This window comes from Hypanus sabinus, unplaced genomic scaffold (assembly GCF_030144855.1).
Source record: "Hypanus sabinus isolate sHypSab1 unplaced genomic scaffold, sHypSab1.hap1 scaffold_758, whole genome shotgun sequence".
NCBI classification, from domain to species: domain Eukaryota; kingdom Metazoa; phylum Chordata; class Chondrichthyes; order Myliobatiformes; family Dasyatidae; genus Hypanus; species Hypanus sabinus.
The window spans coordinates 127,395-199,483 of record NW_026781609.1 but is presented as its reverse complement, the minus strand read 5'-3'; the positions used below and the strand labels follow the sequence as shown (position 1 = coordinate 199,483).

The 72,089-nt window shown below is 44.9% G+C and overlaps 1 protein-coding gene across 1 annotated transcript; it reads right to left on the bottom strand.

Annotated features, from left to right (window-relative positions):
- Positions 1–26,847: 26,847 nt before the first annotated feature.
- Positions 26,848–42,529, bottom strand: LOC132390077 (zinc finger protein 229-like). Its single transcript, XM_059962672.1, has 3 exons — positions 41,109–42,529; positions 39,798–39,948; positions 26,848–28,734 (listed from the first exon to the last, which is right to left on the bottom strand). Exon 3 carries the CDS (start codon positions 28,410–28,412, stop codon positions 26,940–26,942), a length of 1,473 nt encoding a protein of 490 aa, XP_059818655.1. The 5' UTR covers positions 28,413–28,734; positions 39,798–39,948; positions 41,109–42,529; the 3' UTR covers positions 26,848–26,939.
- Between the last annotated feature and the right edge of the window lie 29,560 nt (positions 42,530–72,089).

The window sequence follows — 72,089 nt, the reverse complement described above, 5'->3', positions numbered from 1 at the left end:
CAAAGTAACTGTTGAATCAAAGGCCATGTACAGGAATGTGTTACGTTCTACGTTAAGGGATTCAGCAACATCATGAGCTTAGTTGCGCAGAGAACCGAACTCGCAGTGTGCATACCGAACAAATATGAGAAGGTTGAACAAGGAATGGGAAGGGCCTTTGGCTGTGGTGAAAATGCCATTCAAGGAGCGAGGGAGATTATAGCAGCAGGCAGTTCATGTCAAAAAAAAAATAATCCCACAAACCTGACTGTCCGGATTAGCCCATTGTCTCTGCTTCCTTCTGCCCGGCTGGAATCGTGCCCGGACCCCCTCGACTTTTTTGTAATCTCCCTTGGTTCAGTATCTTCCCATCTACATCCACGAAAGGTCATATAATCTCCATCGTTTCATCAACTGAAAATTTCTGACCCTGATCGCCACATTTTGCTCAGTTACCTATACATTTCTCTTCCCCATCAAGAACCCCTTCAATCACTCCGCTTCTTACCCACAGACCCAGCCAAGTAGCCTTCAACCACTCTTGGTTTAGAGTCACAGAGAACCTCAAAATACAATCGAACCCAAATCCAACAATTCCGCTGGCAGCTCGGCCCACTCTCGCACCACGCTCAGAGTGAAGAATTTACCCCTCAGGTTCCCCTTAAATGTCACACCTATCACCCTTAACATATGACAGCTAGTTCCAGTTTCACAAGCTTCAATGACATAATTTACATCAGTATTCTGTTTCCTTTGTTTACAGTGGAAGCACGTTGTAATTGACAAGACACCTTTGACGGCTCAGACACTTCTGTTAGTTTTAATTAATACACACCTATGGTCGAAAATCTTTTGAGACCCTAGAACACAGAAGCCCAAGATTACTGCTGTGAGGGTTGACACACGGACAGCCGGGAATGTAGGGAGACTGATCAAGTATTGGTAAGTAGGATCCGTTTAATATGGCGACATGGATGGGACAGACTGTGGGCCGAAAGGTCTGTTCCTGTGCTTTACTTTTCTCTGTTCTATGTAGGAGCAGGAGAAATAGTCGATCCAACGTTTATTCTCAGAATATACTTTTCTGTCAGCGGTGATGAACGTAGACATGTTTTGAACCAGGACAACGTTTGGTTTGTCAGACAAGCAGAGAATCAGACAATCAAGCTGAGAATGGTTGCTGGTAATCGGCAGTGGGAGATAAGGTTACAGTGAGATGCGATGTGATTACAATTGGTGAAGAATCAGAGAGGAGTGGCCGATTTACTCTCGGCGGGACTGCTCAACTGATGGACAAAAGTCACACCGACAAGAGATAAGGTGGAGAGCTGGGTCTGATGGTATTTGAAACAATATCTCCACTACTGGAAGAATGCTTCTCATAATTTACAGCCACTACTACAATCACAGTTTCCATTGTTTGCAGTTACACAACTATTTCACTAAATTAATCACAATGTTGCACCGCGCGGAATGCACCTGTCTGACGTAAGGGTTTGCAAACCATTATTTTTAAGTCTGTCCCCCTGGAGTCACTAAATGGTATTAAAAACCGCGGGCATCTACCGCCTCAGCATTTCATTCCGTGAGATCGCCTGTAGCACCCGGCGACATATCACTGAAGAGAGAACATGTCTACAGTGTTGAATAGATACCTGAGTGTGGATAAAATATTGACCGTCGTCATTTCCGTCACGGGTGTTGTTGGTAAGTGACCAGAGCATTTCATGATTGGTATTTCTGTGTGTTAACCGGTGTGAAAACTCTGAAGATCATTTTGCCAGCTTCCAACTTGAGGATCATTACACAAGTATCGGTCAGTGATATCGATACTTCAGTTGAATATTCTGATTTTTCATTTGATTCATGGGTTTGAATCGAACGTTAATGGTATCTTGTCCACAGTGCTGGAGATAGGTAGCTGTCCGGGAATGTGTGACTGGGACAGTGAGGCAATGGGATGTTGACTGTTTCTGAGTTATTGATCAGAGTGAACACCTGCTCCTTTAGTGACACCTGGACATACTTGTACCAGTGCTGAACATAGGCAGCTCTCCGGGAAGGTCTGCCTGGGATGGGTTTTACATTGTGAACGTCGCTGTTTCTGAGTTATTGATCAGAGTGAACAGCTGCTCCTTTAGTGACACCTGGACAGACTTGTACCAGTGCTGAACATAGGCAGCTCTCCGGGAAGGTCTGCCTGGGATGGGTTTTACATTGTGAACGTCGCTGTTTCTGAGTTATTGATCAGAGTGAACAGCTGCTCCTTTAGTGACACCTGGACAGACTTGTACCAGTGCTGAACATAGACAGCTCTCTGGGAAGGTCTGCCAGGGATGGGTTTTACATTGTGAACGTCGCTGTTTCTGACTTATTCAACAAAGTGAACATCTGCTCCTTTAGTGACACCTGGACAGACTTGTACCAGTGCTGAACATAGGCAGCTCTCCGGGAAGGTCTGCCTGGGATGGGTTTTACATTGTGAACGTCGCTGTTTCTGAGTTATTGATCAGAGTGAACACGTGGTACTTTAACAACAACATGACCTGAGCTTTCCCGGATCTGGGGACAAGCAGTTCCGGAAAATGAGTTTGCGAGGGGACTAACTTGACATTGTTCAGATTTGTCCCGGATCTGTGGACAGACAGCTCTCCGGGAAAGTGTGGTGCGCGGGGTATGAATGATATATTGATCTGAGTTGCAGTGCTGGAGACAAGCAGGTCTCCGGAAAAGCGAGACTGACAGGGTATTAATGGGAGTTTGTACAGGTCTGTAACAGCGCTGGGAACAAGCAGGTCTCCGGGAAAGTGTGGCGCGCAGGGTATGAATGATATATTGATCTGAGTTGCAGTACTGGAGACAGGCAGGTCTCCGGAAAAGTGAGACTGACAGGGTATTAATGGGAGTCTATCCAGGTTTGTACCAGTGCTGGAGACAGGCAGGTCTCCGGAAAAGTGAGACTGACAGGGTATTAATGGGAGTCTATCCAGGTTTGTACCAGCGCTGGGAACAAGCAGGTCTCCGGAAAAGTGAGACTGACCGGGTATTAATGGGAGTTTGTCCAGGTTTGTACCAGTGCTAGAGACAGGCAGGTCTCCGGAAATGTGAGACTGATTGGGTATTAATGGGAGTTTGTCCAGGTTTGTACCAGCGCTGGGAACAAGCAGGTCTCCGGGAAAGTGAGACTGACAAGGTATTAATGGGAGTTTGTCCAGGTTTGTACCAGCGCTGGGAACAAGCAGGTCTGCGGGAAAGTGAGACTGACAAGGTATTAATGGGAGTTTGTCCAGGTTTGTACCAGCGCTGGGAACAAGCAGGTCTGCGGGAAAGTGAGACTGACAAGGTATTAATGGGAGTTTGTCCAGGTTTGTACCAGCGCTGGGAACAAGCAGGTCTGCGGGAAAGTGAGACTGACAGGGTATTAATTGGAGTTTGTCCAGGTCTGTACAAGCGCTGGGAACAAGCAGGTCTGCGGGAAAGTGAGACTGACAGGGTATTAATGGGAGTTTGTCCATGTTTGTACCAGCGCTGGGAACAAGCAGGTCTCCGGAAAAGTGAGACTGACAAGGTATTAATGGGAGTTTGTCCAGTTTTGTACCAGCGCTGGGAACAAGCAGGTCTCCGGGAAAGTGAGACTGACAGGGTATTAATGGGAGTTTGTCCAGGTTTGTACCAGCGCTGGGAACAAGCAGGTCTCCGGGAAAGTGAGGCTGACAGGGTATTAATGGGAGTTTGTCCAGGTTTGTACCAACGCTGGGAACAAGCAGGTCTCCGGGAAAGTGTGATGAGCACTTCCTCACGGGACCTTGTCCAGATCTTTACCAGTTACCTGGGGGGCAGCCGTCCGGGACTGTAATACTGGCAGACGTTTAACAGTACAGGGACAGACAGCCCTCCGGAAAAGTAAGAGCGGCAGGTTTTTAATGGAACGTTTTCCAGAGTTGTACAAACGGGGACAGGCAGCACTCCGCGGGAGTAAGACTCGCAGTGTTTAATGGGAACTTGACCAGAGATTGTCCGGTGCTGGGAACAGTCATCTCTCCGGGAAAATGACGCTGGCGAGGCTTTAATGAGACCTTCTGCTAACCTGCCCCAGTGCGTGGGACAGGCAACTCTGAGTGGAAGTAGGACTGGCAGAGTTTTAATGAGACCTGTTGCAGACTTGTCCCATTGATGGGGTCAGGCGGTTCACCGGGGAAATGAGATTGCCAGGGTTTTTAATGGGACCTTGTCCGAACTTGCCCAGCTATGGAGACAGGATCTTTGCTGGAACGTGTGACTGGGATGATTTTAATGGGACCTTGTCCCTTGCTGTACCAATGTCGGGGACGGGCAGCTTTATGAGCAATTGCGTCAGGGTATATTTTAGTAAGTTCACTGTTTCTGAGTTATTAAACAAAGTGAACACGTGCTCCTGTGTTTCACGTTTGACTTTCGAGTTTGCCAACGTCAGATTCCTCGGCTTGTTGGTCAGTAATTGAGCTGGATCACTGGAACCCGTGTCCATGGATCTGCTGACGTGTGTTATCCAGTTGAGCTACGCTGCAGGATTAATCCATTAGGCGAGCCACCGGGCTTCTGGTTAATAAGTTGACCCTTGCTTTGCTTCTGAGTCCTGTCGTAAATTGGAGCACCGTTTAGTCCTGACAGAGGCTCTCGGCCCGAAATGTTGTGGGTGTAACTTTCCTTATATGACGCCAGAGCTGCTGATTTTCTCTTGTATTTTCCGTGCGTTGCGTCCCCCTGGATCCCTTCTCAGCCCCAACAGATGCGGATTTTCCAGAGGCCTGATCAGACACGGTTAAATCAGTGAAACCGGCCCCATCAGCGACTGGAATCGGGATCAGCACGGACCGTTCGTCATGCAGATCGTTTTTATCGCCCACGCTTCCCCACAAATCGTTCTAACACCGCTCTGAAGGAGGCCGGTCAAAGACAGTGTGACCCGTGTCTGATGTTCAATTAGCAGCCGTAACCGACTCTCGCACTCTTCATCACGTGGTAATTGCCGCAGAATGTGTTCAGTAATGCCCAGTGTTTGTTCTCATCTTTACTTCTTTCTCTGCAGTAAATTTAGTGGCGATTGTGATCCTGTCCCGGGGGAAGTGCGGCCTCTCTACCTGCACCTCCCGCCGTGGCCATGGCAGCGGCGGATCTACTGAACGTTGTCATCGAGGTAATTTTGTTTCGAATCAAAAATTATTACTTCCCGCGGTGTTTTCTGGACATTACTCCTGTGTGCAGGGTTATGAAGGTACTGAGGTTCACAGCCACATACTGTTCTGTCTGGTTCACCGTCGCTTTCACTGTTGATCGCTTTGTAGCGATTTGCTGCCAGAATCTGAAAACAAAATACTGCACCGGGAAAACTGCGGCTGTGGTTCTAACAACAACTTCCGTACTGTGCTGTCTGAAAAACATTACCCGCTATTTCTTATGGGAACCTAGCGAGATAATCGACAATGTACCGTGGTTCTGTATAATCATGGACTATATTTCCATTGACCCCTGGTGGAGAGCAAATGGTTGGCTCGATACGGTTTTAACTCCGTTCATCCCTTTCGCTGTGATTCTGCTGCTCAACGCTCTGACAGTCAGGCACATTTTAGCGGCCAATCGAGTCCGGAAGGGGCTGAGGGGTCAGAGCAACCAGGAGAATCGTAGTGACCCGGAGATGGAGAGCCGGAGGAGGTCTGTGGTTTTACTCTTCACCCTCTCCGGCAGCTTCATCCTCCTGTGGATGACGAACGTTGTAAATTTCATGTATTACGAGATCAAAGGGTTAGGATTCCATTTCAATGATTCTGAATGGATCTTCCACCACGTCGGAGCCTTGCTGAAGAATTTCAGCTGCTGCACGAACACATTTATTTACGCGGTGACTCAGTCGAAATTCAGGGAGCAGATGATCAGCGCGGTGAAATATCCAGTCACCTCGGTGCTTCACTTCATTAATAAAGCCAAATCCTGAGCGCAACCCAGATTTACCGCCTGCTCACAGGTGTTTATCCCGGGCGCATCGTCCATCGATCGGCAGCACCGGGACAGTATGAACAGCGGGGAGACATGAACGCGGTTGCAAGGGAAGACGTGGAATTGTGACTGAATGATGTGTCGAAACGAGAGTGGGGTACGTGTGGGGATGGTGAGATAGAGAGAACGAGATAGATATTGTGTGTGTGAGTGTGTGTGCGTGTGAGAGAGGGAGGGAGGGAGGGAGAGAGAGAGAGAGAGAGAGAGAGAGAGAGAGAGAGAGAGAGAGAGAGAGAGAGAGAAGTTTAGGGCTTCTGTTATAGGGAGAGGTAGGCAAGGATGGCTCTTTATTTCTTGGAACTTAAGAGAGTGGGAGGTAAACGAATGGAAACGATTAAAACTACCATAGGTTCAGGTAGTCTGGAATGTGACAGCTCAATTTCACGCTGACTACTGGAGTCCAGCTCCACTGGAGTGACACATCCTGTTTCTAACTTCTACCCACAATCATTGTGCTGCTGGAGGTAAGGGAGGTTTTTTTTTGTAGTTTTACCCACTACACTGTGCGACTGCAGTGGCGGGTGGCCCGTCCGGGAGCAGTGCACATTTGCTGTGATTTCGTAGGATTTTGTGATTAAAACGTGATCGTATCGTTTTATGTGCTTAATAAAATATGCAGACCTTTACTGCACTTATGAAGAAATCAAAAACAATCCCCTTACAGTCTCGGCATTATGTCAGGCACGACCTCTTGCTGCGAACACATCATCTTAAAGACAATGTTTGTGAACTATGAACCATTTGTGCCACCTTTAACGTCAGCCTACAATTGCACTGTGACAGTGGGGTCTGTGGTGGAGTAATGCGGAAACAGTATTGGGATCATTGCACAGTCACTGTCCAGTCACCTTTTGTTTCCAGTCCTCCGGTCCCGGCAGCAAAACTCCTGTCTCATTTCTGTGCCTTTCCAGACTAATCACATCCTCCCTGAGGCGGGCGACCGGATAAGCACACAACACTCCAGCTGTGGTCTCAGCAACATCGAACTGTACATCAGGGGACAGGGGAACAGGCCCTTCTGCTCAGTGCGTTGTTGTAAACGACTTGATCTATAATGCATGCCTAACTGAACCAATCCCCTCTGCCTAAACCATGTCCACACCCTCCATTCTCCACACATTCATGGTGGCTTCTATTTCATCTGGCTCCACCAATACCCCTGGCATTCACGCTGGACACACACCACTATGCGTATGAAAGAAAATCTTGCAATACACATCTCCGTTAATTATTCTGAATCAGATTCAATATTGGTGTCTTATATAACTTGATTCTTACTGTTGCTCTGTACGGCAAATTGAAAACATTAGACGAAATTAAACAATACATGAATGGTGGTAAAATGACAAATGAGGTAGTATATCCCTGAACAAGTTCAAAATAACATCACAATATTTGTACTCTGCCCTTTGATTTACGAAGGCCAATGTCCCAAGTGCTTTCCTTATCTCCATGCCTACGAACCTATCTAGGCATTATGGAACTGTATTCTCACATCCCTCCGCTCTCCCGCACACCTCATTTCCCCACCATTCACTGTGTGAGTCTTCGCCTGGCTGGTCCTCCCACAAGGGAAAACCTGACACGTGTCAGATATACTCCTCCTAAAGAGATATACCTTTGGATACTGTTGGGGGAGATGTCTCATCAGGGGAAGGCGGCAGCAGCTGAATTCATTGCACCATGGGTGGCTCTGCGGCATAGGAGGGAAGCAAAAGGAGTGGGAGAGCTATAGTGATAGGGGATTCAATTGTAAAGGGAATAGATAGGCGTTTCTGCGGCCGCAAAGAGACTCCAGGGTGATATGTTTCCTCCCTGGTGCAAGGGTTAAGGATGTCTCTGAATGGCTGCAGGACATTCTGGAATGAGAGGGTGAATAGCCAGTGGTTGTGGTGCACATAGGTACCAGCGATATAGTTAAAAAAATAAACGGGATGAAGTCCTACAAGGTGAATTTAGGAAGTTAGCCGATAAACTAAAAAGTAGGACCACAAAGGTAGTAATCTCTGGATTACTACCACTGTCACGTGCTAGTCAGAGTAGAAATAGGAGGATATTTCAGATGAATACGTGGCTTGAAAAATGGTGCAAGGGGGAGGGATTCAAATTTCTGGGTCATTGGAACCAGTTCTGAGGGAGGTGGGACCGGTATAAATAGGACGGTCCACACATGGGGTGGACTGGAATCCATGTCCTAGGGGAAGCGTTTGCTACTGCTTTTCCGGAGGATTTAAACTAATGTGGCAAGTGGGATGGGAATAAGTGCAGAGAGACAGAGGGGTGTAAAATGAGGGTAGAAGCAAAAAGTAGTAAGGTGAAAAGTAAAAGTGGCAGGCAGGCAAATCCAGGGCAAAAAGCAAAAAGAGCCACTTTTCAACATAATTGTATAAGGTCTAAGAGTGTTGTAAAAACAAGCCTGAAGGCTTTGTGTATCAATGCGAGGAGCGTTCGTAACAAGGTGGATGAATTGAATGTGCAGATATTTATTAATGAATATGATATAGTTGGGATCACAGAGACATGGCTCCAGGGTGACCAAGGATGGGAGCTCAACATCCAGGGATATTCAATATTCAGGAGTGAAAGACGGGAAAGAAAAGGAGGTGGGGTAGCATTGCTGGTTAGAGAGGAGATTAACGCAGTAGAAAGGAAGGGCAATAGCCTGGAGGATGTGGAATCGACATGGGTAGAACTGCATAACATTAAGGGGCAGTAAACGCTGCTGGGAATTGTGAACAGGCCACCTAACACGCGTAGTGAGGTTGGGAATGGCATTAAACAGGAAATTAGAAATGCGTGCAAAAAAGGAACAGCAGTGAAAATGGGTGACCTCAATCTACATATAGACTAGGTGAACCAAATTGGTAATAGACAATAGACTAGGTCCAGGAGTGGGTCATTCGGCCCTTCTAGCCAGCTCCACCATACACTGTGATCATGGCTGATCATACACAATCAGTACCCCGTTCCTGCCCTCTCCCCATATCCCTTGACCCCACTATCTATAAGAGCTCTATCTAACTCTCTCTTGAATGCATCCAGAGACTTGGCCTCCACTGCCTTCTGGGGCAGAGCATTCCACATATCCACCACTCCGCGTGAAAAATGTTTCCGTATCTCTGTTCAAAATGGCCTACCCCCTTTTCTTAAACTGTAGCCTGCAGTTCTGGACTCACCCATCAGCTGGAACATGCTTCCTGCCTCCAGCGTGATCAATCCCTTAATAATCTTATATGTTTCAATCAGGTCCCCTCTCTAAATTCCAGTGTACACAAGCCCAGTCGCTCCAATCTTTCAACATATGACAGTCCCGCCATTCCGGGAATTAACCTTGTGAACCTACGCCGCACTCCCTCAATAGCAAGAATGTCCTTCTTCAAATTTGGAGACCAAAACTGCACATAGTACTCCAGGTGGGGTCTCACCAGGGCCCTATACAGCTGCAGAAGGACCTCTTTACTCCTATACTCAATGCCTCTTGTTATAAAGGCCAGCATGTCAATAGCTTACTTCACTGCCTGCTGTACCTGCATGCTTGCTTTCATTAACTGATGTACAAGAACACCTAGATCTCGTTGTACTTCCCCTTTTCCTGACTTGACTCCATTTAGATAGTAATCTTCCTTTCTGTTCTTGCCACCAAAGTGGATAATCTCACATTTATCCACATTAAACTGCATCTGCCATACATTTGCACACTCACCCAACCTGTCCAAGTCACCCTGCATTCTCATAACATCTACCTGACATTTCACACTGTCACCCAGCTTTGTGTCATCAGCAAATTTGCAAATTTACTTTTAATCCCTTCATCTAAATCATTAATATATGTTGCAAACAGCTGCGGTCCCAGCACCGAACCTTGCGGTACCCCACTGGTCACAGCCTGCCATTCCGAAAGGGACCCGTTAATCGCAACTCTTTGTTTCCTGTCAGCCAGCCAATTTTCAATTCATGTCAGTACTCTGCTCCCAATACCATGTGCCCGATTTTTGCCCACTAATCTCGTATGTGAGACTTCATCAAAAGCTTTCTGGAGGTCCATCTACACTATATCCACTGGCTCTCCCTTGTCCATTTTCATAGTTACATCCTCAAAAAACAGAAGATTAGTGCATGCTGACTCGGACTGATCCTTCTACTTCTATCCAAACCTGTCGTAATTACGTCTTTTATAATTGACTCCAGCATTTTCCCACCACTGACGTCAGGCTAACCGGTCTATAATTCCCTGTTTTCTCTCTCCCTCCTTTCCTGTAAAGTGGGACAACATTAGCCACCCTCCAGTCAGCAGGAACTGTTCCTGAATCTATAGAACATTGGAAAATGATTACCAATGCGTCCACGATTTCTCGAGCCACCTCTTTAAGTACCCTTGGATGCAGACCATCAGGTCCCGGGAACTTATCAGCCTTCAGACTCAACAGTCTATCCAATACCGTTTCTTGCCTAATATATATTTCATTCAGTTCATCCCTTACCCTAGTTCCTTTGGCCACTATTACATCTGGGAGATTGTTTGTGTCTTCTCTAGTGAAGACAGATCAAAAGTACTTGTTCAACTCATCTGCCATTTCCTTGTTCCCCATCATAAATTCACCCGTTTCTGTCTTCAATGGCCCAATTTTGTTCTTAACTATTTTTTTTTGCTATTCACATACCAACATAAGCTTTTACTATCCTCCTTTATATTCTTAGCTAGTTTACCTTCGTACCTCATTTTTTCTTGGCGTATTGCCTTTTTTGTTATCTTCTGTTCTTTAAAAGCTTCCCAGTCCTCTGGTTTCCCGCTCTTCTTTGCTATGTTATACTTCTATTTTATTTTTATACTGCCCTTTACTTCCCTCGTCAGCCACTGCCCGTGACATGTCCTCTCCGCCCGCTCTCTCAGCGCCTGAGACAGAAGCCTACGGGCGAGAATACAACTGGAGATCAAGGGAGAATGGTGAATGTGAAATGTTTAACGGAAACATGAGGGGAAACTTCTTCACTCAGTGGGTCGACAGATTGTAGACAGTGCTGTCAACACAAATAGTAATTGAGATTCCAATGTCAACGTTTAAGAGATTATTGGGGAAGTACACGGATGAGTGGAATATGGATGGCCACGGTCCGGATGAGGTCGATGGCAGTAGGAAGTTTAAATAATTCCTTACTGACTGGACAGTCTGAAGACCCTGTTTCTGTGCAGTGGTTTCCTACACCTGTCAGACTGTATGTCTGGGTTAGAGCTTTAGTGTCTCATTAATCTAGAAAGTCGTTGATCCTGTTTTATCCCTCTGTCCTTGCACACACTGAAGCATGGAGACTGAGTTAATGGATGGTTACAGCATGAGAAGATGGAAGCTTTGGAAATTGTTCATTCTATATTCTCCAGTGCCCTGCGATGGTCTTGAAGGAAGAGAAGTGTGAGCCCGGGTATTTGCTTTGCCTTCGCTGCGTTTTTATTTTGTGTAGTTTTGTATGTTTCATTTATTAATGATTTCAGAAAGAGACACGTATTCCACACCGACCATGTGGATTCAGGGTTAAATGGATGGAAATATGAGCGTATCTACACCCGGTACGATAAAACCACGATTCATTGACGTTAAGATAATTTGGTGTGTACTTTAACTGGGGATTTGGAATTGGCATTTTGGAAAGCTTTTTCTTTTAATGAGCAGCAAAAGCTGTTGCTGAACACTTTGAAATGCTGGTTTTAAGTTGTAGGGCTCCATTGGAAAAGATGCTTTGAAGTCATTGTAGCATTTGCCCTGTAATATGTAAATGACAGGTCAATTCAGAAACGCGCTGGTGCAGTCAGTCGCTCAGCGATTTGCTGACGTCGTCAATCCTAATTCCATTAATTATCCAGGTGCCGCTGTGTGATCATATTAAATCGGTTATTTCCCTCAGCCTTATTTCTTGGAGCACTAGAACTGCAGACTCGCAATAGAGTTGTAAAGTGTACAGAAGTTTCGACTCTCCATGAGGAACACGGCTGCCCTTTGTCGTTCAGCCAGCATTCACTCTGTCTACAACATCATCTGCCTTCTGTCAGGAAACCAATTTTGAATCAACGCAACCAGATTTCCATCAATCCCATGCCTCCTGACTTTCTGAATGAGTCTACTATGGAGAACTGGTAAAATGCCTGACCAAGATTAATGCCGCCACATCGACTGTTCTGATTCTTCTGTTTGTTTTATGTTCACTTTTTCAAATAATTCAATCTGACTCATAAAGGACAACACGTTGTCTCTCCGTAGCCAGACTACGTCTCTCCAAATATTCATAAATTCCTTCTTTAATAATCCTCTCCAGTAGTTTACCTACTACTGATGTAAGTCTCCCTGGTCTATAATTCCAAACAACTATCCCTATTATCTTTCGTCAACAAATGAGTAACATTTTCCACCCTCCAATCATCTAGCTCTACTTCCGTCGCCAGTGAAGACACAAGTATCCCATCCAAAAGCTCAGCAATATCTGAGCTCGCCTTCCGAAATTACCTGGAGTATAGCCCTTCCGGTATCTGGGAATCATCTATTACCTTGACTATATCCTTTTCGGCAGTGGGATATCATCTATCATAATGTTTTCCAAGTTTCCAGCGCATCCTCTTTCTCAGCGTCGGCATATTCGAGCATATCTGCCTTTTGACGCTGTGTTCACATTGATCAATGTATTCAGTGAGGAGCTTTACCGCCTCCTTGAACTCCAGGCACTAGTTTTCCTCTTTTACCTCTGATCTGTCCACACTCTCCCCAGTCCCCTCCTGTTCTTCACAATGCATCTCGTCAAGGATTTCTCAAATCCCCCTATCACTCTTTTAAGTTTATTGTTAAATTCTTTCCTGTCTGCATTATGACTTGCTATAGCCTTACCTGATCCTTTCATCCTGTTCTGTAAGTATCATTCTTCCTTCCTCTTGACGTGTTGTTCCAACTTTCTTGTCTCTCAGGGTTACTTTACACTGTCATCCTTTCCCTGCGTCACTGAGACAAGCCTATACTGAACCCCGTGTAAGTGATCCCTAAACAATCCCCACATATCTGTTGCGCAATACGCCGAGTGCATCATTTCCCAATGTACCTTCCTAAGCTCCTGCCAGGCAGCACCATAAATCGCTGACCCCCAATTAAACACATTCAATACTCTCTGGTCCTATCCCTGGGTAAGGTAAAAAGGAGGGAAGTTCTGTCCTATCGTTCTGAAATGCTGTCCCACCGAGAGCTCTGTCACCTGACCCGTTTCCCTTTCTAATATTAGATCCAGTGCCGACTGTTCGCGTCCACCTGTCCTCATATAGTGACATGAATCTTTACTGCACACAACTGAGAAATTATGCCATACTTAAACCGATGTAACAATCACGCCAGCAACGTTGAGAGTTTGTATTGCTACCAACTGAACTGTATGAAGTGAGCAATCTTCCGCCAATTCTGCAATTTCCGGATGATCAGGCATATGATTGGTTGGATTTATGACATTTGTGCCAAACCTTTTCATTGTAAAACGGTTTTATAAGAAAACTCCGCTGAATTGTCATTAGACACGGGCGTTAGCTACACAGACGGCCATTTAATGTAAACACATACTTCATTCCATTCCTCAGCTCTTCTCTGAATTTCCTCTGTGTCAGTGTATAGATACAAGTGTTGGTGCACACGCTGAGAATTTGCAACATGAACCCAAATTGCTGTAGGATGTATACCGGGGAACTCAAATATCTATCCTCGTAAAAATAGTTCTGCTTTTGCCATTTCAGAGAATGGGCCACATAGGGCATCCACAATAATATGAAATTAGCTGATATATAAAACAACAAAATCATTGATTTTCTGCGTTTTTCCACCTCGGCATCTTTCTGATTGTCGCTGCTGTGCCGAAGCCTTCTGCGGACTCTATTTGCCACAACAATATGTCTTACGGTTAAGCCGTTAAACACAAGGATTAATCCAATGGGTAGCAATGGTGTTAAAACACTGAGCAGCAATTCGTATCCTTTCCACGCGGGTGAAGTAGCGTATTCATATGTGGTGGTGCACCGCCACGGCGTGTTGTCAATGATGACGTAAGGCTCAATGGCAAAGTATAACGGAACCCTTGTCCCGCAGCTCACTATAACCACAGCCACCATAACCACCGTTGCTGTCCTCTCGGTGCAGTATCGCTCCCGCAGCTTTCGGCAACATATTGCGATGAAGCGATCGAAGGTAAAACTGACCGTGAACCAGACAGAACAGTCCCTCGTTATAACCCGAAATACAAGTGTCAGAGCGCACACGGGAGAGATGAGCAGGAATCTGGAATAAATGTAGATATTGTTGGTCTGTTCCACTAAAGCAACAACGATAACCACTATCAGATCCGCTGTTGCCATTCCAACCAGGTAACGGTTGATGCATTTGGAGAGTCCGCATTTTCCCCGAGAAAGGATCACAATCGCCGCTAAGTTAACTGCAAGAAATTTGGAAACAAAATAGAAATATGGTCAGCTCCCTGAATGCCCCCATTCTATTGATGCTATGGAGGGTATGGTCTGTTTGGAAGTGGAAAGCGGGAATCCGGTGTGTGCGGTCTCGGTCGCTGCACTCCGGCTGGAGGACAATGATGGATGTGAGTGTCAGTAGATTGGCGACCTTCCCACAGCTTAGAGCGAGGCATCCGAGTTCCACGACTCACGGACCGGTGATCAGTCGATCGCTCCTGTAAACAACACCATTTCCATTATTAGAGGTGAAATAGCTGAAGAGATTTTTTGTAGCGGTCACAAAGTGGAGTCAAGGAGATATAAAACACAAGTTCTCATTTACTGACTTACAGTAGAAGAGACCTACGTGTCGTAAATAGACTGGACCGTCATTTAAATAAGCTGCCACGTTGTTATAAGGTCGAAGTGTCTGCACTGATAGAGACTCGGACCTAGAAAAGCAGAGAAACTCTAGCGAGGTGAAATTATGAAACATTGACAATATCAGTACCAACTTAATTGACAAAAGAAGAAAACACTGCGATCGAAATATGAAAAATGTAAATAAAACCATTAGATGCCTGAATCCTCCATTCCGGAAACACATTTCAGCTAGCGATAGCATCTGTGCTCAGCAACAATGCGGATACCGCAGCAGAGTAACGACGCCACCATACATAAAGTGAGCAGCTCCGGCATCTTACCGGGGACACCAACCGCTACAACTGCGGGATAGAAAATGGCCGCGATGTAGTAAATCGCCGCATATCCCATATTCCGTCAAATGCAGTGTTCAGTTGTACGGAGCGTTCCAGCTGCTCAGATGGACTGGTGATCGGTTTAGCAGACTTTTATTGAGGAGAGAGCAATTCCACTGAGGCAATTAGCGTGGCTATCACGTCAGGGACATTAGTGACAACCAACTACACAAGCACTTACGTTAAACTATTTTTATTCACTGCTCCCATACCCCCTGATTGACCCCTCAAGGGATATTGCAATCCATTTACATTAAAATAACACATGATGTGGATTTTGCATGTTATTTTCCATGATATCCGGCTTCAGCTCTTTAAGTAGCATAATTTTATATCATTGTTGCTTTCAAACAGCCATTCTTCTTGAAGTTAATTCATATTATAATATTTGATCGTACGCATTCGCTTCTGAAATTGTGGGAAGGTGCTGGTGTCTGAAATGAAGAGCACTTCTCTAACAACGGGGAATATTCATTCATCTTTCCGTTCGTTAAAACAAAATATGATGTGATTTTTTAATGTTATTTTCCATGATACATGGCTTCAGCTATTTAAATAGGATATGTTTTTCATATCTGGTAGCTTTCAAGGTAGGCATTCATCTTGAAGTCGATTTATTTTGTAACATTTGACGGGGCACATTCGCTTTTGAAATTGAGGGAAGGAGTTTGTTCTGGCGGGTGAAATGGAGAACACTTCTTTATTAAAGGTGACTATTCGTTCATTCTTTTGTTTCTTTCGACCCAGTCAGTCCGCGGGTTATAGTGATGGAAATCACAGTGACAGCTGGCATGTGTTACAATAAAATGCACTTCCCATATTCCTCCAACACTTTAAAAGATCCACAGCGATATTCCAGAGATCTGTGATCAAAAAGGGAGCGAGTCATCGGGAAATTAGCGAGGGCTGTGGACAGTTTGAAGTACAATGTTTTCCAGCGCGCACATGGGCCGTTTGGCAGGAGCCTGCCCTCTCTCAGTGAATGACCGGACCGTCCCACACCCGTGACGTGCGATGTAGTCTGTTTAAGTCTAAAGATATTCTCGAACCTGCCACAATATTACCACTATTTTTCCATCCATTCTGTCTTTGAACAAATGTAGCAAGTGAAATCTATGAACAATCTGCACGTTTCCAGACTGCGATATTATTTGCCATTACATAGAACATAGAATAGTACAGCACATCGCAGACCCTTCGGCCCACAATGTTGTGCCAACCCTCAAACCCCGCCTCCCATATAACCCCCCACCTTAAATACCTCCATATACCTGTCTAGTAATCTCTTAAACATCAGTAGTGTATCTGCCTCCACCACAGACTCAGGCAGAGCATTCCACGCACCAACGACTCTCTGAGCGAAAAACCATCCTCTAATATCCCCCTTGAACTCCCCCCCCCTTACCTTAAAGCCATGTCCCCTTGTACTGAGCAGTGGTGCCCTGGGGAAGAGGCGCTGGCCGTCCACTCTGTCTATTCCTCTTAATATCTTGTACACCTCTATTTTGTCTCCTCTCATCCTCCTTCTCTCCAAAGAGTAAAGAAGCTCCCTTAATTCTCTGATCATAATCCTTACTCTCTAAACCAGGCAGCATCCTGGTAAATCTCTGTACCCTTTCCAAAGCTTCCACACCCTTCCTATAGTGAGGCGACCAGAACTGGACACGGAACTCGAAGTGTGGCCGAACTGGAGTTTTATAGAGCTGCATCATTACCTCGCGACAGTTAAACTCTATTCCTCCACTTATGAAGGCTAACACCCCATAAGTATCATGTATTACCTGCATATCTCTATGCACTTTGGGCTTAAGCGCAATTGAAACATATTAAAAAAAAAGACTACATTGAAGTAAACTACGTTTTCCCTCATTGTCAGGCTGCAAAGATGGAATACATAGATGAGCTGGCCCGCAATATTAAAGACGATACCAAATTTTTCTTCAGGTACATATATTGTAAGAGAGAGGCTGAAGTGGATATCGGACCACTGAAAAATGTTGCTGGACAGCTAGTAATGGGGTGGGGGTGCAAGGTGATGGCAGATGAACTGAATAAGTCTTGTACGTCACTCTTATCTCTCGAAGACACTGGCAGGAATATGGAAGTCCCAGATGTCAGTGGTCAGAATGTGTAAAGTTACGTTACACGGGAGAAGGTTCTTTGGGAAACATAGATGGTCTGAAGGTAAATAGGACACCTGGACCAGATGGTGTACACCCCTGAGATCCGAAAGAGGTAGCTGAAGTGATGTGGAGGCATTAGCAACGATCTTTCGAGAATCGTTAAGGAAATAAAATCCAAAGATTTTTCCTTCACTGCTCCCCGTCTCCCAGTTTCACCCATCACCTACCACATCTTCCACACCTCCAACACCCACACTGCTTCCTCTGACGTCTCATCTTTTTTTGTTCCCAGTCTGATGAAGGGTCTGGGCCCGAAACGTCGACTGTTTGCTATTTCCCATATATGCTGCCTGGTCTCCTGGGTTCCTCCAGCATTTTGTGTATGTGTTACTTGGATTTCCAGAATCCACAGATTTTCTCCTGTTTTTGATAAAAGCAAAAGCGGGGTCACGTAATATAGCAAGAAAACAGTGGGAAGTGAGAGGATTGGAAATCTTTTACATACCCAACAGGAGACAACAACAAAAACACACACACACACACACACACACACACACACACACACACACACACACACACACACACACACACACACACACACACACACACACACACACACACACACACACACACACAGGAGAGACATGATGAAAAATTACGGTAATTGAGCCAATAATATCAGCTATCAAAAGTTGTTCAGATATATAAAGAGTAAAAGAGAGGGAAGAGTTGATATTGTACCACTGGCGTGTTAGTAATAGAACAAAGAAATCGCGGCTGAATGTAATAAGTATTTTGTGTCAATCTTCACTGTGTAAGACACTCGCAGTACAAGACTATCAGACGTAGGAGCAGAATTAGGCCAGTCAGACCCATTGAGTCTGCTCCACCGGTCTATCATGGCTGATCCCAGTTCTCACTCACCCCCATGCACCTGTCTCCTCGGCATATCCTGTAATGCCTCGACTGATCCATAAACTATTAGCTTTTGCCTGAAATGTACACACCGTCTTGTCCCCCACCGCCGTCCGTGTCAGAGAATTCCACAGATTCACTGCTGTCTGACTAAATAAAATCCTCCTCAACTGCTCTAAAAGGTTGCTCCTCAGTTTCCAGGCTGTGCCCTCTGTTATGGCTACCCCCACCATAGGAAAAGGCCTCTCCTCATCCACCCTATCCGGACCTTTCCACATTCGGTGGGTTTCAGTGAGATTCAGGATTCAGGATGAGGTTTATTATCACCGGCATTTGGCGTGAAATTTGTTGACAGCAGCAGCAGTTCAATGCAATTCATATTCTGGCATAGATAATATTAATAAATTAATTAAAACAATAATCAAACAGGAGTTCAATGCAATACATATTCTGGCATAGATAATAATAATAAATTAATTAAAACAATAATCAAACAGCAGTTCAATGTAATTTATATTCTGACATAGATAATAATAATAAACTAATTAAAACAATAATCAACAAGTAAATCAATTATGTGTGAGGAATAGTTCATTAAAATGTGTAAAAACAGAAATACTGTATATTGAAGAGTGTCCAAAGCTTTCAAAGTTCATTCAGGAATCGGATGGCAGAGGGGAAGAAGCTTTTCCTGAATCACTGAGTGTGCGCCTTCAGGCTTCTGTATCTCCTACCTGATGGTAACAGTGAGGAAAGGGCATGTCCTGGGTGCTGAAGGTCCTTTATAATGGACGCTGCCCTTCTGTGATACCGCTTCCTGAAGATGTCCTGGATACTTTGTAGTCTAGTACCCAAGATGGAGGTGACGAGATTTACAGCCTTCTGCAGCTTCTGAACACCCTCCACCTACATTTACTAAACATAAGTCAGTTCAGGAGTACAGGCCCAAAGCTGGGAAACACTTCTCGTGCTTAACCCCTTCATTCCTGGAATTATCTTCTTGAAGATCCTCTGGACTCTCTCCAATGACAACGCACATTTTCTAAGATAGAAGTCCCGCATACTCTAACTAACGGAATGTTAGCCTTCATTGGTAGAGGGATTGAAGTCAAGAACAGGGAGGTAATGCTGCCACTATACAGGGTACAGGTGAGGCCGCACCTGGAGTACTGTGTGCAGTTCTGGTCTCCGTACTTGAGGAAGGATATACAGTACTGGCTTTGGAGGCAATGCAGAGAAGGTGAACCAGTTTGATTCCAGGGATGAGGGGGTTACCCTATGAGGAGAGATTGAGTCACCTGGGACTTTTCTCTCTGGGGTTCAGAAGAATGAGAGGGAATCTTATAGAAATACCCAGAATATTGAAAGGGATAGATAAGATAGAAGTAGGAAAGTTGTTTCCATTGGTAGATGAGAATAGAACTCGGGGACATTGCCTCAAGATTCAGGAGAGCAGAGTTAGGACGGAGATAAGGAGAAACAGTTCTTCCCAGAGAGTGGTGAATCTGTGGAATTCTCTGTCCAGGGATGCAGTTGAGGCTTCCTCACGAAGTATATTTAAGATTCAGTTAGAGAGGTTTTTGCAGAGTAAGGGAATTAAGGGCTTTAGGGAAAAGGCAGGGAGATGGAGCTGAGTTCAGCCATGATTTTATTGAATGGCGGGGCAGGCTCAATGGGCCAATGGCCGACTCCTGCTCCCATTTCTTATGTTCTGACATGCGGCCTGAGTAGTGTCTTATAAAGTAACAGCATTATCTCATTGCTAATATATTCTACTTCACTTTAAATAAAGCCAGCATTGCAGTTGCCTTCGTTACCACAGACTCAATCCGTAAATTAATCTTCTGGGAGTTTTGCCCAAGGTCCTGGTGGCATAGTGACGTCATCGCCGGACTTCGGTAATGGAGGTCCCCGGGTTCGAATACAGTCGGGCGTCTCCCTTCTACGCTTTCCATCCGTGCCGGATTGAGTGTTGAGCTCGCAATTCGACCTCACAAAATAAAGATACTGCGAAATGTCTGTGTGAGGAGTAGCGCCCCACACAAACTTCCGATCCGCGCCTTGTAAGGCATGGAAATGCCCGACGCTGCCCTGAGTCAGTCCTGAGTCGACGACGTCATCATCATCATCATCACATTTCCTTCTGTACTTCTGTGGCTTGAACCCCAATCAGATAACAGTTCACTATTGTTCCTTTTGCCGAAATGCACTATCGTACTTTTCCCAATATTGTATTCCATCTGCCACTTTCTTCAAACTTGTGTCCTGCTGCAATCGCATTACTTCCTCAGCACTACCATCGCCTCCACCTATCTTTGTATCATCCGCAAACCTTGTCACAAAGCCATCAGTTCCATTATCCAAGTCATTGACAAACTATGTGAAAAGTAGCGGACCGAATACTGACCCCTGAAGACCACAAGTCACTACTGGCCAACCAGAAAAGGCCCCTTTTATTCCCACTCGCTGCCTCTTGGCTGTCAGCCATTCCTCTATCCATGCCAGTATTACTTCTGACTTTTATCCTGTTAAGCAGTTTCATGTGTGACACCTTATCAGATGCTTTCTGAAAATCCAAGTAAATGATATCCACTGCCTCTCGGTTGTCATTCCTGCTTAGGACTTCCTCGAAGTCAGGCAAGATTTCCCTGTATAGAACTTATGCTGGCTTTGACATTATATCATTAGTCTCCTAGTACCCCAAAACCTCATCTGTTATCCTGACTCCACACTTTCCCAGCCACTGAGGTTAGGCTAACTGGACTATAATTTGCTGTACTTTGCCTTCCTCCCTTCTCAAAGAGTGGATTGACATTTGCAATCTTCCTGTCCTCCGGGACCATGCCAGAATCAAGTGATTCTTGACGTGTCATGAACAATGCATCTGTTATCTCTCCAGCAACCTCTCTCAGGACTCTGGGATGTAGTCCATCTGGTCCAGGTGACTTATCCACTTCAAGAACCTGTGTTTGCCTCAAACGTTTTCCTTTGTAATAGCAATGGCACTCACTCCTGTTCCCTGACACTCATAGATCTCTGGCACACTGGTGGTGTCTTCCACAGACAAGACGGATACAAAGTACCTATCAAGTTCACCTACCATCTCTTCCCCATTTGTACCCCATAAGCATCATTTTCCAGTGGTCCAATATCAACTCGCGCCTCCCTTTCGTATATTTTATAACTGGTTGATATTATTGTATAGTTTGCTGTCATATTTCACCTTTCGCCTTATAGCTTTTATTTTAAATTTGCCTGTTGTTGGATGTTAAAAGCTACCCAGTTATCCAACCTACTACTCATTTTTGCTACCTTATATGCTTTTATACAGTCCTTAACTTCCTTTGTCAGCCACGATAGTCCAGCCCCGCTGTTTGAGAACTACGTCTGTGGGACATATCTATCCTGCACATTATGAACTATTCCCAGAAACGTCAGCCATTTCTGCTCTGGCGTCATCTCCACCAGCATCCTCCAATCCACCTGGGGAATCACCTCTCTCACGCCTCTGTAATTCCCTTTCATTCCATTGCGATACTACACATGTGACCTGTGCTTCTCCCTCACAAATTGCAGTAGGAATTCAATCATATTATGTTCACTGCCTTCTAATGGTTCCTTTACATTAACCTGCCCAATAAGATCTGGGTTATTACACAACACCCAATGTAAGATAGCAGTTCCCCGAGTAGGCTCAACCATCAGCTGCTCTAAAAAGCCATTTCGTTAGCATTCAATACATCCCCTCTTTTGCGATCTCACGCCAATCTGACTTTCCCAATCCTCCTGCAGAGTGAAGTCACCCACTACAGTTGTGTCATTAAATTTATTACATAAATGCCAAACATTCAGCAGTACCTGGGGCAGAAGTGAGGATACATGCTTTTACCAAGGAGAGAAGGTGTTGTTGAAGCTGAAAGGCCTGAAGGTAGATAAGACACCGCAGAGTTCAGAAAGAGGTAGCTGAAGAGATTGTGAAGGCATTGGAGTCATAAAACACTAAAACACAGGAAAATGCCATTCGGCCAGTCCAGTCCATGCTAAAGCATTAATCTTCCGAGCTCCAGCAACTTCCACCTGGACCATAGCCCTCCATATGCTTCTCATCCGGTGACCTAAGCAAACTTCTCTTAAAGATTTCAATCGTCCCTGCCACTTGCTCTGGCAGCTCGGTGCACACTCTCCCAGCCTCTGAATGAAGAAGTTCCCCCGTAGTTTCCTCTTCAAGTGATGAGTAATGATCTATCACAAATCACTAGATTTTAGAACGGTTCTGGTAGATCAGAAATTTGCAAATGTCACTCCACTCTTTAAGAAGAGAGGGGGCACAAGAAAGAAAATTATTGGACAGTTAGTGGTCAGGACCCTAGTGGTCAGGAAGATGTTAGAGTGTACAAAGAGTGTGTTTTTTGGGTACTGTAATTGGGGAAACATGATGACGTAGGCCAAAGTCAGCCGGATTTCTTCAAGGAAATCTTGACTGACAAATCTCTTGGAATACTTTGCGGAAATAACAGGCAAGGTAGATAAAGCAGAGGCAGTGTATGTTGTTTGCTTGGATTTTCAGATGATCTTCAACAAGGTACCCCATGCAAGGCTGATTGAAAAAGTAAGGAAGCATGGGATCCAAGGGCACATTGCTTTGTGCATCCAGAACTGCCTTGCTCACAGAAGACAAAGAGTGGTTGTATACTGGTCATATTCTGCATGGAGGTCGGTGACCAGTGGTCTGCCTCAGGGATCGGTTCTGGGACCCCTACCCTTCGTGACTTTTATAAATGACCTGGATAAGGATGTGGAGGTACGGGTTAGTAAATTTGCTGATGACACAAAGGTTGGGTTAGGTTGCAGGGGGATATTGATAGTCTGCAAACCTGGGCTGAGAAGTGGCAAACGGAGTTCAACCCAAAGAAGTGTGATGTGGTTCATTTTCGTCTGTCAAATATTATAGAATATAGTATTAATTGTAAGCCTCTTGGCAGTGTGGAGGAACAGAGGGATCTTGGGGACGGAGTCCATAGGACACTCAAAGCTGCTATGTAGGTTGACTCTGTGGTTAAGAAGCCATACTGTGCATTGGCCTTAATCAACCGCAGGCTTGAGTTTAAAAGCCGAGATGTAATGTTGCAGCTATATAGGACTTTGGTCAGACCCCACTTGGAGTACTGTGCTCAGTTCTGGTCGCCAAACTACAGGAAGGATGTGGAAGCCATAGAAAGGGTGCTGAGGAGATTTACGAGGATGGTGTCTGGATAGGAGAGCATGTCTTTTGAGAATAGGTTGAGTGAAAGTCTTTTCTCCTTGGAGTGATGGAGGATGAGCGGTGACCTGATAGAGTTGTTCAAGAAAATGAGAGACATTGATCGTGTGGATAGTTAGAGGCTTTTTCCCAGGGCTGAAATTGCGAGCACGAGGGCATAGTTTGAAGATGCTTGGAAGTAGGTACAGAGGAGATGTCAGGGGTAAGTTTTTTACACAGAGAGTGGTAAGTGCTTGGAATGGGCTGCCGGCAATGGTGGTGAAGGCGGACACGATAGGGTCTTTTAAGAGACTCCTGGATAGGTACACGGAGCTTAGAAAAACAGAGAACTGTAGGTAACCCTTGGCATTTCTAGAGCAAGGACATGTTCGGCATCGCTTTGTGAGCCAAAGGGCCTGTAACGTGCGGCAGGTTTTCTATGTTTCTAAGGTGCTGCACGTGAGGCTGCTTAACAGGATCACAGCTCATGGAATTACAGGAAAGAAACTTGTACTGACAAGGGAGAAAGAGTCAAAATAATGTGGGCAATTCTGTTTTGCTGTCGGTAACTCATGCTGTTCTGTAGGGGTCAGTATTGAGACCGCATCGTTTCATGTTAAATCTGAATGTTATGGATGACGGAATTGATACCTTGGTGACGAACATTGCAGTTGATACAAAGATCAGTACGGGACAGGTAGTTTAGAGCAAAGCGGGAGTCTGCAGAAGGACTTCGATAGGTCTGGAGAAGGCCAGCAAAGTAGCAGTTGAAATACAGTGTATGCAACTCATGTACATTTGGTAGAACTATTTGGCGTAGAAAAAAAAATGGGAGAAACTTGAAAAAATTAGATGTGCATAAGTGCTTGTGAGTCCTTGAGCAAGAGGCCCTAAAGATTTGCTTGCAGATTGAGTTGATTAAGGATGACAACTGCAATGTTAACAATATAAGAGCAAGGATGCGATACAATAGCTTTATAAAGCATTGGGCAGATCACTGTTGGTGCATTATGAGCAGATTCCGATCTGTACTTACGTCTTATTATCTGAGCAAAAGATGTGCTCGTAATTGAGTGGGTCCGGAGAAGTTTCAAAGAATGATTCCAGGAAGACCAAGATGAGGAAGTACGTGAAGGGATGCACTCAGTCATCCAACCTACAGAAATTTATCAATATCCACTGCTGCTGATTTCCACAAATAAATCTAAAGGGATATGCCCGATCAAATAGCTAATTAATCGATCAATAGCCCCCAAAACAACACGGCCCAGCCGGACACATAACAGTTTACTTTACATCTCACAACAGTGGATTCAGTAATGAAACCCGTGATTAATGTTGTTGTCCCTCTGAAATCATAAGAAACGCACATTAAGGTGCATTTAAATAAGAGCGCATCCCCACAGGTGACGTCGCACAGACCCCCCTCGCGCCTGACGTCACGCATGGGCTTCCCACACCGGGATCAGCCCTTACGTGCACAGCGTCTTACGTCATCCATGCGCTGGTGAGCTCGGGCTTTATCAGTTTAATAGCTGGGCTAATAGTCACGTGACCAGCCCTCCCCCCCCCCACCGCTGTCAACAAAGGATTCAGGGGCTGCGCTATTCCCATTGGTGCAAAGCGATGTCAATCACTTGTTACCACCAGTCGCAGAGGTGGACAAGTCCAGAGGGTGTTACCCCCGCTGAGTTCGCCTCCCGCTCCGGCCTCAAACTCCACAACACAGCGGAGTAAATGTCCGTTTTTTGATTTATTTCCATTTCCCTCCAAGGGAAGTTGGGGCGTTTGTGAAGTGTCTCCTGCAGCCGGAGTCTGATATGTCGCCGAGAGGTGGAGACCGCTCGGCCTGTCGGTTTGATGCCAATTCCCTGGGGAGGGAGAGGAGGGATTTAATTGAAAGGAAAAAGATGGTGTGAGAGGGAGCGGACAAGATGTTTGCCCCGGTGGAAATCTGTGGAAATGTCTGAGCCCACGGTGGTGGCGAGCAGAGGGATTCACATAGGGGAGGAAACACCGACAGACGGTTGACCTGCAAGTGGGGCCAATGATGGGGGTAGGAGGTGAGTTGTTGGGGCAACACGGGGCTGCGGAAGATGGACATTTTTTGCACAGAGGATTAAAAAAGTGATTGGAGAGTATTTGTATTAGAGAGTGCAATGAAGTTTCAACAGACTGATCCCTGAAATGGTTGTGTAATCATATAAAGAAAGATCAAATGTGATAACCCTTTCATTTAGAGAATCGAGGACTGAGAGGTGAACACATTGCAATGCACATCATTACTGGTTGAAACAGGGATCCCAGTCTCTGAACAAGGGGGTGGATGCCTATATTTTATAATAAAACCCCTATTGGTTTACCTTTACCTCCTCTCCTAGTTTTATGCTTGCCCTGGTCCTTCACACCCCCTTACCTGCTTAAGATTCAGCCCATTAGCAACAGTCAGCAATTCATTCTTTTTGGCTTTTCCTAATGCCTTAGGGGTTGGCACTTCCAGAAATTTATAAATGTCCATTGCTGCTGATTTCCACACACAAATAAATCAAAAGGGATTTACCCAATCAAATCGATAATTCATCGATTAATAGCCCCCAAATTTGTTCATATCCCAGACGCAGGCCCCAAATTTGTTACAAACCATAATGCTTTAGAAACAAGCTAGCAGCAATAGACTACACCTGGAGTCTGGTTTTGATGTTAAATCTGTCTTTATTAGAATCTACTTGTAAAATTGCAACTTCAACAAGATAAACAGAAGTTAACAGTGTTAAGTTTATAAATGTGTGTAAATGTAACTCCCAAACTATTGAGCTCAGGGGAAACAAGGCTTCCAGTCTTGAGATGGTAAAGTATGAAAGTTCAGTTGAACTACAGAATAGGCGATGAGAGAGAGTGAGTTATGATCCAGGGTAAATGGCGAGAGAAGTCAAATATGTAGAATTGCACAGGTTCTACGGTGGTAAAACGGGAGAACAGTTGCTGGAGATTTTATCCGTCATTGTTCCAAATCCACATACAAATTATCATCGAAAGTGACTTGTCACAAGGGGTATTGTCTTCGTGAACTACCACACCACAGCCAGGCGAGGGTTAACACATAAGTGGTCTCCACAGGATGCGCCAAATCCGATCCACTCTTAAGGATCAAACGAGATGACAACCACACATTCGATGTACGGTGAATCGACAATTAACCCGTCCTTGTGGGCATAGGAAAGTTCCAAACAGTGACCCTTGGCCACTAGTTCCCTGGTTTCGATCCTTCCATTTTTCCTCCTTTGTCTCTGTCTGTCTCTGAGTGTCTGTGTCCTCGGTTAAAACTAAACAAGCTGCGAGCAATGAAAACAAGCAGTAAGTCAGACTGAGTTGGCATCCTAATCCCTGTCTCTCTCTCTTAAAATGACAGTCCACATCAAACAAAACCCAGGGATTCATAACAACGGCCAGTCCCCACTGTGAACTGACTGGTGTGCCAGTAGTTGTGATGACCGAGTGAATCCTATCCCACAGTCTAAGCAGGTGAACGGCCTCTCCCCAGTGTGAAATCGCTGATGACTCTGTAAGCTGGATGACTGAGTGAATCCCTTTCCACAGACTGAGCAGGTGAATGGCCTCTCCCCAGTGTGAACTCGCTGGTGTCTCTGCAGGGTGGATGACCGAGTGAATCCCTTCCCACATACTGTGCAGGAGAACGGCCTCTCCCCAGTGTGAACTCGCTGGTGACTCAGTAGGGTGGATGACCGAGTGAATCCCTTCCCACATTCTGAGCAGATGAATGGCTTCTCCCCAGTGTGAACTCGCCGATGATTCTGTAGGTGGGATGACCGAGTGAATCCCTTCCCACAGACTGAGCAGGTGAACGGCTTCTCCCCAGTATGAACTGACTTGTGTGCCAGTAGTTGGGATGACCGAGTGAAACTCTTCCCACAGTCTGAGCAGGTGAATGGCCTCTCCCCAGTGTGAACTCGCTGATGACTCTGTAGGCTGGATAAATGAGTGAATCCCTTCCCACAGACTGAGCAGGTGAACGGCTTCTCCCCAGTGTGAACTCGCTGATGACTCTGTAGGATGGATGACCGAGTGAATCCCTTCCCACAGACTGAGCAGGTGAATGGCCTCTCCCCAGTGTGAACTCGCTGGTGTCTCTGTAGGGTGGATGAGTGAGTGAATCTTTTCCCACATTCTGAGCAGGTGAACGGCTTCTCCCCAGTGTGAACACGCTGATGACTCAGTAGGGTGGATGACTGAGTGAATCTTTTCCCACATTCTGAGCAGGTGAACAGCCACTCCTCAGTGTGAAGTCGCTGATGATTCTGTAGTTGGGATGACTGAGTGAATCCCTTCCCACAGACTGAGCAGGTGAACGGCTTCTCTCTAGTGTGAACTCGCTGATGACTCTGTAGGTGGGATGACTGAGTGAATCCCTTCCCACAGACTGAGCAGGTGAATGGCCACTCCCCATTATGAACTGACTGATGTGCCAGTAGTTGGGATGACTGAGTGAATCCTATCCCACATTCTGAACAGGTGAACGGCTTCTCCCCAGTGTGAACTCGCTGATGATTCTGTAGGTTGGATGACTGAGAGAATCCCTTCCCACAGACTGAGCAGGTGAATGGCTTCTCCCCAGTGTGAACTCGCTGATGACTCTGTAGTTGGGATGACTGAGTGAATCCCTTCCCACAGACTGAGCAAATGAACGGCTTCTCCCCAGTGTGAACTCGCTGATGACTCTGTAGGTGGGATGACTGAGTGAATCCCTTCCCACAGACTGAGCAGGTGAATGGCTTCTCCCCAGTGTGAACTCGCTGATGTCTCTGTAGGTTGGATGACGCAGTGAATCCCTTCCCACAGACTGTGCAGGTGAATGCCTGCCCCCTGGTGTGAACACGTTGGTGTGCCATTAGGTCAGATGACCGAGAGAATCCCTTCCCCGAAATTCAGCAGATGACCAGCTCTGCCCAGTGTCATCTGAGCGGTGTGTCCACAGGTGGGATGCCCGACAGAATCCTTTCTCACACACAGAACAGATGAATGGCCTTGCCCAGTGTGAACTTGCTGATGTACCTTCAGTTGAAATGACCAAGTGAATCCCTCCCCACAGTCTGAGCAGGAAGGATGGTTGATTGAATCCCTTGCTCCACTTCTTAAATATCTGGACAGAGACAAAAAAACTGTTGTGCCGTGTTTCAGATTCCTGGAGACATATTCCTTCCCGTTTTTAACCTGTAAAAGATTTACAAAATCCATCAATGAGTGTAGGACAACATTTCAGATGAGATTACTTGAGTTGCTAAGATTTGATTTGGTATCACACTGTTACGGTGAGGTTAAACCCAAGTTGGAAGATAAATCATCTCCTGACTGGGCAGAGTGCTGGCATCTGGAATGACCATCAATTCCCATATGCATTTCAAGTTCCAACTCCTTACAGTGCAGGGTTACAAGCTGCAGCTGGATGCACTTCTTGTAAGTGAGAGCATCAGGGACACTACAGGTTTCCCCATCTTCCCTCCAATACCCCCTCTAATTTGTAATAACCAGTGTGTACATAAATCTTGCACTGTGCATTTTTTTTACCCAGTGACAAGATGTGCACAGTGAATTTTATATAGAGAGGTATTCATTTTCACAGCTAGAAAATCACAGTCAATAGGAACTTTGATCTCCTCTGGGTTCAATCCAGTTCATCTACACTCTCACACAACCTATGTAGCAGGCCTGTAATGGGTAATGAAGGATTTTCTCACCAAAGTTTTTGCATGTTGTCCCTATATTGTTTGCTTGCTAAGTTATGCTTTAACAAGTCAGATTTCCAAATATCATTCCACTTCTTCCCACTTGCAAATTCTCCAGCAACTTTTGCAACACCAGAATACACACAAATATTACCAGTTTCTATATTCTACATAAATATTTCCCCTGAACCCTCCCCCCCCCCCCAATGACTGACAGTGGTGAACTCAGTTTCTATCCTCCCTTGAAGCCTCCCCCAATTCTCCAGCAACGTTTGCATCGCCACAATACACACATCAGACAAAGACTAACAGTGGTGAACTCAGTGATGGCAATGCCAATGAATATGAAGGGAAGGGCAGTAGTCTTTCTGTCTCACTGGAGTCTGGCACATTTGTGATGTGAAAGCTACTTGCTGCCCAGGGCAAAGGTGCTTGATATCATTCAGTACCCAGAGAGAATGGGACAAAACATGCTCTCACCGGTAGAAAAGTCCAGAACAAGAGGAGGTAGAACAAGCAACAGACACAAAATGCTGGAGGAACTCATCAGGCCAGGCAGCATCTACGGAAAAGAGTACCAATGCTGAATTCCTCCAGCATTTTGTGTGTGTTGCTTGGATTTCCAGCATCTTCAGATTTTCTCTTATTAGTGATTGGAGGTAAAACAAAGGTGATTTTCTCAACTGGTGATGTAAAAGATTTTGTTCCCTTTCTCTGAGTTCCTAATCCTTGCCTTTATTATAGCTGGAGCTCAGCTCTGTCTGAAAGATCCATTGGTTCCCATTCACTCAGCAGCCGGAAGCTCCCCGGGGCCCATGTACGGATCGTGGTGCTGAGAGACAGGGACAAGAGCAGGACTGTCCCGGGATTGTTGGCCATGGTGTCCAGATTTCACAGGAATTGTCGCGAAGTCGGTGTTTAAGATAAAAACACGGAGAATCGCTATTACCTGCACCCGACATTTTTAAAGCCTTCTGTGTACTGCGCGCATGCGTGATACTCAGGGACGTCCTCAGCCTGACACCTGCGCATTTCATCAGCGCTTTAGCACTGGCAAAATTCTTAATGCATGGCCCTATGGGTAATCACGATGCCATTAACCATTTCTGCAAGCACCGGTTCAATGTCCATACCTCATTTTTTTTATAGTGTGTATAGAAAAATTCTACAGCTGTTTTAACGTAGAAAGCAGCTCCCATAAACAATATACTCAATATCAACGTGTATCTCACGCCAAAGTAAAATGCAGATATAAAACACAGGAGATTCTGCAGTTGCTGGAAATACAGAGACACACACACACAAAACGCTGGAGGAACTCTGCAATTCAGAGAGGAACTAAGCAGCGGAGTACACAGTCCAGGCATGCTGAAGGGGCTCAGCCTAAACATTGTCTTTTTATTCCTCTCCACATTTGCTGCCTGAAATTAACCACCTTTTTTTCCGGTCAACCAGTTTCCAAATGTTTCTGACCTTCCTTTTGTAGCCACATCCTGCTGGTCTGATTCCTCCTCCTCCTGGTAAATTCTAGACCCCATCGCTCTCTGGAGCCCCAAAGCCCTGACTCAGGCTGGCAACTTTTTTGTTTTTGACTCTGCACCATCGAAGATTCACTCGCTAGTCTGCTGTCAGACTTCAGAGGTGCATTGTGTTACGAGACCACAGGTTCGCTTACTGTGAGTGTCACTTTGTGCCTGAGTGAGGCGGGGCTGTGACGTTAGACACAAGGAGAGAGAGAGAGAGAGAGAGAGAGAGAACGTAAAAACCACAGTGAGCTCATCGTCTTATTCACCCTGTAGAAAATCATGCAAGTGCATAAGATGATGAGAGGCATTGGTTGTGTGGATAGCCAGCGGCTTCTTCCCCAGGGCTGAAACAGCTAACACGAGGGGGAATAGGTTTAAGCTGAAAAACTTAAAACTTGTTGTAGTTCATCCATGCAATTTTTAAATGCTTGCCATTGCCTTTGAATGTTGCGGAACCAACTAGAGAGCAGGCCATTCTACATTGTGCATTGAGCAAAAAGAAAGGGTTAGTTAGCAATCTTGTCGTGCGAGGCCCCTTGGGTAAGAGTGACCATTATATGGTGGAATTCTTCATTAAGATGGAGAGTGACATAGTTAATTCAGAAACAAAGGTTCTGAACTTAAAGAAAGGTAACTTTGAAGGTATGAGACGTGAATTAGCTAAGATAGACTGGCAAATGATACTTAAAGGTTGACGGTGAATATGCAATGGCAAGCATTTAAAGCATGGATGAACTACAACAATTGTTCATCCCAGTTTGGCAAAAGAATAAGCCAGGGAAGGTAGTGCACCTGTGGCTGACAAGGGAAATTAGGGATAGTATCAAGTCCAAAGAAGAAACATATAAATTAGCAAAAAAATGTGCCACACCTGGGGACTGGGAGAAATTCAGACACCAGCAGAGGAGGACAAAAGGCTTAATTAGGAAAGGGAAAAAAGATTATGAGAGAAAGCTGGCAGGGAACATAAAAACTGACTGTAACAGCTTTTACAGATATGTGAAAAGAAAAAGATTGGTCAAGACAAATGTAAGGACCTTTACAGTCAGAAACAGGTGAATTGATCATAGGGAACAAAGACATGGCACACCAGTTGAATAACTACCTTGGTTCTGTCTTCACTAAGGAGGACATAAATAACCCTCCGGAAATAGTAAGAGACCGAGGGTCTAGTGAGATGGAGGAACTGAGGGCAATACATGTTAGTAGGGAAGTGGTGTTAGGTAAATTGAAGGGATTAAAGGCAGATAAATCCCCAGGGCCAGATGTTCTGCATCCCAGAGTAGCCCAAGAAATAGTGGATGCATTAGTGATAATTTTTCAAAACTCCTTAGATTCTGGATTAATTCCTGAGGATTGGAGGGTGGCTAATGTAAGCCCACTTTTTAAAAAAGGAGGGAGAGAGAATCCGGGGAATTATAGACTGGTTAGTCTGACATCGGTGGTGGGAATAATGCTAGAGTCGGTTATCAAAGATGTGATAACAGCACATTTGGAAAGAGGTGAAATCATCGGACAAAGTCAGCATGGATTTGTGAAAGGAAATTCCGGTCTGACGAATCTTATAGAATTTTTTGAAGATGTAACTAGTAGAGTGGATAGGGGAGAGCCAGTAGATGTGGTATGCTTAGATTTTCAAAAGGCTTTTGACAAGGTCCCACACAGGAGATTAGTGTGTAAACTTAACACACTCAGTATTGGGGGTATGGTATTGATGTGGATAGAGAATTGGTTGGCAGGAAGCAAAGAGTAGGAGTAAACGGGAACTTTTCAGAATGGCAGGCAATGACTAGTGGGGTACCGCAAGGCTCAGTGCAGGGACCCCAGTTGTTTACAATGTATATTAATGATTTTAGATGAGGGAATTAAATGCAGCATCTCCAAGTTTGCGGATGACACGAAGCTGGGCGGCGGTGTTAGCTGTAAGGAGGGTGCTAAGAGGATGCAGGGTGACTTGGATAGGTTAGGTGAGTGGGCAAATTCATGGCAGATGCAATTTAATGAGGATAAATATGAGGTTATCCATTTTGGTTGCAAGAACAGGAAAACAGATTATTCTCTGAACGGTGGCCGATTAGGAAAAGGGGAGGTGCAACGAGACCTGGGTGTCATTGTACACCAGTCATTGAAGGGAGGCATGCAGGTACAGCAGGCGGTGAAAAAGGCGAAAGGTATGCTGGCATTCATTGCAAAGGGATTTGAGTACAGGAGCAGGGAGGTTCTACTGCAGTTGTACAAGGCCTTGGTGAGACCGCACCTAGAGTATTGTGTGCAGTTTTGGTCCCCTAATCAAAAGGTTCACCAGATTGATTCCTGGGATGACAGGACTTTCATATGAAGGAAGACTGGATCGACTAGGCTTATACTCACTGGAATTTAGAAGATTGATGGGGGATCTTATTGTAACATATAAAATTCTAAAGGGATTGGACAGGCTAGATGCAGGAAGATTGTTTCCGATGTTGGGGGAGTCCAGAATGAGGGGTCACAGTTTAAGGATAAAGGGGAAGACTTTTAGGACCGAGATGAGGAAAAACGTCTTCACACAAAGAGTGGGGAATCTGTGGAATTCTCTGCCACAGGAAACAGTTGAGGCAAGTTCATTGGCTATATTTAAGAGGGAGTTAGATATGGCTCTTGTGGCTAAAGGGATTGGGGTTATGGAGAGAAAGCAGGTACAGGGTTCTGAGTTGGATGATCAGCCATGATCATACTGAATGGCGGTGCAGGCTCGAAGGGCCGAATGGCCTACTCCTGCACCTACTTTCTATGTTTCTATCCACCGTCAACCCTTTAAATATCATTTGCCAGTCTGTCTTAGCTACATCGGGTCTCATATCTTCAAAGTTGCCCGTCGTTAAGTTCAGAACATTTGGTTCTGAATTAACTATGTCACTCTCCATCTTAATGAAGAATTCCACCATATTATGGTCACTCTTACACAAGGAGCATCGCATGACAAGATTGCTAATTAACCCTTCCTCATTGCTCAATACCCAGTCTAGAATGACCTGCTCCCTAGTTGGTTCCTCGACATGTTGGTTCAGAAAACCATCCCGCGCACATTCTAAGAAATCCTCTTCCTCAGCACCCTTACCAATTTGGTTCACCCAATCTATATGTAGATTGAAGTCACCCGTTATAACTGCTGTTCCTTTTTTGCACGCATTTCTAATTTCCTGTTTAATGCCATCCCCAACTTCACTACTACTGTTAGGTGGCCTGTACACAAATCCCACCAGCGTTTTATGCCCCTTAGTGTTACGCAGCTCTACCCATATCGATTCCACATCCTCCAGGCTAATGTCCTTCCTTTCTATTGTGTTAATCTCTTCTCTAACCAGCAAGGCTACCCCACCTCCTTTTCTTTCCTGTCTATCCCTCCTGAATATTGAATATCCCTGGATGTTGAGCTCCTATCCTTGGTCACCCTGAAGCCATGTCTCTGTGATTCCAACTATATCATATTCATTAATAACTATCTGCACATTCAATTCATTCACCTTATTACAAATGCTCCTTGCATTGACACACAAAGCCTTCAGGCTTATTTCTACCACACTCTTAGCCCTTATAAAATTATGTTGAAAAGTGGCCCTTTTTGATTTTTGCCCTGGATTTGACTGCCTGCCACGTTTACTTTTCACCTTACTACTTTTTTGCTTCTACTGTCATTCTTCACCCCTCTGTCTCTCTGCACTTGTTCCCATCCCTCTGCCACATTAGTTTAAATCCTCCTGAACAGCAGTAGCAAACGCTCCCCCTCGGAATAGGAAGACGGACAGCCCTCTGTGATTCCTGTGTATGCTCCCTGGAAGCCTCAAGAAATGATAATGATCATGAATCAGGCCCCAGATAGAAAAGAAAAAACAGCGCAGTTTGCTCAGTGTGTCCACAGTACCATACAAATGTTTAATGCGACTCCTCAAGATTTAACTGCTGTATGATTCTCTCAGCTGATGAGAGGCAAAAAGGGAAGGCAGAATTGAGATACAGGAGTTACAGCTATCAGGAGTAACAGGCGGAAAACCATAATGAGAATGAACAGACTGACCAGATTATTCAAGCCTTGGAAAGGGCTCTCCAGCAACCTGTAAACATCACTAAAGTACTTGAATGCAAACCTGAGCCTGGGGAATCGGGACCAGACTATTGGGAGTGACTTGTGGCCTGCTACTGCACCTTTGCAGGAGACCAAGCCTTTAATGATGGGAATCTGTCCCCCCAGTTCAATGCCCTACTGCTCCAATGCTTACCAACTGAGTTAGCCAACATGATTAAAACAAATAATATGGATTGGCCTGACAATGACCAAAATCGAATGCGATGAGCTTTGACATATCATTAGGACCCAAATTTCGAATCCCGATCAACCCTGAAGGGAACTAATATTAAAGGTGAATATGCTCAGCGGGAAGGACGCAAGCGGGCTATATCTGAGGAACAGAAATGGGAACAAAAACCTACCAAGTGACAGGTGGGGACAACAACCCGTTTAGAAATTGACAAGAAGATCCTTGCAACCATGACTGCCAACCCTCAGGAAGAGCCCAATGTAATATTGCAAGTTGCTGGAAATCCAGTTCCATTTATGATTGATATGAGGGCAACCACAACCATTCTCGATCAGGAAATAGTATCGGAAAAGGGATTCCAGCTATCAGACGCTACAATCACTCTGTCAGTGTTCGAAGGCACGGAACGTACGTATTCACGTACCCAGCCACTGCAGGTGGAATTCCAGGGGAACCAGTGTGAGGTTTCATTTACTGTCACCACCAGACGGGGGTGTAATCTCGTAGGGAGAGACTTGCTCTGTCTGTTGGAAGTTGAGATTCTATGCATGGACAAGGATATCATGCTGGAACTGCGAACAACTGATAGCTTCCTCTGACCACCCAGTGGTGGGCACTTTATCTGGACTCCAGTACATTTGAACCCCTTCTTCCAGTGGCCGACTCTCATGTGACTCTGTGCTATGACCCTACGTGGTGCTCAACTGAGGAAAGCCAATATTATGCACCCCGAGGGACAGAAATTCCCAGTCACGGTGATTGGAGAGGTTAAAGGAAGAGACTGCATTGCATTTCTGGCCGAGGTCCCAGATTTCTTTTGGCGACAGACAGGACTGGAGGTTCCCAATACCACCTTCAGGGTCTGACCTGGGTTCAAGCCAATGAGCCGAGTGCTCCTGGCCTACACCATGACGAAACAGGCCTCCAGCACCAAGGGAGACTGGCAAGACTTGGCCGTGGGCCAACTCCGATACTAGAAGGAGTCTGAGGTGAAGACGGGACATCTGGTAAGACATTCTTTTAATAGTGACTGAACCCAAGATGTTGTACCCCATCTCTGGGCAATTTCAGTCCATGAAGTCCGCCCTCCTGTCTGGATCACAGTGAAAGAAGGACAGACTCTCCCAACCATTCTGCAATACCCTCTCTAGCCCATCCGGATCACTGTGAAAGATGGACAGACTCTCCCATCCATTCTACAATACCCCCTCTAGCCCGTCCGGATCACTGGGAAAGAAGGACAGACTCTCCCATCCATTCTGCAATGCCCCCTCTAGCCCGTCCGGATCACTGGGAAAGAAGGACAGACTCTCCCATCCATTCTGCAATGCCCCCTCTAGCCCGTCCGGATCACTGTGAAAGAAGGACAGACTCTCCCATCCATTCCACAATACCCCCTCTAGCCCATCCGGATCACTGTGAAAGCAGGACAGACTCTCCCATCCATTCTGCAATACCCCCTCTAGCCCGTCCGGATCACTGGGAAAGAAGGACAGACTCTCCCATCCATTCTGCAATACCCCCTCTAGCCCGTCTGGATCACTGGGAAAGAAGGACAGACTCTCCCATCCATTCTGCAATGCCCCCTCTAGCCCGTCCGGATCACTGGGAAAGAAGGACAGACTCTCCCATCCATTCTGCAATACCCCCTCTAGCCCGTCCGGTTCACTGTGAAAGAAGGACAGACTCTCCCATCCATTCTGCAATACCCCCTCTAGCCCGTCCGGATCACTGGGAAAGGACAGACTCTCCCATCCATTCTGCAATACCCCCTCTAGCCTGAGGCAACGTTTTATGAGGATGGAAGCTCTTTTGTGGATCCAGCAGGGAAACGATGCGATAGTGACAGACAGTGAAGTAACTGAACAGGCCTCTTTTGAAGCAGCTGTCTCCGCCCAGAAGGCTGAGCTGTTTGCTCTGACTCGTGCCTGTATCCCAGCAACAGACAGAAGTGGGAACGTTCACCCAGACTCCCATTATGCATTTGGAATTGCACATGACTACGGGGCTCTCTAGGAACATGGAGATTCTTGACTTCCTCTGGCCACCCCATTAGTAATGACAACTTACTCACTGTTCTGCAGCTACCTCGAGTTTTGTTCTTCTCAGGGGGACGCCTCTGAGGAGGAGTGAAAACTGTGGTCCCATATGGGGTGCAAGAAAGTCCCCGGCCTAAGTTTTTGGATCACCTAGTGGGACAGGTTTGTGTTCCAACACAATTTTTACCAATACAATTTTTGACACACCTGGGAAAGGAGGGAATGGTTGGTAACCTGTACCCTGCACATCGGGTACGACTCCCTTGACAGGTGGATCTTTTTCATGTCTACAAGTTGATTTTATTGAATTGCCTAGAGTACATTGCTATAGATACTGCTTAGTTATTATAGATGTGTTTAATAGATGGATTGAAGCTATTCCAACTACCATTAATACTGCTGTGACTGTTGTGAAGGTATTATTATGGGAAATAATTCCCAGGTACAAGCCAGAGATGCTGAGTTCAACAATGGCCCACACTTTATGGTGAAAGTAAATGAAGGAGTATGTAACAAACTAGCTATCAAGCAACAATTCCACTGTGTACACCACCCACGGGCCGCTGGCAGTGTGGAAAGAGCCAATGGCACTCTGAAGAGTAAACTGGCCAGACTAACAGTGGAGACTGGACTCACTTGGTTGAAGGTCCGACCATTAGCCCGATTCCACATGAGGGTTACCCCACAGAGGAAAACAGGGTTGTCACCAGCTGAAATCATTTCTGGACGGCCCATGAGTACACCCTGGGAACAAAGTCTCAGGATTAAAGCCAAAGTGTATAAGAATAAAGAACCTTGGTTCTCGATGGATATTGGAACTCTGATAAAGAAGAGAGAGATGTATGACATGTGTAAGAATCAGGGAGCAAAGAAGGTACTTGAGGGGTATAAAAAGTGCAAAAAAATACTTAAGGAAGAAATCAGGAGGACTGAAAGAAGACATGAGGTGGCGTTGGCAGTCAAGGTGAAGGATAGTAAGAGCTTCCACAGATATATTAATAGCAAAAGGATAGTTAAGGGATAAAATTGGTCATCTTGAAGATCAGAGTGGTTGGCTATGCATGGAACCAAAAGAAATTGGGGAGATGTTAAATGTTTTTTTTGTGTCTGAATTTACTAAGGAAACTGGCATGGAGTCAATGGAATAAGGCAAACAAGTATTGAGGTCATGGAACCTATACAGATAGAAGAGGAGGAGGTGCTTGCTACCTTGAGGTGAGTAGATAAATCTCCAGGACCTGACAGGGTATTCCCTCGGACCTTGAAGGAGACTAGTGTTGAAATTGCAGAGGCCCTGGCAGATATATTTAAATGTCGTTATCTACGGGTGAGGTGCCAGAGATTTGGAGGATAGCTCATGTTGTTCCGTTGTTTAAAGCAGGCTCTAAAAGTAATCCAGGAAATCATAGGCTTGAAAGTTTGATGTAGGTCATGGGTAAGTTATTGGAAGGAGTACGAAGAGATAGGATCGACAATTATTTAGATAGACAGGGACTTATTAGGAAGAGTCAACACGGCTTTGTGCACGGTAGGTCATGTTTAACAAATATATTAGAGATTTTCGAGGCGGTTACAAGGAAAGTGGATGAAGGCAAGGCAGTGGATGTTGTCTGTATGGACTTCAGTAAGGCCTTTGACAAGGTCCCGCATGGGAGGTTAGTTAGGAACATTCAGTCACTAGGTATACATGGTGAGGTAGTAAATTTGAATGGGAATTGAGAAAGGGAGAAGTCAGAGAGTGGTCGTGGAGGATTGCTATTCTTGAGTGGAGGCCTGTGACAGGTGGTGTGCCACAGGGATCAGTGCTGGGTCCATTGTTATTTGTCATCTATATCAATGATCTGGATAATAATTTGGTAAATTGGATCAGCAAATTTGTTGATGATACAAAGATTGGAGGTGTAGTGCACCGTGAGGAAGATTTTCAAAGCTTGCAGAGGGATCTGGACCAGCTGGAAAAATGGCAGATGGAGTTTAATACAGACAAGTGTGAGGTATTGCACTTTGGAAGGTCAAACCAATATAGAACATACAAGGTAAAAGGTAGGGCACTGAGGAGTGCACTAGAACAGAGGGATCTAGGAATACTGATAGAAAATTCCCTAAAAGTGGCATCACATGTAGATAGGGCAGTAATGAGATGGTACATTGGCCTTTATAAATCAAAGTACTGAGTATAAGAGTTGGAATGTAATGGTGTGGTTGTATATTGCAATAGTGAGGGGGAATTTGGAGTATTGTGTGCAGTTTTGGTCACCGAATTACAGGAAGGATATTAATAAGGTTGAAAGAGTGCAGAGAAGGTTTACAAGGATGTTGCCAGGACTTGAGAAACTGAGTTACAGAGAAAGGTTGAATAGGGTAGGACTTTATTCCCTGGAGTGTAGGAGAATGAGGGATGATTTGATAGAGGTGTATAAAATTATGATGGGTACAGATAGAGTGAATGCAAGCAGTCTTTTTCCACTGAGGCTAAGGGAGAAAAAAAACCAGAGGACATGGGTTAAGGGAGAAGGGCAAAAAGTTTAAAGGGAATATTGGAGGTGGGGGCTTCTTCACAACTGTGTCTGACTGGTACTGGCATAACTGGTTCTTCTGGGCACATTCTGTCTCACTCCCAACTATTTTGTACCTTCCTTTGTACAGGTATGTAATGCCTAAAGGACCAGTGTTTGAGTAAATGAGACTCACCAAACTTTCTCCTGACTGAATCACTGGAATCTCCGAGTCATATGGGTCCTCTCCAGTCAGTGCTCTCAATCCTCGGGCTGGTTCACATGTTGCTGTTCCCTCGTCTTCAGTCATGCGTTTTCTTCCAATAAATCTCTCACCGCAGTTTTAACTTTAACATGAAAGATAATGAAGCACGTTAACAATGAAAAGGAGGACCAAACATTTCTGCTTAATGTTACTAGGAAGAAAACTCACTGAAATTTAAACGTTGAAGGCAAATATAATGATCTCAGTGAACAATCTTTTATTGTCCCTCACATGACACAGACGATACGGGATAAGAAGGAGCCATCATTCAGTCACGGTAAGATATAAGACACGGGAACAGAATTAGGTGATTCAATCCATCTGGTCTGCCCACCATTCAACCACGACTGATTTTTATTCCAACACCATATTCCTGTCTTCCTCCAGTAACACTGAAGCTACTCAGCAATCATGAGTATATTAATCTTCACAAATATACCCAAATGGCAGCCTCAAACAAATTCTGCGGCAACAAATTCCAGATATCAGACATCTCTTGGCCAAAAAATTTTTCTCATCTCAGTTTTAAAGGGAAGCAAGTTTATTCTGAGACTGTGCTGTCAGATCACAGACTCCCTGTCTAATGGAAACATCCTCTTCATGTCCAGGCTATTCAGCATTTGGTAGGCTTATTTAACCATACATCCCTCCACCACCCCCACCGTCCCTCTGAACTCCATCGAGCACAGGTCCAGAACCATCAAATGCTCCTCACACATAAAGCCGATCATTCCTGAGATTATTCATGTGAACCTCATTAGCAACAACTGTACTGAACACATTTCCAGCAATAACAGACAAAATGGTACCAGATAATTGACAGGGAAAAGTTGTGCTTTCTTTACTGTTATACTATCACTCCATTTCCAGGTTAAAACTGGTCCATTTCAGGAAATTTGTATTACAGATCCTAGGATACAGATCTTGTCTTGCCTATACTGGAGTGACCGCCGGCGCTGGGCTATAAACGTGCAGGAGTAATGTGTGGCTAAGTGCCTTGCTCAGGAACACACCACGCTGCGTGGTGCTGAAGCTCGAACCATTCATCCCCTTGACATCCCAGTCCATGGCTAAAGCAGGCAATGAAATCAAAGATCCCCACAACCTGGGACGTTCACCTTTCACACCCACCCCAGTCCGGGAGAAGACACAACAGCCAAAAAGCCCCACGACAAAAGCGAGGAGCCCCAGGACAAAAGCGAGGAGCCCCAGGAAGCGAGGCGAGATCAGGGAAGTTAATACCTGAACACAGTCAGTGGCCAAAATCAACCACGTGATCTGGCGTCACAAAGCGGAGGCGGGGCGAATCTGCGGCACAAGACACAAGTGACCTGTCTGCGAGTCTTCCATTTCAATTCTGCTGAAACAGACAGCCTGGGCTCCCGGTTTGGATCGTTCAATGCAGATTAAGTTAAGTCGACACATTTCTGACGAGCCCAGATAGCTGGAAAATAGATGATTAACTGGCCCTCAGTTCCGGGCTCACGGCCAACATCAGATCTCCCCGCTCGGGATCGGTCTCAATACCGAAGTATTGAAGTGATATCTTCGGCCCGCAGAGAGTGATCTCGAAGGAAGAGTCGAAAGTCTTTCCCGAACACACGGCCGACCCACTTCAGCTCTGAGCGGAGAGGATAACACCGTCCACCCGGAGACTGTGAACATGCGCGAAGAGATTGTTACATCATCGGGAGGCGGGGCCACGCAGATGCTGCGGTTAAATGGGAGGGGCAAATGGGATTACTCGTCAGGATTGGTGACACCTCCCCCCTCCCCCCAAGGCAGAGACTCCAGCTACTCATTAGTCAGTGGAAAGAAGCAAACTTGCCGCTCACATCTCCTCTCACCTTAAATGTATTAGACATTTCAACCCCCAGGAAAAATATATCGTCTGTCCACTCTATCTATTCCTCTCGTAATCTTATAAACGTCCATCCAGTCTCACCCCAGCCTGCGCCGCTCTGGAGAAAACAACACAAGTTTGTCCAGCCTCTCGTTATAGCTCATGCCCTCTAATCCAGGCAGTGTCCTGGTAAACCTCTTCTGTGCCCTGTCCAAAGCCCCGACATCCTTTCGAGAATGGGGGCGACCAGAACTGTATGAAACACTCCAGATGTGGTCTAACTAGTTTTATAAAACTGTGTTACGAGCTGCAACGTTTTAGAAACGAACCAGCAGCAATAGAGTTCACACTGGAGTCTGGTTTTGATGTTAAAATCACTCTCTTTATTAGTATCTATTTATAATATAGTAACAACGAAATAAAGGAAAGTTAACAGTGTTAAGTGTATATGTGTGTAAATGTATTTCCCAGACTATCGAGTCTGAGGGAACAAAGCTTAGAGTCTTTAAATGGTAAAGTAGGAAAATTCAGTAATCTACGGAATAAATGATGGGAGAGAGATGCTTGTAATCCATGGTGAAACGTAAAGAAAAGGCCGTTACTTCAAAATAACCGTCGACGAAGTTCTTATCCGTTGAATCCGTCCACAGACGAGTTATCAGCGAAAGTGACCTGACAGAGGAATACCGTCTTCCCGGGGTTACCACACAACATACCCAGGCAAGGGTTAACACAAGATATTCCAAAACCCACTCCTATGGATTATACGAAGTGACAGCCACACACATTCGTTGTGCTTCCGTGTACCGTGTACCGTGGGCCGAGGAGACTCTCAACCCTCAGCTGCGAATAACTGAAGCGATCAGCTTTTGCACTCTCTCTCTCTCTCTCTCTCTCTCTCTTTAGACTGGCCGACTGCCTGTCTGCAGTTCGCTCTCTCTCCCTCTCTTCTGGTTCAGTCCACACTCAGCGCTATCAGCCTGTGACTGACGTCATAGTCCCGCCTCCTCACGCCGGCGCTCTTAAAGAAACAGTCACAGTACGACCGCAGGCTCGTAACAGCCGCAACACAACCTCCCGACTTTTGAACTCAATGCTTCAACTAATAAAGACAACCACGCCATTTGCCTTCTTAACCACTGGATCAATCTGTTTCAGTCTCTTTCAGGGAGCAATGAACTTGGAGTCTACGATCCCTCTGATCATCGACACTGTTCAGGGTTTTGCATTTAACGGTGTACTGTCTCATACATTCGACCTACCGAGCTGGCAAGATGATCATCACTAATCAAATTTCACTGAGATTTCTCAGGTCCTGTTGAATTTATTGCCAAGTGCACAAGTACGGGAAGGTACAGGTACAGAGGAACACTGACTTGTGGCAGCATCACACGCAAGTACATTCACATAACACACAGAACACAAATTATACGATGCTCTGTCAGTAACAATCTCTAAATATGTTTTATATCATTAACAATATATAAAATACATTGTGTCATGATCAATAGTAAAATGTGCATTTTGTGTCAATAACAGTCTGGAAATGTTGAATTTGGTCCCTGTCTCCATTCCTCCTGCAATCCACAACCAGCTCCTCTTTTTTTGTCACAATGAGGGAGAGGTTGTTTTCTTGTGTCGGGGTGATGACGTCTTCTCTGTAGGCTGCCTCGTTATTATTTGGGATTCGGCCAGTCAGTGTAGTGTATTCAGCAAATTTAATTAACAGATTGGAGCTGTGGGTGGCGACACGTCATGGGAATACAGAGAGTAAAGTAGGGGGGCAAAGAGACACCCCTGTGGGGTATGTGTGCTGAGGGTCAGAGAGACAGAGGTGAGGGAGCCCACTCTTACCACCTGCCGACGATCTGACAGGAAGTCCAGGATCTAGCTACACAAGGCAGGGTGAAGGCCGAGGTCTCTGAGCTTCTTGTTGATACTTCACGCCTTCGTATGGCTACTGCTCTGCCCATGACTGCAGAGAACTTTGGAGAGCAGAGAACATCAGGGAAACAAGCCTCCCCTCCATGGACTCTTCCTACTCTTCCCCTGCCTCGGAAAAGCAGGCCATGTACTCAAAGACCCTCACATTACCTGGACATTCTTGCTGCAAACCCGCTCTCCCATCGGGGAAGAGATACAAAAGCCTTAAAGTGCGACACGCCCGGCTCAAGGACGGTTTCCTGTCTACAGTTACAAGCTAAATGAATGATAAAATGGACTCGACCTCACAATGTAACTCGACGTGACTCTGCACCATATGTCTAGTGATTGTTTTGCCAGTTTCATTTTTCATTTTTAGAATCTTTTTTATTGATGCTTAATCTTCTACAGCTATATAATGATGCAAAACGTCAATAGATTAGTATGTACACAGTTAATAAAGCTGAAAAAAAACTGATCGTAAAATATAAAAATGGAAACAAATATATATATATATATAGAAAAATAAGGGAAAAAAGTGTCCCATCTAACGCGGAAAAAAACCCAGTAACCAGAAAAAAAGGGGAAAAGTCCATTAGGAATGAACCCTCCGGAGCAATACGTTTGGCCATTACCTAAATTTTTTTAAAAAGAATCATCAACCGTCATTTCACACTTATAAAAAAAATAAAATTGGACGGAAAACATACAGCAACATTCAAATTAAATGATAATATTTGGCAAAAGAACCCCATCTTCTCTCAAAATCGAATCGAGGATCAAAAGTTCTACTTGTATTTCTTCCAAACTAAGACATAACATTCCTTGAGAAAACGATTCAATGAATGTAGGGGAAGAAATATCTTTCCATAATAAAATAGCCCTTATTGTCAGTAGAGTAACAAATGCAATTACATGTTGATCTGAAGATGAAATACCCTGAATATGATGTGGAACTTTACCAAATAGAACAGTCAACCTATTAGGTTGTAAATTAATTTTCAGAGCTTTAGAACTTGTAGAAATAAAAGATTTCCAAAACTATTTTAATGAAGAACTTGACCAGAACATACGTGACAAAGTAGCTACTTCAGTTTTACATCTATCCCAGCATTTGTCTATACTAGGAAATATTTTAGATCGTCTCTCCTTTGTTAAGTAATAACGGTGAACAGTTTTAAATGGAATTAAACAATGGTTGGCACATTCAGAAGAGGAATTTACATTTTTAAAAACTCGAAGCCAATCTTCATTAACAAAGGTCATATTAAGTTTTCTCTCCCAATCTTGTTTAATCTTTAGTGATAGGTTCTCGTTTGGTAACAAAAATAAATGATACATTCTGCCAATGGAACCTTTCACAAAGGGATTCAATTTCAAAATGGCATCCAACAAATCAGATTCTTGTAAACATGGAATCTTAGGTAAATAATGTTGTAAAAAATGTCAAAACTGTACATATTGAAAAACATGTGTATGAGCGAGAGAAAATTTGTTAATTAACTCTTCAAAGATCATCAATCGGCCATCACAAAATAAATCTGTAAAAGAAAGGATCCCTTTATTTTTCCATAGGAGAAAAATGGGGTCAGTTGTTGAAGGTATAAATGAGAAGTTTCGATGTAAAAAACTAGTCATCTTAAATTGTTTAAATTTTTTTAAAACACGAAACTGAACCCAAATCCGTAGAGATTGTTTAATAACCGTGTAAAAATTTAAATTTGGAATTTTAAAGAGCTGTAAAAGTAATGGAGCTCCTAATATTGAAGTTAAATGAAATTGTTTAACTGCTTTTAATTCCAAATCAACCCACAATTGATTTTAGTTCTTATCAAGACAATATAACCAAAAACAGGATTCTCTAATGTTCACAGCCCAATAATACAGTCTTAAATTAGGAAGTGCAAGTCCACCATCTTTTTCAGATTTTTGTAAATGATACTAATTAATTTATTGTTCCAAATAAAGGAAGAAATAAGTGAGTCAATTTGATCGAATTTTTTTTAGTTAAAAAGATAGGTATATTTTGGAAAACATATAAAAATCTAGGTAAAATCATTTTCACAGCATGAATACGACCGATTAAAGAAAAAGTAAGTGGATTCCATCAGGAAAATTGTTGTTTCCTGGAGACCATTAAAGGAAATGTATTCGCTTTGTAGAGATATTTATTTTTTTTACAAATTATAATACCTAAATGTATAACGTTATATAAAATACATTGTGTCATGATCAATATTAAAATGTGTATTTTGTGTCAATAACAGACTGGGAAATGTTGAATTTCATCCCTGTCTCCATTCCTCCTGTAATCCACAACCAGCTCCTGTGTTTTTGTCACAGTGAGGGAGAGGTTGTTTTCTTGACACCACTGTGTCGGGGTGATGACTTCTTCTCTGTAGGCTGCCTCGTTATTTGGGATTCGGCCGATCAATGCAGTGTAGTCAACAAATTTAAATAGCAGATTGGAACCCGCCACTGCAGATCAAGAAGGAACAATATACGAATCTTGGGTCTTCCTGAGTTGGTCGAAGGCAATCGACCTTCAGAATGTTTTCCAAAGCTGTTCGCTCGTTTGTTTTCTGACGTTTTGGAGACTCCGCCTGGAATAGACCGGGTACACCGAGCCCCGGTGTTTAACTCCTCTTCTCAACAGAAACCTCGACCTGTGACCATTGCTTTTCATGACTTTCAAACAAAGGTTACCATAGTTCGCCAATATCGTCGGTTAGGTATGATGAAGAAGATAAGATAAGGCTGGTCGAAGATTATTTGCCCGGGGCATTAAGTGAACGTTTTAAGTATGAAAGAAAAGTCATGGCTGCGTTATATAACAGAGACTATAAACCTTCACTAAATTACCCCGCTCGCCTCAGGATCATTTTGAAAAATGAAATGTTGTCTTTCATCCACTGACATTCTTTGTAAACTTTTAACAGTGTAAAGAATTCAAAGGATTTGTCGATAGGAATATCAAACACAACAACACGTTAGCTCCGCTGTATCTATCAGGTCACCAGCGCTTGAGTGCCACCGGTCCTTGAAAGTGCAGACGGAGATGCTGGAGAAGACAGCGCCCCTCTCGCTGCAAGGAGAGCGCGAGCACGTGTCCATCTCCGTGATCTGATTGGATACATCGCCATGACGTTATAGCAGTGTGACGTCATTCACTGGCTCTCATTTTGGAAGGGATTCAGTGGCACATCGCAGATACACCAACAGCTTCGCTCTGGGAAGCGGCCGTTCACCTGCTCCGTGTGTGCGAAGAGACTCATTCAGTTAACCCACCTTGTGATGCTCCGGTGAGTTCACAATAAATAGAGGCCACATTTCTGTCCGGAGTGAGCAAAGAGTTTTACTCAATCATCCCAGCTGCTGCAACACATCAGGGAGGAAGTTCAAATCAGCTCCGTGTTAAATGTTTAACCATCACGGTGACTGAAGGCAGCTGCTCATCGTAGCCAGGACTGAACCCTGGTCACTGAGCATTGGAGGAGTCCGTTCTGCTGATGTTAGCCTTAAACTAGACTGATGTTTAATATTGTGGATCTGTGAAAGATAAATCAGTTTTATCAAATCCCGTGTGTCAGGTACTTACCGTCTCCACTACACTCACTATGTACACTAGAGAGGGCACTCGGCCCATCTGGTTTCAGCCCATGTTTCTGTTCCGTATCAGTTTATGAAAATCTATCCCTGCCGTTCCCCTCTCGCTCTCCCTGAGATGACAGGTTGCAACTAGTCACCACTCCGTGGGATAGGAAATTCCCCTTGAATTCCATAGAATCACAGAAATCTACAACACATTACAGACCTTTTGGCCCACAATGTTGTGCCGACCACGTAAATTAGTCTCTAAACTGCTTAGAATTACCCTACCGCATAGCCCTCTGTTTTCCTAAGCCCCATGTACCTATCTAAGAGTCTCTTAAAAGATCCTATTTTATCCGACTCTACCACCGTCGCTGGCAGTGCATTCCATACACAATCACCACTGTTGTTTAAAAATCTTAGCTCTGACATCTCCTCTGTACCTACTTCCAAGCAGCTTAAACCTATTCCCCCTCGTGTTAGCCGTTTCAGCCCTGGGAAAAAGCCTTTGACTATCCACACGACCAATGCCTCTCATCATCTTATACACCTGCATGAATTCCCTGCATGATTTTTGCCCGGGCTGAACAAGACGATGAGCTCACTGTGGTTGTGACATTGTTCAGGGCTCCGGACGAAGTTGGTTAAACTCCTTCTTCCCCGCTCTTTTCAATGTTTTCAGTCATTCTCACTAATTTCAAAGGTCTTCGCTTCGAACTGCTGGGTTGTTAATGAACATCTGAAGTCTGACAGCAGACTAGCGAGTGAATGGAGCAGAGTCAGAAACCAAGTTGCCATTCAGGGATTTGGGGCTCCAGAAAGAGATGGGGCCTGGAGTTTACGAGGAGGAGGAAGAAGAGAAACTGAACCTGTAGGATGTGGCTACGAATGAAAGATCAGACACATTTGGAAACTGCTTGATTGAAAAAAAAAACTGGTTAATTTCTGCAAAATACTGGAGGAAATCAACAGATCAGGCAGCAAATGTAGAGAGGAATAAATAGACTACGTTTAGGCCGAGACCCTTCAGCATGCCTAGACTGTGTACTCCTCTGCTTAGTTGCTACCTGAACTGCACAGTTCCGCCAGCATTGTGTGTGTGTGTGTGTGTGTGTGTGTGTGTGTGTGTGTGTGTGTTTCTAGCAACTGCGGAATCTCTTGTGTTTTATATCTGCCTCTGTAACAGGGTTATACGAGAGGCATTAGATAAATAGAATGCCTGTTGATATTGAGTATATTGTTTTTGGGAGCCGCTTTCCACGTTAAAACAGCTGCTGAGTTCTCTACACAGAAAAAAAAACCCTGAGGTGTGGACATGAAACCGGTGCTAGCAGGAAAGTTTAATGGCACCGCGATTACCCATAAAGCCCTGAGTTTAAAATTTCGCTGTTTCTGAAGCAACGATCAAAAGTGCAGGCATCAAGGTCGATGACGTCACCGAATAGCACGCATGCGCGCCGTACACAAAGGACCTCCGGAGGATCGGTAAAGGTAAGAATGATTTTTCGGGCTGCTATCTTAAACACCGACTGAGGGACATTTGCTGTGAACTCTGGACATCATAGTCCGCAATCCTGGGACAGTCCTGCTCTCTTCCCTCTCTCTCAGCCCCGCGATCCGTACACGGGCCCCGGGGAGCTTCCGGCCGCTAAGGGAATGGGAACCGATGGATCTCTCAGACAGAGCTGAGCTCCAGCTATCTAAAATGCAAGGATTAGGAACTCGGAGAAAGGGAACAAAATCTTTTACATCAGCAGTTGAGAAAATCACCTTTGTTCTATCTCCGATCACAAACAAGAGAAAATGTGCAGATGCTGGAAATCCAAGCAACACACACAAAATGCCGGAGGAACTCAGCATTAGGACTTTTTTCAATAGATGCTGCCTGGCCTGCTGAGCTCCTCCAGTATTTTGTGTCAGTTGCTTGAGCTACCTCCTCTAGTTCTGCACTTTTCTACCGGTGAGAACATGTTTTGTCCCGTTCTCTCTGGGTACGTAATGATATCAAACACCTTTGCCCTGGGCAACAAGTAGCTTTCACATCACAAATGTGCCAGACTCCAATGAGGCAGACTACTGCCCTTCTCTTCATATTCATTGGCATTGCATTCACTGAGTTCAACACCATCTGTCACTTGGGAGAGGGTTCAGGGGAAATATTTATATACAATACAGAAACTGGTGTTACAGTATTGTGGTGATGCAAAATTTGCTGGAGAATTTGCAAGTGGGGAGTGATATTTGGAAATCTGACCTTTGAAAGTATCATTTAGCAAGCAAATCACATATGGACGGTTTGCAAAAGTTCTAGTGAGAAAATCCTTCATAACCCACAACAGGCCTGTTACATAGTTTGTGTGAGAGTGCAGATGAACTCGATCAAACCCAGAGGAGATCAAAGTTCTTATCGACAGTGATTTGCTAGCTGTTAAAAGAAATACCTCCCTATTTAAAATTCAGTGTGCATGTTGTCAGTGGGTAAATAATGCACAGCACAAGGTGTTTCGGCACACCGGTCATTACAAATTAGACGGTACATTGGTGGGAAGGCGGGGAGACCTCCAGTGCCCCTGATACCCTCACATACAAGATGTGCATACAGCTGCAGCCTGTAACCCTGCATTTTAAGGAGCTGAAGCTGGAAATGGATGAATTCTGGATCATCTAGGAGTTGGAGGGGGTGATAGTTATAACATCAAGAGAGGTGAGTTACACTCAAGGTGCAGGACACACTAAACTGGGTGAGAGTAAGGAAGGGGAATGAGGTTAAATAGCCAACACAGAGTACTCTTGGGGTCATCTCATACAACAACAGGTGGACCACTTTACAAACTGTTGGGGGGACGGGTTACCTGGCAGAGGAAAGTCAAATGTTCGGAAATTAAAACTAGCAGAGATCTAATATCCTAGTGGTAAGGCTTGCTATTGCTAGTGTGTGGAGTGGAGGGTGTTTGGTGAAACTAAATTTGCAGGGGGGAATTGGAGTCAGAATGCCAGAACAGATGGTGAAGCGGGTGAAATGAATTGACTTATACCATTCATATACATGAGGAGTAGAAATCTTCATATTACTTCTTCATCTAAATGTGCAATGTGTAATTTACAATAAATAGTTTATACTTAGGACAGTCATTATAACAGAAACACAATTGTATCAGCATAAATTAATCAGTCTGTTGCCCTGGTGGAAGAAGCCGTCCAGGAGCCTGTTGGTCCAGCTTTTATGCTGCTGTACCATTTCCTGGAAGGTCGCAGCTGGAACAGTTTGTTGTTGGAGTGACATGGGTCCACAATGATCCTTTGGGACTTTTTACGCACCTGTCTCTGTAAATGTCCTGAACAATGGGAAGCTCACAACTACAGATATGCCGGGCTGTCCGCATCACTCTCTGCAGAGCCCTACGATTGAGGGAAGTACAGTTCCCATATCAGGCAGTGATGCAGCCAGTCAGAATGCTCTCAATTGTGCCCCTGTAGAAAGTTCTTAGGATTTGGGGCCCCATCCCAAACTTCTTCAACCGTCTGAGGTGAAAGAGGCACACGGCCACGTACCACACAGCCGGTATGTACAGACCACATGAGATCCTTGGTGATGTTTATGCTGAGGAACTTAAAGCTGTTCACTCTCTCAACCCCACATCCATTGATGTTAAAAGGGGTTAGCCTGTCTCCATTCCTTCTGTAGTCCACAACCAGTTCCCTTGTTTTTGTGACATTGAGGGAGAGGTTGCTTTCTTGACACCAGAAAGATGTTGTTCAGACCTCAGATAGAGTCAGCAGACAAAAGGTTAAGCATGGTATGATGAACGTGCTGAGCTGTATATATCACAATGCAAGAAGCATTGTAGGAAAGCCCGATGAGCTCATGACAGGGAATTTGATATTGTAGCCATTATTGGGACTTGGTTGCTCCCAACACTCTGAGAGATTTAGAAAAAAAAAACTTTGTAGAGATCGCAGACTATGCTTAGAAACAAAGATTGATATAGTAAGCGATTTTAACTTTTTATATATTGAGTGGAATTCCCATACTGTAAAAGGACTAAATGGAGTAGAGTTTGTCAAATGTGCTCTTAATCATGACGTCGTATTCCCGACATAGAGGTGTGCGGTAAGCTGTTAGGAAATGATCTTGCATTAGTGACAGAAGTTTGTGTATGGGAACACTTTGTATCTAGCGATCGTAATGACATAAGGTTCCAAGTAAATATGGAAAAAGAGAGGGCTGGACCATGGTTTGAGTTTCTAAATTGGAGAAAAGACAATTTTGATGGTATCAGAAAGATCTAATAAGTGTGGATTGGGACTGGCGGTTTTTCTAGCAAAGGAGTACTTGTAAGTGTGAGTTCTTCAGAAGTGAGGGAGTAGAGTTTGTATGTGCCTGCCAGAATAAAAGTGGTAAGGTAACTGGTACAGTGAAACTTGGGTTTCAAGAGATATTGAGACCTCGGATATTTTGTTCCTCTAAGTGTCTCAGACTGCTGGGCGCTACCAAGACTCATTAATGACTGACTCATTAATCATCATTCCAAGCCCTGAGCTTATCTAACTTTTTGTTTAGTCGTCTTCTGTTGGTTCCTAGAAGCTTCCCAATAGTTTTTTTGTTCTTTTGTTTGTCCTGTCTTTGTCTTTTATGTTGGTTTTGGCTTCTCATTTCAGCCATAGTTGTGTCCTCCTGCCTTTCCAATGCTTCCATTTCTTTGGGATATATCTGTCACTCAGCTCCCAAATTGCTCCCAGAAACTCCAGCCATTGCTGCTACGTTGTCACTTCTAACTTTTCCCTCCCAAACACGTTTGGCCAGCTCCCCTGTTACAGAAACATGGAGAAGTTCAGTACAGAAACAAGCTATTTGGCCCATCTGGTCAATGCCAACAAAAATTTAAGCTGTCCAATGCAACGACCTGCACTGGGAACATCACCCTCCATACCCCTACCATACCGGTACCTATCAAACTTCCCTTAATTGAGAAATCGAGTTCATATTCACCACTTGTGCTGGCATCTCTTTCCACACTCTCACGACCATTTCAGTAAACAGCTTTCCCAAATGTTCCTGTTAAATTTTCACCATCCCCACTTACCCATGACCTCTGGTTGTCATCCTACCCAACCTCAGTGGAAAAAGCTGCTTGCATTTACCCTATCTATACCCTCATAACTTTGTAGACTTATAACAAATCCTCAGAGCAATGTATCATTTCCTTGTTTATGTTTAGAGCCTTTTTTAGGTTTATGAAATGATGAGGGATGTTGATCGTGTGGATAGCCAGATGCTTGTTACATTGGCCTTTATAAATCTAAGTATAGAGTATAACAGTTGGAATGTAATGGTGAAGGGGTATTAGACATTGGTAAGACTGAATTTGGAGTATTCTGTGCAGTTTTGGTCACCTAATTACAGGAAGGATATTAATAAGGTTGAAAGAGTGCAGCGAAGGTTTACAAGGATGTTGCTGGGACTTGAGAAAGTGAGTTACAGAGAAAGGTTGAATGGGTTAGGACTTTGTTCCCTGGAATGTAGGAGAACGAGGGGTGATTTGATAGAGGTGTATAAAATTATGATGGGTATAGATAGAGTGAATGCAAGCAGGCTTTTTCCACTGAGGCCAGGGGAGAAAAAAAACAGTCATGGGTTAAGGGTGAAGGGGGAAAAGTTTAAAGGGAACATTAGGGGGTGCTTCTTCACTCAGAGAATGGTGGGAGTGTGGAATGAGCTGCCAGATGAAGTAGTGAATGCGGACTCACTTTTGACATTTAAGAAAAACTTGGACAGGTATATGGATGAGATGGGTTTGGAGAGATATGGCCCAGGTGCAGGTCAGTGGGACTAGGTAGAAAAATGGTTCTGCAAAAAGACCTGTTTCTGTGCTGTAATGTTCCATGGTTCTATAGTTGAAATTTCCCAGGGAAGAAATGGCTAACATGAGGGGGCATCATTTTAAGCTGCATGGATGTAGATACCGAGGGGATTTTGGAGTAAGATTTTACACAGAGAGTGGTGGGTGCGTGAAATGCACTGCCGGATATTTGTGTGAGAGTGCTTCAGTTACTGTGGGGCCAGCAACCCATGCAGCTCAGTTGGAACAGGGAGTAATACCAATGGCGAGAGTCAAACTGAGCCAGGTCACAGATTGAAGATGGCAGAAATGCCCCATTCTTATAGAGACAGGAGGAGCATCTGAGAGTTTGATGGTCATTTCAGATACCAGCAATCTGCCCAGTTAGAAGATGATTTCTCTCTCCAACTTGGGATGAACTTTACTGTAACAGTGTGATGTCAGATCACACCTTGACAACTCAAGTGATCTCATCTGAAATGTTGTCCTACCCCATTGATGGATTTTGTAAATCTTTTTTACAGGTTAAAAATGTCAAGGAATTTGTCTACGGGAATCTCAAACACAACGCACCAGTTTTGCTGTCTTTGTCCAGATATTTAAGAAGTGCAGCAAGGGATTCACTCGATCATCCTTCCTGCTCAGACTGTGGGGAGGGATTCACTCGATTGTCCTTCCTGCTCAGACTGTATGGAGGGATTCACTCTGTCATCTAACTGACTGGCACACCCATCGTTTTACATGGCCGTTCACCTGCTCAGACAGTGGGAATGGATTCACTCGGTCATTTCAACTGAAGGTACTTCAGCAAGTTCACACTGGGCAGAGGCTGGTCATCTGCTGAACTTGTGGGAAAGGATTCACTCGGTCATCTGACCTAATGGCTCACCAGCGAGTTCACACCAGGGAGTGGCCGTTCACCTGCTCAGACTCTGGGAAGGGATTCACTCAGTCATCTGACGTAATGGCTCACCAGCGAGTTCACACTGGGGAGAGGCCGTTCATCTGCTCAGACTGTGGGAAGGGATTCATTTCGCCATCTAAACTGAAGATACATCAGAGAGTTCACACTGGAGAGAGGCCATTCACCTGCTCAGATTGTGGGAAGGGATTCACTCAGTCATCCTACCTACTGGTACACCAGTCAGTTCACACTGGGGAAAGGGCGTTCACTTGCTCAGAGTGTGGGAAAGGATTTACTCAATCATCCACCCTAATGGCTCACCAGCGAGTTCATAGTGGGGAGCGGCTGTTCACCTGCTCGGACTGTGGGAGGGGGTTCACTCGGTCATATAAACTGAAGGTACATCAGCGAGTTCACACTGGAGAGAGGCCATTCACCTGCTCGGACTGTGGGAAGGGATTCACTCAGTCATCTCTACTGAAGTTACATCAGCGAGTTCACACTGGGGAGCGGCCGTTCTCCTGCTCAGACTGTGGGAAGGGATTCACTTGCTCATCTCAACTGAAGGTACATCAGCGAGTTCATACTGGGGAGAGGCCGTTCACCTGTTCAGTCTGTGGGAAGGGATTCACTTTGTCACCTCACCTACTGAGACACCAGTTAGTTCATACTGGGGAGTGGCCATTCACTTGCTCAGTCTGTGGAAAGGGATTCACTGAATCATCTTTCCTGCAGAGACACCAGTCAGTTCACACTGGCAAGTGGCGGTTCACCTGCTCAGACTGTGGGAAGGGATTCAATTGGTCATCTCACCTGCTGTCACACCAGTCAGCCCATACAGGGAAAGGGCTGTTCACCTGCTCAGTCTGTGGGAAGGGTTTCATTTCATCATCTCAACTGAAGATACATCAGCGATTTCACACCGGGGAGAGGCCTTTCTCCTGCACAGACTGTGGGAAGGGATTCACTATGTCATCTCATCTGAAGGTACATCAGAGAGTTCACACTGGGGAGAGGCCATTCACCTGCTCAGACTGTGGGAAGGGATTCACTTCGTCATCTCAACTGAAGGTACATCATAGAGTTCACACTGGGGAGAGGCCGTTCACCTGCTCAGACTGTGGGAAGGGATTCACTCGGACATATCAACTACAGAGACACCAGCGAGTTCACACTGGGTAGAGGCCAATTTCATGCTCAGACTTTGGGAAAAAATTCTCTCAGCTAAATCAACCAATGTATATCACTGTTGACACTGGGGATATTCCCTTCACCTGCTGTGAATATGGGAATCGATTCACTTAGTGAACTAACCTTATGTAACTCTTGATTTGGCTAGTAGCTTAATATAACGGGTGATAGACCCCAGCCTGGCTAAACTTAAGAAATATCATTTGGATGGATGCTGTGTGATGTGTCCCCTGCTACAAATCAGAACCCTGAAATAACAGTAAACAACATGTGATTAAACAATTGAGCTTTGTAATTCATACTTTGACCAGTGGGTTAGTAAAGAAAGCAAATTTAAGAAAAAGAAAAAGGACCCATTCTCTCCATTTGCATTTTCTCATCTCTCCCTGGCAAAAGACCATGAAAATCTCTCTTCCAGACTCACAAGAAAGAACATTTCTGTCATTGGATAGCCCCATAGTCGTAGCCTAAACATTGCTGCTACTGAGAAACCATTACCTCAGCTGGGAAACTTTACTGAGAGGTCCTTACATTAGCAGTGAAACCTTACAGCATGTAAGACTTGTGATACACTACTGGGTTCACACTGGGGAGAAAGTTTCAATGAGCTGCATGCTGGATATTTGTCCATCACCATTGCTGAATGCAACTTCGAGACTGACTGTCGGTGCTGAACTCTGCAATTATTGCTGCGGCTCACCACACCCAGTTCTGCACCCTGGTCACTGGGCATGGGAGGAGTTTCTTCTGCTGCACATTCACCTTTAATGGGACTGGAGTTTAATATTCTGGATCTGAGACAAATAAATCAATTATATTTTAAACTCTGTCTCTGGTACTTACTGAATTTATAACACACCTAGTGTACAGTAGAGAGTCAACTCAAGCCAGCTGGACCCTGCCAGTGATCCAGTTCCACAACAGTTCTTTTAAATCTTCTCCTGTTGTTCATCTCTCGCTCTCCCTGGGTGGTGAGATCCACCACTGGATCCATATTCCAGTGGTGACGGATTCCAAACAGACACCACTCTGTGGTGAAGAGGTTTCCCTTGAGTTTTCTGCAGAGTGAAGAAGTCGAGGAGAAGGAAATCAGAAGTGGGGTGTGGCAATGTCAGAGTTGAAACATTTTGAAGCTGATTGACAGAGAAAATCTTTTGTTTGTCTGACTGATAACACGAACAATACCTGTGTTGAAGTGCTCCACTGTTTGAGGAACTGTGTGTGTTCGGAAATGCTTTATCTATTAAGGGAGTTGTTCCTGCTTGTTTATCTTGTAATATTATATCTGGATCGTTGTTATGGATTGTCCTATCTGAAATAATGTATTGATTAATGTATAATTTTGTCATCATTTCATCTGCTCAGATTGTTGGGATGTCTCCCATGGAGGATCATACTCGTTCAACTGATTAATGTTTCCTTCCATAGTGATGATTAATTTTTCTGAGTTGGCCTCTCATTTAAGATTTCCGGTCTGTATTTCTTATCACAATTGCATATACACACATGGAGTGCTGAATCCAGTTCATTTTTGATGAAAACATATATACCTTGAAGTTTTATCTGACTGTTCTGTGATATTTTTTTATTTCATGTGTGTTATTTCCCTTCCTCCATCTGTCCAAGGTAGTGTTAATCTAAGTGGGTTTGAGTGTAAATAGTCTTTTCTAAAGCTTTCTTATTGTTTATCTTTCTAAATTTTACTAATTGAAATGGGACCAAGATATTTTTATAAAAAAAAAGTCAATGTCAGTATTGATGAAAGTGTTTATTGCCTGTGTTGTATTTGTTAATTATTGAGCTCAATTTGGTAGTTTTTTTTTAAAAGTCTTGAACTGAATTTTGTCAAAGGTTTTCCCTATTTTGCAGTACTTTCTATTTTCTTTGCTTGTTGATATTCCAGATATGTGGGTATCAAGTGTCCTGGTGAAGGATCTTGGCCCGAAATGTTGATTCCCATCCATAGATGCTGCCTGACATGCTGAGCTTCTCCAGCACTTTGTGTGTAGTTCTCTAGATTTCTTGCAACTGCAGGTCCTCTTGTTTCCCAGATACTTATATGTTTCTTGAAAGAAGAAGCCAAGAACAAGCTGGTAGTGGGGTTGTGTGGCTCTGTTGGTAAAATATTAAATGAAATCATTAGAAAGAAGTGGCGTAGGGTAGGAAGGTGTAAAATCTGTGGGTAGAATTAAGGAACAGCAAATGTAAAAAAAAATCCCTGATGACAATTGTACAGAGACCCCCAAACAGTCGTAAGTATGTGGTCCTCAAATTACAATGGGAGATAGAAAATGCGTGCCAAGAGGGCAATGTTACAGTAGTCATGGGGGATTGTCATGCAGGTAATTAGGAAAATTAGGATGGTGTTGGTCTCAAGAGGAGGAATTCCTGGAATGCCTACAAGATGCTTTTTTAGAGCAGCTCGTGATTGAGTTCACTTGGGGATCAGCTATTCTGGATTGGGTGTTGTAATAAACCAGAATTAATTAGGTCACTTAAGTCCAAAGAACCTTTAGTGATCTTAATCTGATCTAATTCACCCTGACATTAGAGAAGGAGAAGCTAAAGTCAGGTGGAATAAAGAGAATTAGAGGGGCACGAGAGAAAAATTGTTCAAAATTGATCTAAAAAAAACATGGGCTGGGATGAAAACAGATCAGCAATGTCTGGAATTTTTTGGAAGGCACAGGATATATACTGTGGCATGCAAAATTTGGGCACCCCTGTTCAAAATTTATTTTACTGTGATTAGATAAGCGAGTAAAAGATGATTTGATTACAAAAGGCATAAAGTTAAAGATGACACTTTTTAAATATATTTTAAGCAAGATTACATTTTTATTTCCATCTTTTACAATTTCAAAATAACAAAAAAGGAAAAGGGCCCAAAGCAAAAGTTTGGGCACCCTGCATGTTCGTTACTGAGTAAAACCCCCTTTGGCAAGTATCACAGCTTGTAAACACTTTTTGTAGCCAACCAACAGTCTTTCAGTTCTTGTTTGAGTAAATTTCTGGGTTCACTCATAAGTAGCAAAGTACTGACTGTGGAAACTACAAATGAGAATATTATTCAGGTCACAGAGCAGCAGTACTGAAACAGGCCTACTAGTCCATGCTGACCTGTTTTTGTTGTTACTGCCTGGTTCCAGCTACCTGCTCCAGAGCCTCCATACACCTCCCATCCACGTCCTCACCCAAATTCCTTTTCAGTGTCTAAATCGAACCCACATCCTCCACTTCCACTGGCAGCTCATTCCACACTCTCACCAACCTCCGAGTGAAGAATACCCCTTCAGGTTCCCCGAAAATAATTTACTTTCACCCTGAACGTATGTCCAATGTCAGGGTGAGAGGGAGGACGGGGCACAGAGGGAAGACAGTAAGGGAAGGTGGTGGTCGAGTGCAGAGAGGGAAACAGAGTGGAGAGTTTATACTTAATATCTTTCAGAAAAAGTAATTGTTTGAACTTACTGCAAACGGCTATCCATACCCTGCACGTTATTGATCTAGATGACAAGTAGCAGTGCTTGGCGTTCAAAGTAAATATTGTTATCAGAGCACACATATGTCACCACATACAACCCTGAGATTGTTTTTCCTACAGGAACACTTAGCAAATCTATAGAATAGTAAAAGGATCAATGAAAGTTCAACTAGAGCATAGAATTCAACAAACTGTGCAAATGCAAATATATTCAAATATCAATGAATAATGAGAGCAATGTGGTGTAACCCTGAGGAACCTCACTAGGCCCGGGCCTCGAGTCCAATAAACAGCCTCCCACCATCACTCTCTGCTTCCTACCATCAAGACAACTGTGCATCCAGTGAGCCAGCTCTCCCTGGATCCCGTGTGATCTGACTTTCCACAGCAACTTACCATGTGAACCTTATCAAAGGCCTCACTGATGCCCACATCAGCCACGATCCTGGGGCGGAGGTGTCACAGATAAAGAGGGCATGGATTTAAGCAGAGGATGAAGAGCTTTAGAGGGATCTGAGGAAGAGATTTCCCACTCAGAGGGTAGCTGAAATCTGGAACACACTGCCCGAGGTGGTGGTTGAGGCTGTTCCCTTCACAACATTTACGAAGAGGATGAGCATTGAAACTGCCGAGATACAGTCGGCTGTGAACCAAGTGCTGATAAATGGGACCAGTGGAGACAGTGAGTGGATGGTCAGAACAGGTATGGCCGGCCAAAGGCCTGTTTCCGTGCTCTGTGATCCACCACTCCGGACATGTCAGATTAATGATTGTACCACTGCAAGGCATTGATTTCAAAACTCCACACCCCTCTCCATCCTGAAATAAACCAGACTGAACTCCTTTGTCACTACTGTGAGTATCAGTTTCTGTCAAGGTAACATACAAGTTGATCACTTTTGCTGAACAACTGGCAATTGATGAAGTTTCTTCCGTTAATGTTGCTGCCTTACAGCAAAGCTAAATCTCTCACTGTGTCAGAATCAGTAATTAAATCAGACCCCAAACACTCTGCTTTCATCCCTGCATGTTATAACTGGAACCATCTCACTGAGGGTCTGATGGAGACATGGGATCACATATCCCCTGCTCCTGACATTTCAATTACCCTCAAAATGGTTTACTGATTCAGTCTGAAGGTTATGGTACATTCAGCTCGTCATCAGACCTGACAAACCATGTGTTCCCACAGCTGGTTCCACATGTTGGTGTGTCCTCTTTCCTCCACCTCCAGGGAAGCTGCATCTCCACACAAACTCCTCACTTGAGATGACTGTCTATACCCGTGACACAGGAAATCACATCTCTGTCACTCTCCTGATACCGTGTCTGACCTGCTCACCCCCGGGTATCCTCCATCAACAAGCCTCTTCCTCAGACACCATCTGTGAGATTATATAAAAATATAATTACTGTAAAACGATCTATCAGACAGCTCCTGCACCCCATCACCCCGGACGATGATTTGCTGATTAAAACTCTCTCTTCTCAGGCCTTTCCCTACTCCCTTTCCCTACTGCCTTTCCCTTTGCAAACTCCAGATAAGCCAGCTGATCCGAATCCACTGTGAGGACATTTATATCTCACAGGAGGATGTAGAAACCCGTGTTGTCCTCTGATACAGAGGTCACTGACACCCCACCGCCATCCCAATCTGCACCAACAGCCAATGACGCTGACAGCTCTTCCAGACACTGGGGCTTTGTAACAAACACAATGTTAGCAGCAAGATTAAACAGTAATTCATTCGAAGAGAGAATGGCTGCTTCCTGAAAGGACACGCGAGCGTCCGATACAACGGAGCAGATCCTCCCCTGTTTACAACTTTATTTGACCCGGGTCACGGAACGTCCGATCATCCCACTTTCTCACAACAGCAAACCCACCCTCCCCGACTATGATCCTACACCTTCCCTGCACTCACCCCACGCCCAAGTCCACCCACAACCTCTACCCACACACACATAGACAGATCCCCTTCACACTAAATCCCTCCCAGCCTGGGAACCACAACTAACTGATCCCACAGCCTGGCCTCGGACGCAAAGTTAAAACTGAGGCTGCGGGTCCGGAGAGCCCGGAGCCTCCAGCCGTCCGGCAGAGCTCGTTCCCGGCACTTTTCATTGAAACATAGAAAACCTACAGCACAATACAGGCCCTTCGGCACACAAAGTTGTGCTTCCACGGCAGCTGGCCCCTGGTTTCCGCAAACCCGAGATCAGACCCTTCTTCACGGACTCCTGAACAGAATAACGGCCGGCGACAGCTCCAGTCGGCACTGCGCCTGCGTTTAGCAGGAGGTTCTGTGCTGCACCAGTCGTGGCCGGAGGTCCCTACAGAGGGACCAGTGGACGGAGGCGGGAGGGACAACGGAGAGGTAAATCACAAACACGACAAAGTCTGCAGATGCTGGAAATTCAGAGCAACACAAACAAAATGCTGGAGGAACTCAGCTGGCCGGGCAGCATCTACCGGAAAGAATCAGCAGTCGACGTTTCCAGTTGAACCCTCCTTCAGGACTGAGATGGGATGGGAGAAATATCTGAATAAAATCGGGGCGGGCGAGGAAATGTCTCGCTGGAAGGTGATAGGTGAAGCCAGGTAGGTGGGAAAGCTCAAGAGCAGAAGAAAATAGAGTCTAATAGGAGAGGAGAGTGGAGAATCGGAGAAAGGGATGGAGCAGTGGATCCAGAGAGAAGTGATAAGCAGGAGAGAGGACGTGAAAAGTCAGAGAGGGAGTGGGAGGGAGGGGTGTGAGGGAAATTTATTCACCGGAAGGAGAAATCTATATTTATGCTATCAGGTTGCGGGGGGGGGGGGTGCCCAGACGGAGTATAAGTTGCTGATCCTGGACACTCAGGGTGGACTCGTCTTGGCAAAAGATGGGCTGACACGTCGGAACGAGAATGGGAATCGGAATTGAAATGTTTGGACACCGGAAGTCCCGCTCTGAGCGGATAGTTCAAAGTTTAATTTATTATAAAAGCAGGTATCCATAAACAACTCTTGAGTTTTTTTTTCTTCTTCTCCAGAGAACCACGAAACAAAAAAAGAGCATGAAAGTCGCTCAGGGAGAAGAATCAAACTACCCCCCCCCCCCGCATAAAAAAGATCTTCATCCTGATCATCAAACCCCAAACACACCCCTCTGGAGAAAATGGAACAATAACATCGACTCCCCCCCGATAAAAAAAAACACCCCTACCCCGCACAACTGCGGAGGAGCCGGTGTCACGAGTGTCGAGGCGGCCGCATCGGGAGCAGCGGACACAACGGGCGACCCCGGAAGATTCACAGGTGAAGTGTCGCCTCACCTGGAAGGATGTTTGGACAACGGAGAGAGTTCGGCCGTCCGGCCCTTTCACTGTGACACCCCGAAATCCACATCAAATCCGTCCAAACGAATCTGGGCGAGCTTTAATGGCCAATAAATATAATTCCTCTCAGCGATCAGCTGTCTGAGTGATTCCCTGACTCTGAGAGGAGGGGGTATCTATGGTCCACACTGTCAGGGTGTTGAGTTTACCAGGAGACAAAGACTGCAGGGACGAGAGGTTTTCTGTTGACTAATACACTGTGTGTGGACCCCGCCGGCAATTCTGGTGTTGAGACCGGAATCGAGACAAACACCACGCTGCCCACTCCACCAACAACACGGCACAGCCGGACACATAACAGGGGCCTTTACATCTCACAACGCTGGATTCAGTGATGAAACCCGTGAATAATGTTGTTGTCCCTCTGAAATCATAAGGAACGCCCATTAAGGCTACACCCCTACAGGTGACCTCACACAGACTCCCCCTCCCGCCTGACGTGCTCTCCACAGCGGGATCTGCCCTCACGTGCGCGGTGTCTTAAATAAATAAATGATAGATAGATAAGGTATGGGGAAAGACGGAGAGGAGGGGCATTAACTGAAGTTAATCAATAGTAATCAATATTCAGATTCAATAAAAAGAGTAATCAATATTCATACCGTCAGGTTGTAATATCAGATGTTGTTCCTCCAACCTGAGTGTGGCTTCATCTTGAAGTAGAGGAGGCCACGGTCAGACACATCAGAATGGGAATGGGACGTGGAATTAAAATGTGTGGCCACTGGGAGGTCCTGCTTTCACTGACGGACAGAGCGTGGGTCTTCGGAAACAAAAGGATGCGCCAGCAGAGAATATGGCAGAGGATGGTTTCGATCCATCGACCCCTGGATTATGGGCCCACCACGCTTCCGCTGTTACAAATCGGAGTAACTCAGCAGGTCCGGGCAGTATGTATGGAACTGAATACAAAGGGAACGTTTCGGGCCGGGACCTTTTATTGGAACTGGAAATGAAGAGGGGAGAGGCAATATCAATGATTGAGTTGGAATGTATGGGTTGCTTTGCTGTGAGACTCGGAGCTCAGGGTCTGTGTTTAAACAGCACATTCCTCAGAACAGGGAGCGGACTTTCTGCTGAAAACAAATCCAACTGGTTCGAAGTTTCACTCTCAGTCACGCAAACAAAGTCACTTTAGAATTCTATTCAACTATTTAATGTACAAGGGTATAATGTACAATGAAATGAATGTACAAGGGTATATGTGCTATCGTAGGGACAGAAATGTGGGGGGAGGGGGAGGGGTGGCCCTGTTGGTGAGGAAAGAGATTCAGTCCTTTGCAAGGGGGGGCATAGGATCAGGAGAAGTAGAGTATGTGTACATAGAACTGAGGAACAGTAAGGGCAAAAAGACACTAATGGGTGGTGTCTACAGGCCCCCAAACAGTAGCATGGATATTGGATGCAAGTTGAATAGGGAGTTAACATTGACATCTGGCAAAGGCAATGTCGCAGTAGTTATGGGGGATTTCAACATGCAGGTGAACTGGGAGAATCAGGTTGGTGCTGGACCCCAGGATAGGGAGTTTGTAGAGTGCCTACGGGATGCATTCTTGGAACAGCTTGTATGAGAGCCAACCAAGGACAAGGCTACTCTGGATTTAGTGTTATGTAATGAACAGGATTTGAAAAGCGATCTTGAAGTAAAGGAGCCATTAGGAGGTAGTGACCATAATATGATAAGTTTTTATCTGCAATTTGAGAAGGTTAAGGGCAGATCGGAGGTGTCAGTGTTGCAGTTGAACAACGGAGACTATGGAGCCATGAGGGAGGAGCTGGCCAAAGTTAAATGGACAGATATCCTAGCAGAAAAGACAGTGGAAGAGCAATGGCAGGTATTCTTGGGAATAATGCACAAGGTGCAAAATCAGTTCATCCCCCGGAGAAGGAAGGATTCAAAGGGGGGAAAGGGGCCACAGTGGTTGACAAAGGAAGTCAGAGATTGCATAGCATTAAAAAAGGAGAAGTATGACAGAGCTAAGATGAGTGGGAAGACAGATGATTGGAAAATTTTTACGGAACAACAGAACTTAACGAAAAAGGCAATACGGGGAGAAAAAATGAGGCACAAACGCAAGCTAGCCCGGAATATAAAATAATTTGCAAATGCTTTTTTAGGTATGTGAAGAGAAAGAAGATAGTTAAGAACAATGTTGGGCCCTTGAAGAATGAATTGGGTGAAATTGTTATGGGAAACCGAGAAATGGCAGAAGAATTTAATAAGTACTTTAGATCTATCTTCACTAGGGAAGACACAAGCAATCTCCCAGATGTTTGGATGGGCCAAGGACATAGGGTAACAGAGGAAATTAAACAGATTGACATTAGGAAGGAGACGGTGATGAGTAGACTGATGGGACTGAAGGCTGACAAATCCCCAGGCCCAGATGGTCTGCATCCTAGGGAACTAAAGGAGGTTGCTCTGGAAATTGCAGATGCATTGGTAATCATTTTAAAATATTCCTTAGATTCAGGATCAGTTCCTGAGGATTGGAGAATGGCTAATGTTATCCCACTTTTTAAGAAAGGAAGGAGGGAGAAAGCAGAGAACTATCGTCCTGTCAGCCTAACATCAGTAGTGGGGAAGATGCTAGGGTACATTATTAAAGATGAAATAGTGGCATATCTAGATAGCAGTGATAGGATTGGGCCGAGCCAGCATGGATTTACCAAGGGCAAATCATGCTTGACTAATCTGTTGGAGTTTTTCGAGGATGTAACCGGGATGTTGAACAAGGGAGATCCAGTGGATGTAGTGTACCTCGATTTTCAGAAGGCATTTGATAAGGTCCCACATAGGAGATTGGTGGGTAAAATCAGAGCTCATGGCTTTGGGGATCAGATATTGACATGAATAGAAAACTGGTTGGCAGATAGAAAGCAAAAGGTAGTGGTGAATGGGTGTTTCTAGGAATGGCTAGTGGGGTGCCACAGGGCTCGGTATTGGGACCACAGCTGTTTACGAATTATATCAACGATTTAGATAAATGCAATGAGAATAACATCAGCAAGTTTGCTGATGATACTAAGCTGGGTGGCAGTGTGACATGCGATGAGGATGTTAGGAGAATTCAGGGTGACTTGGATAGGCTGGGTGAGTGGGCAGATACTTGGCAGATGACGTTTAATGTGAATAAGTGTGAGGTTATCCACTTTGGGAGTAAGAACAGGAAGGCAGATTATTATCTGAACGGTGTAGAGTTAGGTAAGGGAGAAATACAAAGAAATCTAGGAGTCCTTGTTCATCAGTCACTGAAGGTAAATGAGCAAGTGCAGCAGGCAGTGAAGAAGGCTAATGGAATGTTGGCCTTTATTACAAAGGGAATTGAGTACAAGAGCAAGGAAATCCCTTTGCATTTGTACAGGGCCCTGGTGAGACCACACTTGGAGTATTGTGCAGAGTTTTGTTCTCCAGGGTTAAGGAAGGACATCCTCCTGGCTGTCGAGGAAGTGCAGCGTATATTCACAAGGTTAATTCCTGGGATGTCCGGACTGTCTTACGCAGAGCGGTTAGAGAGACTGGGTTTGTATATGCTGGAATTAAGGAGATTGAGAGGAAAAACTTCTTCTCCCAGAGAGTTGTGGGAGTCTGGAATGCACTGCCTCGGAAGGTAGTGGAGGCCAATTCTCTGGATGCTTTCAAGAAGGAGCTAGATAGGTATCTTATGGACAGGGGAGTCAAGGGATATGGGGACAAGGCAGGAACCGGGTATTGATAGTAGTTGATCGGCCATGATCTCGGAATGGGGGAGCAAGCTCAATGGGCCGAATAGTCTACTTCTGCACCTATTGTCTATTGTCTATTGTCTATTTCTGTACATGCAAAGATGCTAAACTGTTAATAGTTAATAGTTTAACTATTAACTATTTCTTCTGCAGGGAAGAGCAATAAACCAATGAATATGTAATTTATCTTATAGGATGGGCTTGAACCAGCTACGTAACCAATTACAGTTGCTGCCCTAGTTGCTGTGAAATTGCAGAATTTGACTATTTTTACTTCAAACTCACATATCTGCAGTTGTTTTAAAAGTATTTTTTCCACGATGCTTTTAAGAAAAATCACTCCATGACATTCACAAATGTGAAATTCTTTAATACAAAGACATTACACAGTGTATGAAACGTGTATGATTCCCTGTTAAAGGAAACATGCTAAATACCCCTTTAATTTTGTTGATGTAAGGTTAAAAGTGAGGGGCAAAATGGAGATGAGAATGTAATCAATGAGGGAGGGCTGAGGGAAACGGGTTTCAGGAGAAGTGGTTTCAAGTGTGGAGTGAGCACGAGGGTTGTTGGAAAAGGATGAGTGAGGGTGATGTGTGCGGAACAGAATGAGGTAAGTGCAGGGATTGGAGGAAAGAGATGTAGAAGAAAGCATCGGCTCACTACAGGAAGGATGTGGAAACCATAGAAAAGGTGAGAGGAGATTTACAAGGATTTTGCCTGGATTGGGGAGCATGCGTTTTGAAAACAGTTCGAGTGAACTCGGCCTTTTCTCCTTGGAGCGTCGGAGGATGAGAGGTGGTCTGATAGAGGTGTACAAGATGATGAGAGGCATTGATCCTGCGGATTGTCAGAGGCTTTTTTCCCCAGGGCGGAAATGGCTAACACGAGAGGGCACAGTTTTAAAGTGCTTGGAAGTAGCTGCAGAGGAGATGACAGGAGTAGGTACAGAGAGTGGCGAGTGCGTGGAATGGGCTGTTGGTGACGGTGGTGGAGGTGGATATGACAGGTTCCTTTAAGAGGCTCCTAGATAGGTACATGGAGCTGAGTGAAATAGGGGGTTATGTGTAAACCTAGGTGATTTCCAAAGTAAAGACATGTTGGACTCAGCTTTGTGGGCCGAAGGGCCTGTGTTGTGCTGTTGACTTTCTTTGTTTCAATGAAAGAGAACGACAGTGAGGAGGTATGGATGAGTGAGAGAGGTGCTGTGACTGGACGGAATAATTAGACTAACTGTTTATTCATCCACAGTGCAAAGGTTGTTAGACGTGGCTAATCACAAATCACTGAGCAAAGTATGGCCCGATTAGTGTCTCATAAAGACTCAGAATTTTCTCCTTGCTTTTATATTCTATTCCCTTTGAAATAAAGAACAGCATTGCACTTGCCTTCTTCACTACAGACTCAACCTTTAAATTAACGTCCAAGGAAATTAACCTTGCACGTGTACTCATGATCCTTTCTGCACTTGTGATGTTTGAACCTTCTCCCCATTTAGATGATAGTCTGCACTATTGTTCCTTCTACCAGAATGTGTTATCATACTTTTCCCAACACTGTATTCCCTTTGACACTTTTTGTCCATTCTTTCAATTTGTCTGAGTCATTGCTTCATCCGCACTACCTATTGCTCCACCTATCTTCGTATCATCCACAAACTTTGCCACAAAGCCATCCACATTCCATTATCTAAATCACTGATAAATAATGTGAAGAACTGTGGTCCCAATACTGACCCCTGAGGATCACCACTAGTCACCGGCAGCCAACGAGAAAAGCCTCCTTTTATTCCCACTGACAGCCTTCTGCCTGTCAACCATTCCCCTATTCCAGTAATGCCACAGGATTTTAGCTTTTTAAGCAGCCTCATGTGTGGCACCTTACCAAATGTCTTCTGAAAATGTAAGCAAAGTATATCCACTGTCTTCCCTTTGACCACCCTGCTGGTTACTTCCTCAAAGAACTCTAGTAGGCTTATCGGGCAAGATTTCTCTCCACAAAAACCATGATGACTTTGACTTATTTTATCATTAGTCTCCAAGTACCCCGAAACCTCATTCTTAATAATAGACTCCAACTGCTCCCCAACCACTAACATAAGGATAACTGGCCTATAATTTCCTTTTTTTTTTACGGTCCTCGCATCTTAAAGAGCGGAGTGACATTTACAATCTTTCAGTCCAACATATCTGCAGGTGAAGTGTTGCCTCTCTTGGAAGGACTGGCAGGTGTAGCATTCTGGCCGCCTACAGAGATAAGTGCCAGGAGGCAGATTAGTGGGGACGGATCACTGTGGAAGTGTAGGTGAGTTAGCGTTAGTGTTAGGATCCTTTTTTGAGATGACTGAAGTTGTGGAGAATGTTGTGTTGATGCAGAACCTGACTGGGTGGTAGTTTATGACAAGAGGAAGACCATCACTGTTAAGGCAGAAGGAAATGGAGGAGATTCGGGTGAGAGCAGCATCAGTGGAAAAGGACGGGAAACGACATTCTTTGAAGAAGAACATCTGTGATGTCCTGAAGTGAAAATCCTCACCCTGGGAATAAATCTCAACACCCCCTTCTCAACACCCCTCTCCCCAAGCACCCCCTCTCTCAGCACACACCACCCCTCAGCACCCCTTTCCCCAAGCACACCCCTCTCTCAACACACCCCCTCCCTCCACACTTTCTCTACACACCCCTCTCAGCACCTCCCTCCCCAAGCACCCCCTCTCTCAACATATCCCCCTCTCTCAACACACCCTCTCCATCCACCCTTTCTCAACACCCCCCTCTCAGCACCTCCCTCCCCACGCACAACTCCTCTCAGCACACACCCCCTCCCTCAACTCCCCACCTCTCCCTCCACCCCGTCTTAGCACCTCCTTCCCTAAGCACACCGCCTCTCTCAGCACACACCCTCTCCCTCAACACCCCACCCCTCCCTCCACCCTCTCTACCCGCGCACACCCCCTTCCCTGCGCATCCCCTCTCTCCGCACTCCCCTGTCTCAGCACACACCCCCTCTCTCAACTCATCCCCCTCTCTCAACACTTCCTTTCCCTCAACACCACCCTCCCTACCTCCATCTCCCTCTGCTACGCAACATCGTCCTGCAAAAGTTGCTCTACTATTTACCCCTGCCGTCCCACTCCCTACTCTTCCCCTCCCTCTCACACCCCCCCCCCCTCACCCGGAGGGGCGTATATAAAGTGGGGAAAGAGAAGAGGGGTGCGAAGGGGATAGACAGTCCGTACCTGGAGAGGAAAGAGAAGACGAGGGGTGAAGGCGCGAGAGAGCGGGGTAGGGTGTAGGGAAAGAAGGAAAGGGAGAGTAGGGAAAGAGGAAGGAGCGTCTAGCGGGGAGGAGAGAGCATGGGATGAGGAGAGAGCGGGAGGGGGAGGAGAGAACGAGGGGTAGGTGGGGATGAGAGAGCGGGAGGAAAAGAAGACGGGGGTGGGATTGGGAGGAGAGCACAACGGGCAGGGGTGGGTGGGAGGAGAGCAAGTGTTTTTGTAATGAGCGACTGACACTGTATAACCAAATGATCTCGGGTGTAGCGGCTCAGACTGAAATCTGCGTGCACGGTGAGCACCGTTCACCCGGGACCGCACTGAACTCGGTCCGGTTTCAACATCACAGTAAGTGTTGTCTCCGATTCTCCAGAATCAGGGAACGTTTTCAACGGGATTCGGCTTCTGTCGGGACCGGGAGGGAATTCAGTGGGAGAAGGGGAATCTGAAATCTTCAAATTAACGAATTAATTATTGACCAAATGGATTAAAAGAAACGATTACCTTCAATTGCAAACCTTCTCCAGTTGTTCTCGTCGCTGCCGAAAAGCCTTTCGCACCGACAATGATATGCGCAATGTCCCCACGGGGCAGGGAAATAGTCTCTGTCCCTCTCCTCCCTCTCACCCCTCTTACTCACTCACTCACTCACTCACATACACACGAAAAACTATTCGGAATACAGAACTACTCTAAGATGTTGCCGTTCGGATCGTCGCAGTGGACAATGCTGCAGATATATTTATTTAATTAAATTGTGTATTTTTAATAGATATGTAAAAACTCTTAAAGTCCGATCGGAATTCAAACAAGTCGAAATTCAGATTGCAGACACTGGTGAACTTTCTTTTCTATATCATCGGTGTTTTTATTTATTTTCCCCCTGTAACAGAAATATTTAAACGCAGTGTTAAATTAGCTTTGTTCACAGTTGAAGGTGAGTGCGGAAAGTCGAACTGGTTTGTATGGTTTCAGCAGAGAAGCCGTTCCCCGCTCTGAGGGATGTCTGTGTGTTGGAATTCGCCCTGTGGACACCACAGAGAATCGTGCTGTGAGTTTTCACAGATTAGCACCCCCCCTTCCCCTCCTCCCCCGAAGCTACTAAATGACCCTCGCCTGACTGTCTGCTGTAAAGTTAGAATCTACCCACACGGAAACTGAACATTCTTAAGGTGAGAATAATTCAGCTTCTGATATTTATTTCCGATCTTTATTTCCAACCGACACGTTACCTGCGTTTTGGATTAGTGATCAAGCAAACAAGCGAAAATTTACAGATTCCGGAGCAACACACACGAAATGTTGGAGAAACTCAGCAGGCCAGACAGCATCTATGAAAAGAGTGAACGGACGACGTTTTGAGCCAAAATCCTTCGATATGACTCCTTTCCGAGATGTTGCCTGGCCTGCTGATTTCCTCCGGCATTTAGTGTGTTTTGCAAGAAGTTATTCGCTCTATTTCAAGTCTCCTCTGTCGGTCGTGGTATTTGTGTTCTTGCATTATCCTGTCTGCACGGTTGAGATTCTCCACTGTTTATGTCAAGGTTAAAAACAGTTCCCGAATCAGGGGTTACGATTCGAAAGCAAGCGTGGGAAAAGTTATTTAGCCAACACGGCTTCTAATAATAGAAAACAGAACCGCGTTACAATAAGTATCTGTTACTAAAAGTTAAATTAAATAAGTATTGCAAAAATAAATTCAGTGAAGTACGTTCGTGGGTTCCATGTCAATTCCGAAATGGGATGGCAGAGGGAAGGAAGCGGTTCCTGAGTAGTTGAGTGTGTGCCCTCAATCTCCTGTACCACCTTCCTGGTGATACCAACGAGAAGAGGGCATCTCCTTGGTGAAGCAGATCCCTAATGGTTGATGCCACGGTTTTGTAATAGCTGCGGTGCATTCTTTGTAACTGCATCGGTATGCTGGGCCCTGGAGATCCTCAGAGATGCTGACACACAGGGACATGAAGTTGCTCTTCCTGGGCACTGGTATAATTGTTAGCCTTCTAAGGGATGTTCAAACTTCCAACTGCAGCAAAAATGACCCCATCTCTGAAGCATTCACAGAATACAACTCCTGTTTCTCTGGGGTGGCTGAAATCCCTTGTAAATCTGTGTGACGACAGCACCCACCATTTCCTCACTCTCCTGAAATTGGCGGAAACACCAAAAAATTCCCACGATGTATTTTATTGAAGGAAAGGCAGATGAGCTTAGGTCATGGATTAACACATGACATTATGATATTGTCACCATCAATGAGACTGGCTTGCAGAGAACTGGCAGATCAATATTCTGGGGTTCTGTTGTTTTGGACAGGACAGAGCGTGAGGGATTAAAGGGGTAGGGATGGTTTCACTCAGGGAAACTGTCACGGCAGTGTGCAGTAAGGGCAGATGGGAGAACTCATCTAGTGAGGTTTTATGGGTAGATCGAAGAAATAAAATTTGTTTGAACATGTTAATGGGTCTATCTTATAGACCACCCAAGAGTCTGTGGGATTTAGAGGATCAAATTAGTAGACGTCAGAGAATATTGCAAGAACCATAATTTGTTATAATATGATTTTAACCCTCCACATACAGACTGGAACTCTCATACTGTAGATGTACTCATGTAGTTGACAAATGTCTAACAGAAGTTTCATTAATCAGTACATTGAAGTCCCAAAGACTCAAGTGTGATACTTGATCTCCCATTGGGGACTGAGACAGAACAGAGGTAATAGAAGTCTGTGTAGGGAAACTGTTTGCATCTGGTGATCACAATGCCATCAGATTCAAAGGAAGTATGGCGAACGATAGCTCTGCTCCGTGGTATTGAGGCCCTGGTAAAGAAAACAAAACGTACAAATAAGCTGGATGAACTCAGCAGGTCGGGCAGCATCCGTCATCAGACTGATTAGGGACATCCAACATGACTTTGTGTGTTCTAGACAATCTATTGAGTTTTTCAAAGAGGTTACAAGGAATGTTACCAGGAAAGTTGATGAAGGCAAGGCTCTAGATATTGTCTCCATGGACTTTAGCAAGGCATTTGACAAGGTCCCGCATAGGGTGTTGACCAATAAATT

Bases quoted from the DNA above. Each gene is read 5' to 3' on its own strand.
- LOC132390077 (XM_059962672.1), bottom strand. From the start codon at position 28,412: ATGGCACACCAACGTGTTCACACCAGGGGGCAGGCATTCACCTGCACA.